Source organism: Manihot esculenta, chromosome 11 (genome assembly GCF_001659605.2).
Source record: "Manihot esculenta cultivar AM560-2 chromosome 11, M.esculenta_v8, whole genome shotgun sequence".
NCBI classification, from domain to species: Eukaryota; Viridiplantae; Streptophyta; class Magnoliopsida; order Malpighiales; family Euphorbiaceae; genus Manihot; species Manihot esculenta.
Window position 1 is genome coordinate 16806280 of NC_035171.2, and position 72089 is coordinate 16878368.

The 72089-nt window shown below is 35.5% G+C and overlaps 2 protein-coding genes across 5 annotated transcripts; one reads left to right on the forward strand and one right to left on the reverse strand.

The window, feature by feature from the left end:
• Nucleotides 1–21188: 21188 nt before the first annotated feature.
• LOC110625766 (triosephosphate isomerase, chloroplastic) lies at nt 21189–27911 on the reverse strand. The gene is made up of 9 exons (XM_021771389.2): nt 27564–27911; nt 27137–27163; nt 25105–25174; nt 24683–24806; nt 23207–23291; nt 22243–22375; nt 21961–22134; nt 21672–21754; nt 21189–21526 (listed from the first exon to the last, which is right to left on the reverse strand). The coding sequence occupies exons 1-9, from the start codon at nt 27765–27767 to the stop codon at nt 21470–21472; spliced, it is 957 nt and encodes a 318-aa protein (XP_021627081.1). The 5' UTR covers nt 27768–27911; the 3' UTR covers nt 21189–21469.
• Nucleotides 27912–48952: 21041 nt separating this feature from the next.
• Nucleotides 48953–54245, forward strand: LOC110626903 (protein XAP5 CIRCADIAN TIMEKEEPER). 4 transcript variants are annotated; one of them, XR_006352617.1, is made up of 12 exons: nt 48953–49254; nt 49534–49599; nt 49686–49750; nt 49840–49961; nt 51500–51578; nt 51752–51828; nt 51912–51973; nt 52101–52232; nt 52343–52396; nt 52627–53287; nt 53413–53487; nt 53812–54245. XR_006352617.1 is itself a non-coding variant. In XM_021773083.2 (12 exons), the coding sequence occupies exons 1-12, from the start codon at nt 49084–49086 to the stop codon at nt 53860–53862; spliced, it is 1020 nt and encodes a 339-aa protein (XP_021628775.1). In that variant the 5' UTR covers nt 48954–49083; the 3' UTR covers nt 53863–54245. The 4 variants fall into 4 exon arrangements, 2 of the variants coding, with proteins under 2 accessions (XP_021628775.1, XP_021628776.1); XM_021773083.2 differs by having other exon boundaries at nt 48954–49254; nt 53222–53287; XM_021773084.2 differs by having other exon boundaries at nt 48955–49254; nt 49840–49952; nt 53222–53287.
• The last annotated feature ends 17844 nt before the right edge of the window (nt 54246–72089 follow it).

Consider the following 72089-nt stretch of genomic DNA (forward strand, 5'->3'; position numbering starts at 1 on the left):
TAGTTTAATGTACTATACCCTTATATGCATAGAATTTTTTGCATGAAGAACTCAGGGCCATTATCACTTCTCATCACTTATATTTTAGTATGGAACTGAGTTTCTATCTTAAGAATGAAGGACTGTAAATATGATCTTGCTTCAGACTTAACCTTCATAACGTAAATCCAAGTGTGTCTAAAGAAGTCATTAACAATAGTTTAAAAATAATTATGGCCATGAATGGAAGAACATGCACCCATATATCAGCATGAATCAATTGAAAAGTAGCAGTAGTTGCAAATTCACTGCTTACAAACGGCAATATTTTCTGTTTAGCAAAATGATAAATATCACAAGCATGATTAGTAGAGTTACAAGTGCTAAGAGACAGAGATTATTTATGACTAGAAGTCTAGAATTGAATGGATGTCCAAGTCTACAGTGCCATATATCTGTCATGGAAAAAGATGGACTAGTGGAACTGCAAGTAGCAGTATGTGAAAAGCCAAAAGCAGTAGAATAAGAGGGAGTAATCAGTACATAAATCCTTCCTTTTCTCAGCCGGGTTAGTGTATTTGGCCTAGGTCATTATCTTGGAACTTTTTGTATGTTATTTTGTTTATTAATAAAAGAGGTTTTATTATCATTATTATTTGTTTTCATATTACATAATAATGATTAACACCCCTGGTTACTTATTATTATGGTGATAATAATAAAATATGACTAGTATAATTATTTATTGATAATCATGAGATGATTATATGTATGTTGATATAAATCAATAATTATAGATACTTGTTAGAGAATAAAGTATTGGATGGATCCATTGTAATACCCGGCTAGACTCCGGTATCGGAATTCCTACTGTCCGGAAGAATCTCAAATGTCGAAAACCTCTAAAAGGGTAAAATCATGTTTTTATAAAATGTTTCCATGTATTTTATGATTTTAAGTAAGAAAGAAATTGAGTTTTGAATGAAAATGACTATAGAGGAAAACCCAGGTTCGGCCGTCGAACTTCATGTTCGGCCGCCGAACATGCATGAGTTTTGGAGGCACCTTAGGCTTCCGAAGGTGGCCTGGCCAGCCCCTATAAGAAGCCCCATGGCCGAAAATGGGCGAGTTTCTTCCCCATTTCCGGCCAGAGGTGAGTCCATGCCCTCCCATAGTTGATTTTGATGATTTTCCTCAAATCTTTCAAGTTTTAACAAGTGTTTATTTGGTTTTGAAGAATTGTGAGCTTAGAACAAGTTTTTGGAGCTTGGAGACCCAAGGAGCTAGATTTCCCCCATCTTCGAGTTGGATTGCCTCTCCTCTCGATCTTCTAGAGGTAAGAGTAGATCCTCACCTCTTTTCATGTTTTGATTAAGTTTCATGAAGGTTCATGGGGTAGAAATGCATGATTAGGTTAGTTGTTTAGTGTTAAGGCTTATGCGCTTTTATGGTTAATGTATGTTGTATATATATGTTTGATGTGTTTTGGTTGGGGTTTAGGCTAGTTTTGAGACCCCTATAAGCTTATGTATGTGTGTATGCATGTTTTGGAAGTGTTGGATTTGAGTTGGAAGGTGTTGGGAGGCAAATGTGCATGAGGGCTGAGTTCTGCCACTGTTGGAAGAACTCAGGTTCGGCGGCCGAACCTGCCTGTGGAGGCAAACTTTTGGCTGCCGAACCCTGCCCCCGAAAGTGGACTTTCGGCTCTGGAAGGGAGTTTCGGCCGCCAAAGGTGCCGCCGAACATGCACGAGTTTCAGATCTGGAAGGAACCTTCGGCCGACGAAAGTACCGCCGAAGGTGCATGACTTTCGGCTCTGGAGGGACTTTCGGCCGCCGAACCTGCCGCCGAAAGTGCCCTGTTCAGCCTTCCTTTGCATGATTTTCTATGCATGTTTGTGATGTTTTAGGGGGTTTTTGGGGAGTAGTTTAGAGTCATGTTAGTATATGTTTGGTCCCTCATTTGAGTCCACCTGTGTAGGTTCGGACCCGAGGAACCGAGGACCCCAGCAGTGAGATAGCTACTTCAGAGTCTTTTCAGAGCTAGCCTAAGGTGAGTAGAATGACTCTTTATATTGCAAAGTAAATCAATAAATTTTGAGCATGTTCATGCATCACGAATGCCATGAGATGTATTAGGTTGTTTGCATTAGAATCCACGAATATGTTGCATTGCATAATATGATGTTGATATGGATGAATATTGGATTATCCATTAGCCTTCGTATGGTATGATATGATATGATGATGATATGGTTCGGAAGTCCAGGAAGACCCATTCTACGTCCCTGGCACTATATAAGAGAAAGTCCAGGAAGACCCATTCTACGTCCCTAGCACATTGGAATGTTATGATATGTTATGTAAGGGAAAAGACCAGGACCCATTCTATGTTCTGGCACTATTGGACATGTAGAGGGCTATTGGTGACAAGTTCATCCTTAATGTGATTTGTTTGTGATGTGATGCATTCCATGAAAGCATGAATCTTTAATATAATGTTTTACTATTCTGCTCACTGGGCTCTAGTAACTCACCCCATTCCCTTAATCCCCCAGGTTTGCAGGTACGGGCTAGACCAGGAAGTCATCAGGATTAGAAGTCATGCTTTATGTAATAGCTAGATGTGGACATGTATTGTAAAATGTTATTATATGATATAATATAAAGAATTGTATTGAGGATAGAATTGTGCTTGGCCCTAGTGTATGTTAATCCCCTTCTGGTACATGATCCTTGTAATGAAATGTTTTAATGATGTTTATGCAAACCAAGCTTAATGTATAATATGTCACCCCATTGGAGCATTTGATGAGGGCTCCAGTGTGGGGTTTATGATTATGAGTTGTGCATGCACAGGGTAAGCTTGGTGAATGAAAGAAAAAGTTTAAGATTTTTATGTATATGTGTGATCATGTATGGGATTTAACAGGTATACAGGAGGTATGTTAGGCTTGCTATGGGTCCCGGTGGCCTTAAACCGATCTGGATCCTAGCGCCGATAGCGGTCCAGTTTTCGGGTTGTTACATCCACGTTCAGATCACTACATGGATTATTGTCATAAGTGAATCTCAAGATAGTTATATTTTAATTCTTTGACTTGAAATTGTTATAGTTTTCAACATAAGAACTGTTATATTTTGACATAACCAAGTATTGTCTTTAATTGGATAATCATAAAGGTTATGATTGAGCATAATAGAAATTATATAGAGGATATTGAATAATCAAGATAGAATTTGTCCCTCTCTTTGAGAGATATATCTTCTGGACCTCTCAATAAGTGAGACTGAGAAATGCATGGCCGTGCTCAAATGAATTAATAGTGTGATCAGTATCATTTGGTTTTATCAGTCTACTTAGAGATCGAGAAATCATAAGTTTGAACATTATAAGTTTGACATTGACCATGACTTATGTTCAAACTAGATATCGTATGACAAATGGATTAATACATGTTCTGTTTATTATGCTTTATCGAACTATCGATTCTCATATTAATTGGGTAGTAATAATGTCTTGCTAGAGGCCGCTTATGATTTATGGGACTTGTGGGACTAGGCCTATTGCCAATTAATGTGAGCCTATTGGGTCACACTCAAAAGAACATCATTGATAGTATAATTAATAATAATAAAAATGTTATTATTATTAATATTAATTATTTATTATTATAAGATAATAATATTTAAAAATTAATAATAATAAAGATATTATTATTATTATTAATATTAATTATTTATTATTATAAGATAATAATATTTAAAAGATCTGCAGTCTATTTGTAACTATTACAAATAAAAGATTTTTGTTTCCTTTTGAAAAAAGACTTATCACATAGATATTTTGAGTATCTGCGAGATCGTGATAGTTGGTTATGAATACAACTCTTTTATGAAAAGAAGTGTGGAAAAACGAAAAGACTGAAAAACGAATAAAAGACCTTCTATGAATTGCGGGAGCAAGGTTTTTGAGTGATTATTTTTTTGGGTTGCAGATTGGGGAGCACATAGCTTATCCATCCATTGAGAGAGCTAGCACTCTAGATGGAAACATTCGTGTGGATACTATTGAGAGTGTTCATTTCAGAAGTAGCACCATCAGTCCGAAACTGTCTCTTCTTGTCAAATCTAAAAGATTAGTCTCTTATCCTTCCTTTCGAAATAAATGAAATACTTGGATCCTGAAAGGGAAAACAAAGATTTTTATTTTTCGCTGCATTTTTTGGATTGCAGTAATCTCTGGGTTTCCTAACAAGCTGAACCAATCATCCTCCAAGTATTGACTTCTTGGATATGGCAGTATTGAAGATGAAAATACAAAGGGCAATTCAAAGAAGTAATGAGCTGGGTCACATAGATTAAGTTGAAGGTGAATGACGGAATATAAAGAACTTCAGTAAAAAAAATCCTTGGTAAAAAAACTGTTCTAAAGATATGGGCCATCATAATACTGCTATTTTGTAACTTCACAGAAACTAGTTTGATTGATTTATATGTGGCGAAAAACCTCAAGGAAGAGCATATGTAATTAGTTGCTCCTGTGTCTAATATTCAATAATGATAACTGGATTGAGTATTTAGAATGAAGTGTTTACCTTTGACTGCATCTAAGGACTCTTTAAGAGCAATGTGACTAGGATCTACTGTGGTGAGTTCATTAGCTACGTGTGATGAACTTATTGTCATAGGTGAATCTTGGATCAAAGACGAGTTTATGAAATTACTCTTGTGTAAATCCCATATTGAGATTGAGATTGTGAGCTTGTGAAGCTTCTTTTGTTATTGGCATATTATCAAGCATTTCTACAGCAACAATATTCACATTAGGTGATATGAGCACGAGAATGACATAATTCTTCAACAAGTTATGCATTAAAGTATTTACACTCTTCAAAAATTTAATATGGGAAGTTTCAAATCATGATAAATTAAGTTACTATCACTTAATTTAAGGCTTACGAGATGAGAACTATATTTGGGAAGCATGGAAGAATAAGAAAATAAGCAAGACACTCTTCAACACATGTGGATACACAACACAATTTCAAATCGCGTAATGTATATATGGCCGAATTGGACTTAGACTAATTTTATTATTTTTGTATTTTAGTATTCTGTGGGATTTGTTTTAAATTAATTTGGCCTAAATTAGAAATAAAATTCGTGCAGCCTATTTAGGAAGGAGATTTCTCCAAGACAATTTAGGAAAAGTATCTTTAATGTAATCTAGGTTTGACTATTTGACTAGATATACTTTCTATGTTGTAATTACACCTTCCTACACTAGAATTAGAATTTGGAGGTTATAAAAACACCCTTAAGATGGCAGCCATGAATTTAATCAAGAGAAATGATGCTATGAATAATATTTTTGGTTCTTCTCTATTGTTTAGCAAATTATCAAGGTTCAACCTTGTGGCGTTCTAATATGGATTTTCTCCATACTTAGTTAACTTATCAAGAATTTCTTGTGTTATTCTCAAGCTGGAATCAATTGATTATCTATGTTTTTAATCACATTGGTTGGTTAGGGGTGTAATAGAGTAGCCTTTGGAAGATATATTAACCTCATTCTTTGTCAAGTTGTGTGACGGGATTCTTGATTACGAGTTGATCGTGGGTTCTGCATCATTAGGTCCATTAGAATTCTTGAATTTAAAACTTGGAGGATAGCCATACTTCTTGTAACAAGTCTCTATATCCATAGTAAGTAGAAACCTTGATTGAACCATTAAATTGTCCTTTACCATTAGGAATATTAACTCTGCCAATTAAATTATAAATATTAGAACCATTAGCTTCAAATCTTGCACTTTTATTAAAGAAAGCCTTTGATTCTATGTTAATTCCAGAGATCATCTGTCTTTCTTGTTGAACTACTAGTAAGAAAACTTTATTAATGAAAGAAAGATGTTCTATCATCATGATTTGTGATTTTACATGTGCATATTGCTCATTAAGGCCCTTCAAGAATCTTATCATATGGTCATTTTTTATGTAGGTTTGAATTGCATCGATAGCTCTGCATTCACAGGTGTATCACATATACAAGATGGAATTGGATGAAAATTAATCAACTCATCCCACAGAATCTTTAACTGAGTAAAATATTCAGTCATCGAACGTTCACCTTCCTTGAAGCTGAAAATTTCTTCTTGCATATCTAAAATATGAATAATGTCACATTCAGTGAATCTGTCCTTTAAGTCATTCCAGAAGTCGACTGCCTTATCAAGCTATAAGATGCTATGACCAATAGCTGGCGATAAAGATTTTGCGAGCCAAGATAAAACTATATTATTGCATCGTTCCTATGTGGAGAACATTGGATCTGTTTTAGCTGGTGTAGGAAGCATTCCATCGATGAATCTTAATTTGTTCTTAGAAGCAAGTGCTATTTTCATGGCTCTAGCCCAAGAATGATAGTTTGATTCAGTGAGTGCGGGAGAAACCAAAACCAATGTTGGATTCTCATTTGGATGTAAGAAATCTGAATTAGAAGGATATTGAAGATGATCTGAGGTGGTTTCCATTGTAAATAAAATATGAATCTTGAAAGAAATCAAGAAAAGTTCAAAAAAGGAGAAACTAAAAAGGAAGCTTCAAGAAGAAGAGAGAAGCATAAGAAATGTGAATAGTGATTAAGCAAAGCCCTAATGCCATGTGATAAATGTGAGAATTGGAAAACTTTGATTGAATTCTCATTAGCTACAGCTTAGTTTTTATACAAGTCCGGCTGCTACATGACTGATGGTATAGGTGGAAAATAACTAACTAACTGACTTACTAACATATTTACTAATTATTTTAAGTTAAAAAATAAATACAAGCATTACTTTTACACAAGGGAATTCTTTAAACTCTATATATATGTTTGTCTAAAATATTATCTCACCAACTAAGAAATAAAAATGCACTAAAGTAGAGTATAAATAATATGGTGCTTGGTTTTTCAAAACTCTCATCCAAACAAGTGTATGTAGCATTTTAATTATGCAAATAAGATATATATCTAGACTATAAAATTTTTCATAAAATTTATATTTGTGATTATATTAAAGACTAATGATACAAATAATAGTCGTATGTTGTTGTGCATATTACGTTCCATATATTTAAATTTATATATCGGATAGATTTCTTTTTTTTCAAAAACATAAATTAGGACTTATATATTTGAATCCACGAGTTGAGTATGTCTTTTTTTCTTTCATTTTACAAATTTCTATCTTTTTAATTCAATGAGGTTCTATTGAGGGATTATATGGTGAGAGGTAGCACTCTTCTTTTCTTACTATGGGGTGAAGTTAACTCCTTATTGATAAAATGTCTATCCTTTACCGTTATAAAAACGCTTATTGGACAATATAATCTAAATTTTCTCTCGAATTTATATTTATATTCCAACCTTTTAATTTTAGAGATTTTTATATTGTCGCAATTTTAACTATAAGCTCAAACCAATTTTGATTAATATCTAGATTTACCGCTTGTCGTTCTATTTGTCTTTTTTATTATTTTTAATTAACTATATTTTTTTGCCTATTATTCAAAATTAATATTTGTTGGGGATCACATTTGAATAGTAGATAATTAAATAAAAAACTTTGATATTGATAATAATTAAACCATAGTTAAGCCTTAATTAAAATCTCATAATTATCCAAATTGCAATCCTTAAATGAATTGAAATCCTTGATTTATAAAAGTATTTTTCCCTTCACTTCGTCAGCAACCAAATATCAAAACTTCACTTATAATTAAAATCTATAATCCCACTTGGCTTGCTTGAAAACCTATGGCTGGTTATGGATAAGCTCTATCATATCTTTTTTTTATCTTTTCTTTATTATTTTGACTAGCCTCCCTCAACCCTACCTTTTTTTTTCATTGTCATTTTGTTCATTTAAATTATATCATCTTTCTTGCAGTCAAACTTGGAAAAGAAGCACCGATCTATTTGGCTTTTTTTCCTTTACATGCCTCCACTAAAAATGTGGTTGTTGGTCTTCTAGTGTCTTAATAATTGTATTTGCATTATCCAAAATTAAAAAATTAAGATATAAACATGAATTGAAAAAAATATTTGAATTATTTTATTTAATAGACTAAAAATAAAGATACATACGTGAATTTGTAAAAAAATTTCGATTATTTTATTTAATAAACCAAAAATATACATTAAAAATAATAAAAGAAATTCAAGTGTAATGGCAGGTGCAAAATTAAGTTTTGATCAAAATTTTAAATCACGACTAAAATCACAATTAACATTAATATTTTAATTTAGTTATCCAATTTAAAAGTTTGAGATATAAATATAAATTTTTTTAATTTTCTGTTTAGAATTAAAAATTTTGTAAGAATTCAATTCAATAAGATTTTATAAGAATTCAATTCAATTGATTTTCTTTTTATAAAATTTTTATTTGAAATAAAAGAATTTAAAATCTTTTAACTTTAAAAATTTTCATTATCATGATTTCGCAAAAATTTATTTAAATTTTTTCTTACAAAATTATTAATGCAAAACGAGAGCTAAAAGATTTGAACTATTCTACCCCTATTGGCTTTATAAGAAAACCAACTATTAATTTTCTATCAAGCTCAAAAAAATTTCATAGACGAGGATTAATATATATCTATCCAAATTCATAAGCCATTACATCAATCTTGATTTGCCCAAAAGTAAGAATGCCTCAAAATTTTATTTATTTGATGTTACACAACAATCGACTAAAGTAGGCAATGAGCTATTATCATAAGGTAGAGTCACATGGCAAGAATCTGATAAATCAATACGCGGTCCCACCCGTAGAAAAGAAGGCTCGGACGATCATGGTGCCCGGAACCGAGAGAAAAAAAAAAAGACTCGGGCGCTTCAGGTCGGTCTTAGGACAGGTCTCCCTTAGGTCGGACGGACTCACCCTCTCAACTTCAGGGTGAGGCTCTATAAGAAAATTACAGCTAACAGTTACAATCTAGCAGATCCCCTTCATGCCCACAATCATTGGATTCCTAACCAATTAGTCGGAGAAGATCCCTTACTAACAAGTCGGCCATATCATTGTTGGATTTCTAGGGAATATTGTAATTAATCTCACTTTCATACAGTATAAAAGGTAAAGATCACAAACATAAAGGTACCCAATTCTTACACAACCACTCTCAAATTCTACATTCGCCCTACTCTCCAGTTTACTGACTTGAGCGTCAGAACGGCTGCCATGGGCACCCACCACCTCACATTCTCTTTCTTGCAGGTTTAGCAAATCACAACATAGCTCTGTTTTTCGGCCGCATCATTTGATTCTGCTGCCGAAAAATCTATTGAATTTTCTTTATTCATCTGGATTAAAACCATTCTCTTATCCCTTCTCTCTTAAAAAGAAATCTCTCTTTTATCTCTCGAAATGGTTGGCATGTCACGAGCTACTGCTAAGGTTGTTACCAATGAGGATGCCATCATTCCTTTCACTCTTGGCAGTAGACAAGACACACCTTCTATGATTAAACCAGCAAATTTCAATAATTTGAGCATCGAACAAATGCTACAGTACGTTAGAAGATTGCAGGTTACTTTCGAACAATGTAAAGCTCGAGAGGAGGCATCACTCATAGCTCCTAGGAGAAGGGAGGAAGTCTCCATTGATACATCAAGAACTCGGACAGGGGCAATCTAGACACAGTCTAAAGATAAGTTTGAGGAAGGGGAGTCATCAGATGATGCTCTGAAGGGCGTTGACTGAAAGCCGGTATGGGCAGCTCAAAGGTACTAGGAAGAATAGGAAGAGGACAAAAAGATGAGCCAAAAGCCAAAGAGGCAAGGATATGGGGAGAATATATAAATTACCCAGTCTCCTGAGGAAAGAATGACCGAAGTAAGTATAAAAATTATACTCTACTGAATGACTTAGGAATATATATTTTGGTGTGAATCAAGAAAAATGACAAGGAAGTTAGATGGCCTCCTAAACTCAACCCTAAGAAAGCTAGAAGGCAAGATAAGATCAAGTACTGTCGTTTTCATGAAGACCACAGACATACAACGGAGGAGTGTCGGTAGTTAAAAGACAAGATTAAGAGGTTAATAAGAAACTACACACTTCGAAAGTTCATCAAAAAGAGTAGAAAAGGTTGATGGATCATTTCAAAATGAATAAAGGAAAGAAAAGGCTAGCTAATTTGGTGCCAGCTAATAGGAAAAGAAGAAATGATAATATGCAATAGGTGTATTGTACATAGGAGAAGAAAGAAGGGAAAGAGGAGAAAAAAACAGTTCGGCCTCTCCGCACAGGTCTGCTTAGGTTGGCCTCTCTGCAGAGAGGTCGACCTCTTCGTACACGTCTGCTTAGATTGGCCTCTTTGCACAGGTTTGCTTCTAAGGTTGGAAGGTCGGCCTCTCAGCATAGGTCTACCTCTAGGTCAGCTGCGCTGCAAGTTGGCATCTCCACACAGTTTCATTATCAAGAATAAAACTTTGTAGCCTTGCTTCTATTTATAATCTTTTTAAGGCCCGAGCTCGAGGTAACAATTCCCAAAATCACCCCTGATAGCGAACCTGTGGGGGCTATTCATGCAATTGCAGGAGGACTGAGTGTTAATAGGAGTGGCAATAATTAGAATGTCATAGATGTTCAGCTCCTAGGTCAAACTCCAAGTTTTGAAATTGGTCAAATCAAACGATCGAGTCTTTTATTTTATCCTTAGAAAAATATTTGTGATTCATGGAAAGGTTATAAAACTATGATGCATTCTTCAAGCTTCTTTTTTTATATAAAAATAAAAACTGTTAAATGGATGAAAGCATAGAGACGAGAACAAAGTCTACAAGACGAGTTTCGCCAGGCCATCCGGGTGTTAGTTCCACTAAAAGGCCACAAGGCCATTTGGATATTAGTCCCGCATAACAAGATATCTCATTTCAGGCCACAAGGTAACTTCAGTCAGGCCACAATCCGGACAGTGGACCATAGAAACAGAAACAAATTTATAAAAGGCCACAAGGCCATCCGGGCGTTGGATCGTAGAAATAGAAACAAATTCATAAAAGGCCACAAGGTCATCTGGGTATTGGTCCCATATAACAAGGCATCCCATGCTAGGCCACATGACAACTTCAGCCAGGCCATAATTCGGGCGTTAAACCGTGGAAACAGAAACAAACTCATAAAAGGCAATAAGGTAATTACTGGGCCATCCGGGCATTAAACCCACTAAAACAAAGGCCATAAGGCAATCACCAAGCCATCCAAGTGTTGGACACACTAAATATGTAACGACCCAAAAATCGGACCGCTACCGGCGCTAGGATCCGGGTCGACTTAAGGCCGCCGGGACCCGTAGCAAGCCTGACATGTAACCTGTAAACCTGTTTAATCCCATACATGATCAACAATCATACATAAAAATTAAAACTTTCCTTTTTCATTCATTCCTCATACACCAAACTCAACCTGTGCATGCACTAAACATAGTCATAATCATAAACTTGACCCCTCTGTGGGATCTCATCAATGCCCCAATGGGCGATATACATGTGTTGAGTTGGCTAACATCTATATCATCAAATATCTAAGATCATGCATCAACAAGGGATTACAATGAACTATGGTCAAGCACAAATTCTAAACCTCAATATCATTACACATAACATAATTATTCAGTTTTACATCATCTTACAATTTATCATGTCCACTATCTATCTATTACAAACATAAGACTTTACTCTTCTTGACTTCTCTGTCTAGCCCGTACCTGCAATCCTGGGGGATTAGGGGAAAGGGGTGAGCTACAAGAGCCCAGTGAGCAGAATAATAGAAAACAATATTTAAAATTTCATGCCATCATGTAATGCAACACATCACAACAAATCACATCTCGGATGGTATTGTCACCAATAGTCCTCTACATAGTCCAACTGTGCCGGGACGTAGAATGGGTACAACCGGTCTTTCTCTTAACATAACATATCATACATACCAATGTGCCAGGGACGTAGAATGGGTACAACCTGGACTTTCTCTTACATCGTGCCAGGGACGTAGAATGGGTACAACCTGGACTTCCATACTATCTCATGCCGTAACATCATCATATCATATGAGGACTAAAGGGTCATCCAATAACCAATCCACATCAACATCATAAATGCAATGCAACATATTCGTGGATTCTAATGCAAACAACCTATTTCATCACATGGCATTCATGATGCATGAACATGCTCAATTGTATAATTCATTTGCTTTAAAACATAAGGTTTATTCTACTCACCTCTGGCCGAAGCTCTACTGACTCAGAAGCAGCTGAACTCACTACTGGGGTCCTCGGTTCCTCGGGTCCGAACCTACACAGGTGGACTTAAATGAGGGACCAAACATACCTGAACATAACTCTAAACTATTCCCCAAAACCCCCTAAAACATCATGGAATAATCATAGAAAAACATGCAAGAAATGGCTGGACAGGGCACTTTCGGCGGCAGGTTCGGCGGCCGAAAGTCCCTCCAGAGCCGAAAGTCAGGCAGGTTTGGCGGCACCTTCGGCGGCCGAAACTCCCAGACAGAGGCGAAACTCATGCATGTTCGGCGGCCGAAAGTCCCAGACAGAGACGAAAGTCTCCTTTCGGGGGCAACTTCGGCAGCCGAAAGGCCTGCCTCCCCAGCCATGTTCGGCGGCCGAAAGTTCCTTCGGCTGCCGAACCTGGTTTCTGCCAAAGGGCAGAAACTTGGCTCCCTTATGCATTTGTGCCTCCAAAACTAACCAATCATGCATAAACCTATTCTACAACATGCATACACATCATACATCACACCTAGGGGTCTCAAACTATCAAATACCCCAACTACAACACTTCAAACATGCCACATTGTTCAAAAACATAACATTTGCTTAAAACTCATACAACCCTATACATGCCATTCTACCCCATAAAACAACTTAAAACTTACTTAAAACATACAATGGGCTTAAGATCGGCTCTTACCTCTTGAAGATCGAGAGAGAGACGACCTAAACTCGGAGATCCAAGCAAATGAGCTCCTGAGTTCCCAAAGCTCCAAAACTTGTCTTAAATGCTCAAAACTTGCAAATGAGAGGTGAAAACTCAAGAAAGATGGAGGAGATTTGGAGAAAGAACACAAGATCTGAGGAGAGGGAGGTCGGAAGCTAGCTGTGGCTGAAAATGGGAGAAAGCTCGCCCATTTCGGCTAAGTGACCCTTTTATAGGTGGCTGGCCAGGCCACGTTCGGGGGCCGAAAGTGCCTCCGCATGCATGCCATGTTCGGCGGCCGAACTTGGGTTTCGGCGGCCGAACCTGGACTTCCCTCACTCATGCTTTCGGGGGCCTAACGTGCCTCCAAAACGCATGCATGTTCGGCGGCCGAACTTGACTTTCGGCGGCCGAACCTGAGTTTCCTCCAAAGGTGTTTTCATGCAAAAACTCATTTAATTTTCATACTTAAAACCATGAAATACCTTAAAACATTTTATGAAAACATGTTTCTACCCTACTAGAGGCTTCCGACATCCGAGATTCCACCGGACGGTAGGAATTCCGATATCGGAGTCTAGCCGGGTATTACAAAATAAAAGTTTCAAAGCGGAACCCACTAGAAGACTGAGTGTTAGTCCCACTAAATAATGCCATAAGTTGAAAATCCGTCAGCCCAGAAGACTGGGTGTTAGTTCCATTAAAGAAGGTCATAAGTAGGAAATTTGTCATGCCAGAAGACTAAGTGTTAGTCCCACTAAAATAAGGCCATAAGTCGGAAATTCATCAGGTCAAAAGACCAAGTGGTAGTCCCACTAAACAAGGCCATAATTTGAGAATTTGCCAAGAAAGAAGACTGAGTGTTAGTCCCATTAAAACAAAGCCATAAGTCAAGAATTCGTTAGGCCAGAAGACCGGGTATTAGTCCCATTAAACAAGGCCACAAGACTGGAACACACCAGGCCGACCGACCGGGTGTTAGCCCTATTTCACAAGAAAATTCTAAGGCATTTGATACAAGGCCATAAGTTAGGAATACACCAGGCCAACCAACTGGGTGTTAGCCCCGCTTCACAAGAAGATTGTAAGGTATTTGATGCAAGGCCACAAGGCGAGGATATGCCAGGCCGACCGACTGGGTGCTAGCACCGCTTCATAAGATATTTCTAAGGCATTTGACACCAGGCCAAAAGATAGGAATATGCCAGACTGACAAACTGAGTGTTAGCCTTACTTCACAAGAAGATTCTAAAGTATTTGAAGCTAGGCCATAAGATGAGAAAATGCTAGGCCGACCGACTAGGTGTTAACCCTGCTTCACAAGATGTTTTTAAGGCATTTGATGTCAGGCCACAAGGCGATAATATGCCAGGTCGATCAACTAGATGTTAGTCCTAAAAAGTCTCCAAGGCATTTGATGTTGCTCTTACAATTACTCCCAGAAATTGAAAACTTTTTGAGAAGGAAGAAGGTCCATTGAAGGTGGGCAAGACTTTTTAACGATAGGAAAAGGCCAAGGAGCTCGCAAGGACTAAAAAATGACCAGAAGCCCATTAGGGCTGGAGAATGCCCGAAAGCTCGATAGGGCTGAAAAAATACCCAGAAGCTCGAGTGAAGTCCGCAAAAAGAAAAATAACCAAAAGCTCATCAAGGCTGGTCGGGGCAAGAAAATGCTCAAAAGTATGCCAGGGCTAAAAGATGCTCGGAAGCTCGATAAGGCTGGAAAAGGTCAAGGAGCTTGCAAGGACTAGAAAAATGTCCAGAAGCTCATCAAGGTTAGAAAATGCATGGAATCCTGTCAGGGCTGAAAAAAGGCCAAGGAGCTCGCACGGGCCAAAGAATGCTTAAAAGCTCATCAGGGTTGGAAAAATGTATGGAAGCCCGTTAGGGCTGAAAAAGGCCAAGAAGCTCGCAAGGGCTAAAGAATGCCTAGAAGCCTTCTAGGGCTAGAGAATGCCTAGAAGCTCGCTAGGGCTGAAAAATGCACGGAAGCCCGTCAGGGCTAAAAAAAGCCAAGGATCTCACAAGGGTTAGAAAATGATCGGAAGCCCGTTAGGGCTAGAAAATGCTCGAAAGTTTGCCAAGGCTAGAAAATGCCTGAAAGCTCACCAGTAGTAGAAAATTTCAAGGAGCTTGCAAGGGCTAGAAAATACCTGAAAGCTTGCCAGGACTGAAAAATGCCTGGAGGATCCCCAAGGCTGGTTGGGGCTAAAGAAAGCTAGAAAACTCGTCAAGGCATTACTATATCACTCGGATCACTTTTTGCCAGATAAGATATTGGACCTGACCAATCGGCAGGGCAAGTAAGCAAGGACATCGTGTGCTCAATCCGGATAGAGGCTAACTTGGTTTGACGGACTAAACTAAGACCACACAGTCAGTATGTTTTACATTCTAGGACCGTGACACATTTTGCGACCAGACCACTAGGGAAGGCAAATCGATGCAAGTATGAAAGGCCAACCTAAACAAGTCATGTACTCCAGATCATGAAAACAACTATCACCTTCGAATCTAAAGAATCGAAGACTAGTGGGGGGACCTCTGATGTTACACAACAATCGCCCAAAGTAGGTAATGAGCTATCACCATAAGATAGGGCTACGTGGTTAGGATTTGATAAATCGATACACGGTCCTACTCGTAGAAAGAAAGGTCCGGATGACCCTGGTATCTATAACCAAGAGAAAAGAAGACTCGACGAGTCAAACGGACTCACCCTCTCAACTTCAGGACAAGAGTCCATAAGAAAGTTACCATTAATAGGTACAATTTAGTAGATTCCCTTTATACCTGTGATCACAAGATTTTCGACCACTTAATTGGAGAAGATCCCTTACCAACGAGTTGGTCATATCCATTGTTGAATTTTTAGGGAATATTATAATTAACTTTAGCTTTTTACAGTATAAAAGCTAAAGATCACAAAGACAAAGGTACATAATTCTTATACAACTTACTTTCAAGTTTTACATTCACCCTATTTTTCATTTTACTGATTTGAGCGTTGAAATAGCGGTCGTGAATACCTACCACTTTACGTTTTTCTATAATAAATTTAGCTAATCACAACATAATTTTATTTTTCAGCTGTATCGTTATGAAACATAAAAATAAACGAAAAAAAAGAAATTGGAATCAATTGAGCATCAACGAACAATACCTTTGCTTTTTGATCTAGCTTTGAAATTTTTTATTATTATTTTTAACTAAATTAAGCTTCAATTAAAATTTTTTTTTAAGTTAACTAAAAATGAGTTGAATTAAACATCTCTGATAAACGAAAATAAATGATATTAAACAAACAGCCATAAAAATTATGACTGAATACTATTTGTTTGAAAAAATTACTTATATAAAATATTTTTTTACAAAAAATATTTCCATTATGTAGTTGCAATATTAAAAAGAACTAATACTAATAAATACATATTTATTGGTGTTAATAATATATTCAAAATTTTAAAAAAATAGCCTTTTCTCTTTAAAAAAAAAAGCTATTTTTTTAAAATTATTTAATTTTTACTTTGATTGGAAAATATTTTTATTAACTAATTATTTTAAGTGTTTTAGATATTAGAAAATATTTTTTGTAAAGTAAAAAAAAATTCTAAATGTACAAATAATAATAAGTAACTCTTAAACAAAGATATCCTCAATTTTGCTGTCAATAGCAAATAACAAAGGTAGGAGAGGGAACACTTTCTTCCAAAGCATTGACCTATTATTATATTGCCTCTTATATAAAGACATAATATTTAATTGTGTAAAGGAACCAAAAATATTTAATTCACCAATCACCTATACTCATTAATATCGAAATAGTTTCGTTCTAAGTGTCGAGAGATTTTTTATTTCAGCTTCATCTAAAATTAAATTAAAAAAATACTAGTTCTGTCCTATAATAATTATGGTTTTAAATTATTTTTTATTTTAAATTATCTGTAATTTTGAGGATTTGAAAGTAATATTAATTTTATATTTATACTCATTTTTATGCTATTTAATATTAATATGTAAAAAAATTATAATTAATTTTAAATAAATTATTATAAACTTTACTAGAAAAAAGCTATTAATTAAAAGTATTGGTTTGGATGCATAAACTTTAAATCACAGAATATTTTGGGAAGAAGGCAGTAGATTATATTTAACTCGCAAAATTTAATTCCATAAACATTAAAATAATTAGGGTATTGTCTTGCATTTGATGTCTAATTTATGTTAAAGATAATTAATCTAACCTCCAAAGAGGTCCAAACCATCCGACATGAAGATTGGTAAGAAAGCAAAACCACCGCAAAGACCGCAATATCCCAAGCAAAAGATCCCCCAGCAGCCGGATCAACCAAATCATGCTGCCGTTGCTGGAGCCGAAAGTAAAGCAACCAGTTTGTCTTAGACAAAGGGAAAAAAAAAAAAAAAGATTAAACTGTTTTTAGAATATGAAGCCATCAAGAAAATAACCAAAATGGGTGTCAAATACCTAAAAGTTGATTGCTGCGTGGCGTTATTGAGCCTTGTGATCTGTGTACTGAGAGCTGTAGTAGGAGAATAAAATACTGCAAAAATGCCAAATTTACTTTCGAACTACACGGTTGAGTCAAATATATTTAATTTTTCAATACAAATATTTATAAATTATTATTAAAAAATTAAATATGTTCAAATAAAATAAAATATATTGAGTAGAGTGTAATTTAAATTTGTGATAATTTCATTTAATGTTTTAATTATAATTTTTATTTTTTGAAATAAAAGTCAGAGATCGAAACAGTAGAATCTAAAAACTTTTAGATTTATTCAAATTCATGCATTATTAAAATAATGTTTTAATTATTATTAAAAGTAAAATTAAATAAAAATAAAATTTAATATTTTTATTTTTTAAACACAAATTAACTTTTTAATTAATGAAACATAATTAAAATTGTTAAATTATAATTTTTTATTTATTTTTATTCTAAATGTATCTTGCTTTTTTGTATTATTTGGTTAGAAAAGCTTGACAATTCGATTTTGCAGATTATATATATATCATGTTCATTTTAAGGTTTGATCTGTCTATTTAGATTTTTTTTATTTATTTAGTGAGACTTATGATTGTATAATTAAAAATTTTATGTTTTAATATATTAAATTTCAAAAAAAAAAAATCAACCGAACGTAACCCGTTTAATTAGTTAACATCAAAATGTTGAAACTTAATACGAATTGCACTAAGTTACACGATATGAATAATATCTCATTAACGGATCAATGGACACAATACAGTGCATTCAAATATTATAAACATAATCATTAAAAAAATCTTAAAAATAATTGACGATTTAATAAATATATTTTAAATTATAAAAATTAATTAATATATTCTAAACTAATTATTTACATTTATTTAATTTTATGGAAATGTCAACTTTAATCAGTACTAAAATTAATATTTTAATAATTTAAAATAAATAATTATTAAAAGATTAAATTTTATTAATTTTAACAATTATATCTTAAATTTTTTGCTTTAATAAATATATTTTTAATTAATTTTTTTGATTTGATTTGATTTTAATGTGGAGGTGATTTATTTATAATTTTGGATGAAATATTTCTGGGGGCTAATAACTTATTTTAAAATTTTTTTTCTGCAACGAAAAATACAACTTCTTTTATAGTTATGGATTATAAATGTTCTGATAACATTATATTTAGTAAATTAAGAATCACTATTTTTGCTATATGAAAAATTAATTATACTTATAATATATAAGTTAGTAAAACTGAAAATAGTGAATTTCAATTAAATTTATAACTACAATTTATATATTCTGTAAGGAATCTAACCATTTAAAATTTAGTAAACTAATTATTAATTTTTAATTTAAGTAAAAATAAATATAATTAATATAATTAATTTTTTAAGTAGGAGAATCATGATTTTTTATTTATTAGAGAAAATATTATCATAATACTTATGATAATTATATAAAAAGTTACATTTATTATTGTAAAAAAAATATTAAAAAATAAATTATTAACTCTTAAAAAGTGTGATTCGAAATTATAAATAAATCAAATCAATATTAAATATTAAATCAAATCAAAAAATTAATTTAAAATATATTTATTAAAAAAATTATAAGGGGTAACTGTTAAAATTAGTCAAATTTAAAAATTTTTTTATAAATATTTATTTTGAGTTATATTAAAATATTTTTTTTAATACTGAAATAATGATATAATATTTTCATTAAATTTAATAGGACATAAATAAATATAAGTAATTATTTAAGATATATTAATTAAATTTTATAGTTTAACTATATTTATTAAAACGTAAATAGTTAGAAAATTTTTTTACCATTACTGTATGTATATATATATATATATATATATATATATATATATCATAGAGATTTGCTTTTTGTCCCTCCATGTATCTTTTCTTTCTTCTTTTACTGCTCTCATCATTTCCTTTGTTTTTTATTAATTCTGCATTTTCTTTTTTTTCCGTATTTTCTCCCAATAACTCAAATCAATGCCACTTTAGAGCTGATTCTTTGTCTCCAGGTGCTTTTATGTTTTATCTGGTCGTCAAAAAAATAGTTTATTTGATTTTTTTTTTTTTTTGTGGTCTCTTCTTTTTATGAGAATTTTATATCAATTCTTCAAAACAAATTATATTTAATTAGAGATTTTAGATCTTTTATTAGGAGAGCCTAGTGATATCAAAAACCAATTCAGGTACAGAAGATTTAGAGTTTATTCTATTATTGAAATAAACAAAACAAAGCAAAACAAAAGACCAGTGGCTACAGAAACTATTCATATCTTGTTAGGATAGAAAGATTTAATATCATCAATATTATTAGAAAAAGTTACTTTTTTAATTTCTAAAATAAGAATAATTAATGTATTTATTTTTAGATTTTTGAAAGTAAACACTTTTGTATTTAAAATTTAATATAATTCTATTAAAAATTTTTGTTAGATTAATAATTTTCACTTGTCAAAAAATAAATAATAAATATAATCTAAAAATATAAAAAAAATTATTATTTAGTACTTATAATATAAAAAAATTTACTATTTAATTTTTAAAATTTAAAAAATATATTAAAATATTCTTAACGTTTTAAAGAGTCTGTTAGTTAATTTTTTTTATTAATTTATCACTAAACATTTTACTATTTAGTTTTATAATTTAAAAAAAATTATTAATTGATCTCTCAAATTATCAAAAAGTTTACTAATTAATAATCTCTCAATATCAAGATATTTTAAATTCTTTTATAATACTTAACAAATAAAATTAATTAAAAAACTAATTAATGAACTTTTTAAAATTTCAGAAATATTTTAATGAGTTTTTCAAATGGCGTGATTAACATAGAGCGGCATTACAAAAATAATTTTTATTGAGTTTTAACTTTTTATTTTTAATAATTTAAATTTTATATATTTTGATTTTTATATTATCTTTACTGAATTTGAATCTTAAATTTATTAAAATTTTTATTTATTTATAAAGATTAAATTTGAGATTTTCTTTTTTATATTTTGACGAAATTAAGCTTCGGGACTAAAATATTAAATTCAAAAAATAAAGGGACGAATCTATTAATTATATAATATCTTAGGAATGAAAATGTATTTTTTTTCCTTCAATTCTTTGAGAGAGGAGCTTATAAATTTATAAAAATTAAATTTCAGAAACTAAAGTATTGGATTTTAGAAATGATAGTTCAGACATTTTTCCTGTCATTAATGACATTTTTTATGAAGAGAACTCTAATTTTAATGAAATTAAACCTAAAAACTAAAAGTATTAAGTTTTAAAAATAAAAGAATGAATCTATTAATTATATACTTCAAGGAGTAAAAAGCAATTTTTTCATATTATTATTATTCAAAATGATTGAGACTTTTTTTTGTCTATAAGAATATTCGTAATTTTATCGGCTATAATGGTAATTCCGTCAGTTTTATAGGACTAAGGTCCTGTGTACCTCCTATAATCATTTATAATTATTTTAGACATTTCATGCACATCCCAAATGGTCCAGTAAATCAAGTTGATATTGCAATGTGGTGATGACTACACATATTTTTCTTGGATCCATTTAAGCTAATTTTCCCTAGAAAGATCAAAGATCAAATACTGAATAAGAAGCAGCGAGCACTTGCACATGCTAAACAGTATGAAATCAATGCTAATATGCTAATCTGAAGTTGTCACAAAAAGACAGCGCTTCACTGAGACTATGGCATTATAGTAATAGTTCCATTTTACAAATACACATACATGTGAAAGGATTATTTCTTTCTTTCTTTCTGGAAAGGTTTTTTTCTTTTCTTTTTATTTTTTCTGAAAAAAAGGAATAACAATCAAAATTCCATCTAATGAGACTAGCTCATATGTTGATTACGGTACACTTCAAACTGAAGTATTCTCTATCTGCTCTTTTATTTGTTTTAGCTGCCAAACCAGTATGCATAATCAAGCAGCTACTTTCTTGGATGTTACAGAATTGATAATTGTTGCAAATTCAGGGCCCTGCATCACAAAATATCATATATTTTAATCATCCATGGAGCCCCAATCCATTAAAAGTAGAAACTATGCCCAGGCGACCAGAGTATAGATATTCCAACAGTATTGAAATCTTGTAAGGCAAATAATTGTTGGCAAAATAGTATACCTTTAAGGACGCACCACCAACAAGAAAACCATCGATATCCTCTTGCTTTGCAAGTTCAGCACAATTGCCTCCATTTACAGATCCTGAAAGCACAACTCAGACATATCAGATTACATAAAGCATCAGCTAAAAAGAAATAGAGCACTGCAGTATCCAAAAACCTAGGTGTGAACTGATACAAATCTGCAGGGCGCCATACTACCAGCTGGCTTTTGTAGTCTAGAAAGAAAGTGAAACATTTTTCTTTTGTCTCGTTAACATCACGTTCTCAATGTAGATGCCTACATACCTCCATAAATAATTCGAGTTTTGGAAGCAACTTCTTCTGAGACATTCTTTTTAAGCCAATCACGGACAGCTGTATGCACTTCCTGAGCTTGCAAAGGTGTGGCCACCTTTCCAGTCCCAATAGCCCATACAGGCTCATATGCAATAACTATGTTATCCCAACTTGGCACAGCATCTACAAATAAGGATATCAGTGGTGTAAGGACATTGTTCTCTTCGACAATGCCATGTACTTCTTACCTAGTATTTTTGTATTTCAGGAGAAATAAAAATCAGCAATTACCCGCAAATGCCTTCAATTGCTCAAAGCAAACATCAAAGGTTTTTCCTGCCTCTCTTTCTTCTAAAAGTTCACCAATACAAGCTATCACCCCAAGACCCTGGCGCAAGGCATAAGCAGCCTTTTTTCCTATAAACTGAAGAGAAAAAAAAGGTGGGGAAAAAAGCTTCAGTTCGAGTTCAAAATAAATCCAATCAATAAGCTACACAATGCATAAACTCTGATGTGGAAAATTAGTCAAGAAACTCAAAAACAAATTCAGAAAAGTTGCAGTTGTTAAAGAAACTTGATGATGACGTAATCATGTCATCCTCAACATACTAGCTGGCAATGATGTGAGGAAGAAATAACAGAAACTAAAAAAATTGTGGGATTAAATCCATAACGGACAAGCTGATCTGCTTAAGCTAGCAGTTCACTGTTCAGGTGAGGAAGATCAATAACAGTTTTTCTCTCTTTTGGATTTTCACTTCTCTATTGAGTGCTTGTGCATTTTTGAATTTCTCTTCTGTATCTACTTGCGTTAATCTAACTCAAGGTCTTGACGTATTGGCATCATTGAAAGCCAAGCATTAAAATGCATTTTGTAATATAAAAATCACTTTGATTTTGTTTCAACAAGGTCATTATTGTCAAATTCTTGGGAATATTTTAGCTATTGTTTTTCCTTTTTTTTATGTTTTACTAAGAAAATTCTAGCCTACCTTTTAATTATACAACTAAATCAGCAAAAGTTTAGCACGTTGTTGTCTCAGAATCTGATGGAAATTATACCAAAATCCAGCAACAGTGATAGCGTTGAACAAAGTCAAATTGAATGATGTTGCAGTAACAAATGGAATTAGGTGACTACCCTTATCTTCAAAGATAGCTTTACTGAGAACAGATGAAATTAAGCCACAAAAACAACAATTTTTTAGTCCTTGAAACTTCTCAAAAACACATTTTCTTTCTTCTAACTTTTTACCTCATTGATTTCACCAATTATATGCCTGCGCTCAGAATGCCCAAGAATAACCCACTTGCAGCCAATATCTTTCAGTTGTTCCACACTGCAAAACACAGTAAAAGATATGTACGAAAAATACCAGGACTCAGGAGACGAGCATCCAAGGAAAACCTCACACGTGAGTTAACTGACAAGAGATGAACCATAATTTATTAACTTGGATATCCTATACCATACATGAGTATGGACTAAAACGAAAGCACATGTGGATTATTGGTGTAAATGCATTTGAATTAACTATTACCACAACTTGTAATCTAAGTGCAATAAAATTATAGTTTCTTAGCCAAAAAGTGTCTCAACAAGGATTTTGTTTAGCTGCACTTTGAGTAGACTCTGGAATTAACAGCATAAGAGTGCATTTTGCAGCAAAGGAATGGCACTTCTAAGTTCTAATCCAACTCTAATAACTGATAGAAACCCGGCGTGTAAGTTTTAATTATAACTTATAAGAGAATAACTTGGAAAAAGTAAGATGTTTTTTAACAACCATTTGGTTCATGTAGTCTGAATATAATAAACTTTGAGTTTCTTTTCTTCAACCTAACATTACCAAAGCAAAACACTAGAATGATATATCTTTTCAAAAGATTGAATGTGAGAATGAAAAGAAAGATTTTCAGAAGCCAAGCAGGATCATCTTATTTCCTTTAAAAAAAAGGAAAATTATTATTTAGTCCCTATGTTACAAGAAAACTCATTAGTTAGTTTCTCAATTTTGAAAAATATATTAAATCGTCATTGATGTTTAAAAAGCTTACTAATTAGTCCGTCTATTAATTTTAACCGTTAAATATTTTACTATTTAATCCCTGTGATTTGAAAAAACTCATTAGTTAGTCTTTTAGTTTTGTAAAAAATCTACTAATTAGTTCCTCCGTATCGAGGATATTTTAGACTTTTTTTATAATATTTAACGACTAAAACTAATGAAAGGACTAATTAATAGATTTTTTAAAATTTCAAAAACGTTTTAATATATTTTTCAATGCTAAAAGACCAACTAATGAGTTTTCTCATAATATAGGGATTAAATAGTAAATTTTTTAAAAATAAATTTCAGCTCAAGAAAACAAAATTTAATTCCTTACAAGATGAATTCCCAACTTAGAGGAAAAAAGAAAATATAAATTGATAACAAAAGACCAACTACCATAATTTATCACCCATGTTTTGTGTCTACAATCAGCAAAATATTCCATACAGCAACAAATAATAAATTTAAGCAGGCTGATTCTTGCTTCAAACTACATAATTTTATCACATAAGGCCTATAAAATGAAGTACAATAAATTATGGCTATGACCCATGGTTACAACATTACGTGAAGGATTTAAAATCAATAACACCAACCGTGATTTTAAATCAATAACACCAACCGTGATTGTTATGATAAGAAAAAAAAAAAAGAAAAAAGAAAAAGTGAAATCCAACCTGATTTCGCCTGTGAATGCCCCACCTTTATCAACCCAGGAGTTTTGAGCAGATATCTCAATTCTATCTGTTAATGTACCCTTCACCTGATCAATGTAAAGAAAGGGAGGTGCTACTACAACATCTGCCAACTCACAGTTAAATGAAAATGTAAGAACCATATGCCGTTTAGCTTTTTTTTTCATAAAAACAATAGATAATATGAAAGGTTCCAGATAGAAAAATCTCTTTTCTGTATGGCTACAAGCAAGATAAACCACATCTAACATTAGCTTGGACTTTACAAAATCAACCATATCTAATTTGAAAATATAAGTCCTTTTAACAAGCATAGCCAGTACAACATAGACCATTCATAGAGTAGCAAACCTCGTAGCAATCAGCAAACGAAACACCACAAGTTAAGAAAATAATCATCTCACCAACATCAGCCTCCAATTTTGCATCATTTAAGTCAGAAACGAGCTTAGTGATAGATTCTTTTGTCCCATTCTGGAAAAAATAAAGATGAAAGTCATTAGAAGACACCAAAGCCAACGCATTGAAAGAATACAATAGCTATGCATCTCAGTAACAGCAATCCCACAAACTAATAGAAAAAAGAAAAGCCTAAAAGATCTTCACAGAAACCATGCCAAACTAAAGTTGAAAAGTGCAATAAATAAACTACATTACATTTTAAATTCCATAACATAAAATGGAACCAAAAATCTTGTGTAAAAGTTGATAACAAGTAATTTTCCGGGAAAAAAATTAAACGCCCAGTTGTTGCAATAACATAGATAAAGGGAACAGGAAATACATTTACAAATAAGAAATAGAGTTGCAGAAACAACAGTATGAAGAAGAAGAACAAATCTGAGTAACAGCACTTGATTGAAATTTCCAATAAATCGTGTAGTATGAAGATGACATCAACCCAATAAAAAACCATTAAATTCATCAAATCTGGAAAAGTTAAAGAAAAAAAGTCCATTGTCCCATAATTTTTATCTATCTTCCTTTTTTTGTTGTTCCAAAATGATTGTCCGCTTTCTTTTTTTACATTGTACTAACATATAAATTAACTATTAAAACTCTATTTAATTTATCTTATTCATAATAAACTTCTCAAAACATCTCTTAATATTTAATAAAATTTAATATATTTAATATGAGTATATTGGAAAGTTAATAAAAAAAATTGTATTTCATATATATGACAAAACAAAATAGATAAAAATTATAAGACGAAGAAAGTATAAAAAAGGTAGCAAAATGCCCGAGAAAACGAGGTAAATAACAAAGAAAGCAAAAGGGAAAAGAAATATCCTCAAAGAGGTAATTTTAAAAAAAAGGATAACATACACTGAGATTTAAAATCTTTTCTAAAAAGGTAACACTTTTATATTTTCTAGATTTAAATACAAACATATAAAGGGTGTTGTTTGGCTAATAGAAGTTCAATAAAAACTTTTGTTTGAGAACAAGTTCTGGTAAAAAGTACATAAGTTTAAAGGGAACCATACAACAGAAGGAAAGCAAACTAATAGCATAGCAAAGTAGAAAACCTAAGATAGGAATAAAGAATTAAGGGTCATTTGTTTGCAAAAAATAGTTTATATTTTAAAAACATCTTTCATGAAAAATATTTTCTGTTCCAACAAAATAAATTATTTTTTATTATTTAATTTTAATTTAAAAATAAAATAATCTTAATAAAATACTCAAAATATAGAAAATGTCAACAAAAGAAAGTAGAATAATTAACCACTAGCACTACTACTACTAATAATGTATACCCTCTAACAATATATTAATAAAATCAAAATAAATAACATGAAAGTTATATTTGTATATAGTCTTGTGTAAGAAAGTTTCCATCTCATTCGACCAATTCAAGAAAGTGAAAGTTTAAGGCAGATGACAGATTGTTTAGTAGCATGTATTATATTTATTTAATATTTATAAATAAAATAAAAATTAAAAAGTATAATTATTTATTAAAATAATTTTTAATCATTTATTTTTTAACCATTAATATTTTTTAATGATTTATTAATTTCAGTTATTTATTTAATTAACTGGTAAAATAAATGATAATTAAGATGAAAAGTTTTGTTAGGGCATTTTAGTACACAAAACATTATTATGTAAGTTTGTAGAATCAAATTCCATCAAAATTTGAAGAAATTGGTTTTAGTTATAAACCATTTCACTAGAATTAAATTCTAATTTTTATTCAAACCAAACATACAAAACAACATGACAACATGAAATTCAATTGAATTCCACAAAATTTTAGAAATTAGAATTGATCCAAACATACAATTAACTAATTTTTCTTTTAACAAAAAAAAAATTATTTGCTACTTTTTCTAAATCCCCATACTTCAGAAAATGTGGAAATTTTTTTTTTCGGTGAAACAATTGCAGCCTGAATGACTAAATAAGTAAGAAAGAAGGGCTACTTACACACTTCCAATTCCCACCAACAAAGAACTGCAAGCAAAACCAAAGAGAAATGTCAATTAATAAATGGCCAGACAGAAGATTCCGTAATGCTTTATCATGTTAGAAAAACGAAAAGAAAAATCAACACAATCAGAATAGTAATCAATCTTGAAAAGATCTTGTTTCTTCTAATCCACATTTTCAAGCAAATTACTTTTAATTTCCGAAGCAAACATGAAATAAATGAACAAAGCATGGTAAAGTTCCAAGTTCAGTTATTCTGTGATATTTAGTAACGATTACCTCAAAATTCCTCCATCAAGTAAGCAAAATAAGGAAGATGATTAGCTATACAGAAAGAGGGGAGAAAAAGAAAAAAAAAATTGAACAGTGTTTGAAAGCATTCGAACAAGATCCAGAGAGACACATTGCCGAAGAAGAAACTCACCGTTCCAGTGCCAGCCATGGCAACGACGTTCCTGGAAAGTTTGCGAGGAGAAGAAAAGCGGAGTTGAGAATTGAAATGCGGGAGAAAAGAGAGAGAGGTGCTGCTGTCAAGCTTAGAGCACAATCGGCGGAGACCGGAGAAATGAGGAGCTGAATATGAGGTGGCGGATTTGGGGCCAGAGAGGGATGTAGAGAGCATCGCCATGGTTTTATTGACTTGCTTTTCACTCTCTCTGCAACTGGAAATGAGAGAGATGCTTTGAAAGCCTTCAAGTTTGAAGCTGCGGCAGGGTGATGGGTTAATTGAAGAGTATTAGGTGAGCGGGATAGTTTCACGCGAGTATTCCGCACGTCATCACACGGTCCAAGATAATGATTTCCCTCTATCCGCTTGCTTTTTCTTCTTTATTCTATTTTCTAATGTCCTAAACTTTTACTGGTTTACATATCAATGGCAGATATCATATATTTTCTCTCTTGTTTTAAGCATATATCAAATATTTTCATTGCCGCTTTGATTTACTGATTTTTTATTTCATTAATGTAAAGTTAAAATACCAAAAATCTTACGGCTCTATTATGTAGAAAAATATTTTTCAAAAATATATTCATTTAATTCATAATTTTTATTTAATTTTTTATTATTTTAAAATTATTATTTATTTTTCATATGTAATTAATATATAAATAGATTATTACAACCTTACTTAATTTATTTAATTTTAAAATAATTTACTATTAGTTATTAAAATATTTATTAATATTTAATAAAATTTAATATTTTTGAAATGGTATAATTAAAAAATTGATAAAAAAATACTTTTTTACTATATAAAAAATAAAAAGACAAAAATTATAAAACAAAAATAAATAAATCATTATTATCATAAATTTCTCTCATTAGAAAAATTAAATAATTTAAAAAACTAACTTGATTATTTTTTTTGTATTATTGATAGATTTAGTAACGTTATATGATTTCTGTTTTTTTATTAAAAATAATAATTTTTTATTTTTATTTTTTTTTTGTAACTGTTTTTTAAATATTATTTGCATAAAAATAAATTAATACTTTATTATATAAAAGTAAGTAATAAAATATATTTTAAAATATAATATACATAATATTATAAATAATTACATATAAAAATAAATATTAAATTATTTTTATAAAATATATAATATTATAATGAAAAATTACTATTAAATTCTTTCTGGTATAGAAAAATTCATCGATTATTCTATTATTTTTTTTAAATACATTAAAGTATTCTTAAAATTTAAAAAATATATTAGTTATTCTTTTTTAAACTTTAATCGTTAAATATAATAAAATAAAAATTATTATATAATTCCGTAATATATGAAATTTATTAATTAATTATTTAATTTTAAAAATATATATTAAAATATCTTTAAAATTTAAAAAAATTATACTAATTAATTTTAACTATTAAGTAGTATAAAAATATAGTAATGAATTTTATTTTATCAAATGAATTAAATAATAAAATATTTAAAATTTAAATTAATAGAAAAATTAATTAATATATATTTTAATATTTTAAAAATATTTTAATATATTTTTAAAAATCAAGTGTAGTTTTAACATATTATATAAATTAAATAGTAAAATTTTATTATATCATATGAATTAAAAAATAAATTTAATTTTTTAATATAAAAATAATTAATATACATTTTTATAAGATTAATCAACTAATTAATAAATATTTTTATTAGTATAAAGACCGAATAATTAATAAATTTATTAAAAATTTAAATACTTTTTAATGTATTTTTTTAATTAAAAAAATTAATTAACAAATTTTTTAATAATATAACAGTAATTTTTTTATAATAATAAAATAAAAATATATTTTATAAATTAATTGATGAGTATATATTTAAAAAATAAATTTGATTAATAAATATAAAATTTTGAATTTATTTTTCTAGCCACATATAAAAACGCGAGACAAAAGGATGCACTTAATATAAAACCATAATAATTTTATAAAATTTTTTTTTTTTTTTCAAACGATCCAAATACACGTACACACATATTAATAACAAAGATTGACTGAAAGTTCACCTTTTAATCTCACCAAAAAGGTTTTCAAATCCTAATTCACTCAAATCTCCCACGTTCTCAAATTTTCAATTATGTTTTCTTTTTCATAAAAATTTCTCAATTCTCATTATTCCCATATTCTACAAGTACCTAATTTTTTATATTCTCAACCAACATTTCATCTATTAGTATTTTATTCAATTTTCAATTTCATGAAAAGCAATTTCTTTTAAGTTATTTTTTTCAGTTCTTACATTTATGCAATATGCCACGGAAGATTTTTCAAGGAGTTTAAGAGGTGAAAGGATAATGAAAAGATAAATTCAAAATTATTTTATTAAAATTTTCAATTTATGGAAATCAACAGTATTACTATTCATATGATATCGCTAACTTTGTAAGAATTATATTCATAATCAGTATTTATAAATTTTTTCTTTTTAGATTTGAATAGTTAATTTTATTATAATATTAATGATTTTATAAAAAGAGAAATTATTATTTAATCTTTATAATATAAAAAAAAATTATTAATTAATTTTTTAATTTTAAAAATATATTAAAATATTTATAAAATTTTTAAAAATTTATTAGTTAATCGTTCCGTTAATTTTGACTATTAAATATTGTAAAAAAATTTAAAATACTCTTGAAGATTAATTAGTAAAATTTTAAAAATTTAAAAGATCAATTAATTAATGCACTTCAAGACTTAACCTGATGAAAAGTGCATCCTGTAGCCTTGAAAGGTCTAAGGTTCGACTCCCCCAACCCCTATTTAAAAAAAAAAATCAATTAATAAAATTTTTTAAAATCATAAAGACTAAATAATAAAATATTTAATGATAATATTAATGACAGAACTAATTAGTATGCTTTTAAAATATTAAAAATATTTTAACATAATTTTTAAAATTAAAAATTAATTAAATAATTTTTCCATATCATAAAAACTAATAATAATTTTTCCATTATAAAACTCAGCTAATTTAATGAAACTACCTTTTTGAATACAATACTTAGATTTATCAACAATAATTTAAAAAGTATAATACACATTTTGTATGTATTATGTTGATGTAACTTTGAAGCAAAGCAAAAGGCATGAGATTAAGTTTGGATTGGTGTAACTATCATATTTACAATTTAAAAAGGAAATTAAAATATATGATATGCATCTCTTATTTTAAAATCAGCGTGTGCATGGATTTGAATTGAAAAAAAAAAGCGATTAATTTTCATTTTTAAACCAAAACATGATTTTAAATAAAACCACTATGAATCAAATGGGTAATGTGATAGGTAATTTACATAAACAGTACCTCAACTTATGTAATAAGACAATATATAATTAACTTTAACTTGTAATGTAAAACCATAATCCTTAATTTAATTGCGTGCAGTAGTAAATTTCATATAAAATTTTAAATTTTTTATTTTATCCTAAATCTCAATACCAAAAAAACCCTCAAAACTTAGGAGCAATTGAACTCTAAAAATAAAATCCATATAAACCAAAATACTAGATGGAAAATCATAACACTGTAACGACCCCAAAATGGACCGTCACCGGCGCTAGGATTCAGATCGGTTTAAGGCCGCCAGAACCCGTTGCAAGCCTGCTATACTCTCTGAGTACCTGTAAAATCTCATACATGGCCATACATTTTCTGTGAAAATAAAATTTTTCTCTCGACCAAGGCTTAACCTGTGCATGCACTATCTCTGTACTCTGTACCCCTGACTAGAACTTGCTCTAGATGGGTTCATTCATACCTGTTAAGCCTGGTTTTTCATATACTCTGTAAAACAGTTATATAAACAGACCATGTATACAAAAGATGTACAACACAAAATACTAAGTCAAGCACAATGCTAACTTGATACACAACTGTTCCTTTTTTTAATATTACATGTCCACAATAGTCTATTACAAAACTCTTCTCTCTTCATGTACTCTGCTGGACTTCCCCTGTACACTGTACACTGAACCTGCAAGACTGGGGTTAAGGGAGTGGAATGAGCTCTATAGCCCAGTGAGTAGAATAGTAAAACAAGTCATTAAAATATGATCTTATGGAATGCATCATATCACAGACAATCCACATCAAAGGTAAACCTGTCACCACATAGTCCCAGTAACTGTATCGTGCCAGGCCGTAGACTGGGGTCCTGGTCTTCCTGTACTGTATATGTATATGTATATATAACACCTGTACTTACCATTTGCCAGGGCGTAGACTGGGCACCTGGTCTTACTATACCTGCCAGGCCGTAGAATGGGGTCCTGGACTTTCTTATACTTGCCAGGCCGTAGAATGGGGTCCTGGACTTCTTGTCTAGAACTATTGGATCATTCAGCATTCACCCACATCAACAAATAACTATGCAATGCAACATATTCGTGGATTCTAGTGCAAACAATCTACTGTATACTCATGATGCATGAATGATGCTAAAAGCATTTCATTTCTCAATTAAAAGAATGAAGTTTAGTTCCACTCACCTCTGGCTATCTGGACTGACTCTGCAGGCTCTGTAAAACGCTGGAGCAGTACTCACTGCTGCTCGCTCTGGTTCCTCTGGTCTGTGCCTACACAGATGGACTCAAATGAGGGACCAAACTAGCTTATGACCAACTCTAGTAAACTCCCCAAGAATCCCCTGACACTCACTCAAACATCCATGCAAAGCATGCAAAGGAAGGCTGGACAGGACACTTTCGGCGGCAGGTTCGGCGGCCGAAAGTCCTCTCCAGAGTCGAAACTCAAGCACCTTCGGCAGCTGAATCTTAACTTTCGGCAGCCGAACCCTTTCGGGGGTAAGTTTCGGAGGCTGAAAGGCACTCCAGAGACGAAAGTCTCTAACCTTCGGCGGCACCTTCGACGGCCGAAACTCCCCTCCAAAGCCGAAAGTCCAAAGGCTCGGGGGCAAGCTTGGGCAACCGAAGCCACCTCCTCAACACATTCGGCGGCCGAACCATTCTTCGGCGGCCGAAGCTGGGTTCATCAGCAAGGCAGAACCTTGCTCTGCCTCACGCCAAAATGCACCAAGCTTTCTCCAACTCAAACACCTCAACTCCTCAACATGCATACACCCAAGTATATGCTCAAAAGGGTCAGAAACTATCTAAAAACCCCAACAACACAAAACATATAACATATTTACAAGCTTTTCTCACAAAATCATCAAAAACACTCTCTTTTACCCTAATCATGCAACTCTCTCCCAAAACCTCATAAAACCTGAAGAAAACATAAAAACAAGTTCAGGATCTTCACTTACCTCTTGTACCCAAGAAGAGGAACGATCCTAACGTGGAGTTTTGGAGCAACTCTCCTTCAAACTCTCCGAACTTCACAACTTTGTGTTTTTAAGCTAAAACCTTCAAAAAAGCATCAAAATCAATCAAATCTTTGCAAGATTTAATGAAAACATGAAGAAACCTTCAGGAGGACAGGGTCTCACCTCAGAAAGTGAAAGAAAACGGCAATACTTATCCTTTCAACCGACTGAGGGCCTTTTATAGGTGGCTGGCCAGACCACCTTCGGCGGCCTATCGTGAAACCGCAAGTCATGCATGTTCGGCGGCCGAACTTTCACCTTCGGCGGCCGAACCTGGCTTTTCTGCCTTGGTTCTTTTCTTGCAAAACCTCTTTTTATTTTTGCTTAAAAATAGTAAAACAGACTACATTACTTTAGAAAACCATAAATCTTACCCTTCAGAGAATTCCGACATTCAGGATTCCTCCGAACGACAGGAATTCCGATGCCGGACTCTAGCCGGGTCTTACAAACACATTCACACATCAGTGTAAATTTTGTTGAATTTTGCAATCTCTATCAATTTTTGTGAATGGATTTTGTTCACTATCCATTCACAAAAATGGCACACATTACAAATTCAAACTATTTCCTACAACCTTGTAAGGATGATAATTTGTGAGTGATGCTATTGCAACTTGCGAGTGTCGAGTGTTGTTTTTTTTTTTTTGGTAGAAGATAAATATATGGATATAAATAAGGTCTAAGTCCATGCACAAAACTTAGACCAAACAGAGAATTAAGCCCAAAACGGACAAACTAAAAACAGACCTAAAACCAAACCCACAAAGAGAGAGTCTAAAAAGCCCACAAAGAGAGAGCCCAGATAGCCCACACGAAACCCTAACTTACAAGTGTGAGGATCAAAGAAGCTATTGTTGCCACTTGGGATAATGCAGTATAGGGAAGCAAGATTGGTCACCGGAGAAAATAAAGGGAACATACTGAACTTTAAGACCATTAGCACCTTCAATCCACACAAAGAAGGACCTTGAGAACCACAGAAAGAAGCTTATGGCCACATCTTCACCGAAGCTAAAGGAGGAGTCGTGGAGGAGAGCTCAAACGGCATAATCACGCCTAAGATTGACTGCTCCACCATGGAAAGTGGCTAAGAATTCCGAGATTCTCCAAAACATAACTTGAATGGAAATTGATGATACATAACAATCGCCCAAAGTGAGTCATGAGTTGTCATCATGAGATAGGTCCAAGTGGCAAGGATCAAGTGAGTAGGAAATGCAGTTCATTCTAAAGAATCGAACATTGTAACACCGGATGCATCATCAAGACTCGCCTTTTTCTCGGACGGGCGAGTTTGACACAAAGTTACAATTAACAGGCACAGTCTAGCGTATACCCTTACACCTGTAATCACAGGATTGCCAACTTATTAGCTGGCAATGTCCTTTATCGAGCAACAGGCCTCATCATCGCCAGATTATCGAAATTCTATATTCATTGCCACCTTCTTAAAGTATAAAAGGAGAAGGATCACAAAAGCAAAATACACTATTCTCTAACACTAAAACTCTAAGCAATTCATTGTATTTTTTCTACTCGTCGATATATTGACTTGAGTATCAGAATGGCTGCCGTGGGTATCCACCATTACCTCACTTTTTTTTTTCTTGCAGGTTCTAGCCAACCACAACACCTGTAATATTCGGCTAGACTCCGGTATCGGAATTCCTACCGTCTGGTGGAATGTCGGATGTCGGAGACCTCTAGAAGGGTAGAATCATGTTTTATAAAACTGTTTTAATGTGTTTTATGATTTTAAGTATTAAATAAAATGAATTTTTGCATGAAAAGTCTTTGGAGGAAAACCCAGGTTCGGCTGCCGAAAGTCAAGTTCGGCCGCCGAACATGCATGCGTTTTGGAGGCACGTTAGGCCCCGAAAGCATGAGTTAGGGAAGTCCAGGTTCTGCCGCCGAAAGTCAAGTTCGGCCGCCGAACATTGCATGGATGCGGAGGCACATTCGGCCCCCGAACGTGGTCTGGCCAGCCACTATAAAAGGGTCCCTTAGCCGAAAACGGGCGAGCTTTTCCCCATTTTCAGCCAAGGTGAGCTTTCCGCCGTCCCTCACCCATTTTTGATGTTCTTCCTCTAAATCTTTCAAGATTTTCACTTGTTTTCACTTGGTTTGGAAGATTTAAGCTTTTGAAACAAGTTTTGGAGCTTTGGGAACTCAGGAGCTCATTTTCGTGGATCTCCAAGTTTAGGTCGTCTCCCTCTCGATCTTCAAGAGGTAAGGGCCGATCTTAAGCTCCTTATGTGTTTTAAATAAGTTTTATGCAAGATCTATGGGTAGAAATGCATGTTAGGTTATATGTTGAGTTATGGGTTAATATTGATGTTTTGAACAATGTGGCTTGGTTGAGTACGTTTGAAGTGTTGTAGTTGGGGTATTTGATGTTTTGAGGCCCCTAGGAACTTGTATGCATGATTTGGTTGAGATATATGCTTGATTTGAGGTGTTGGGAGGCAAGGGGTTCATGTGAACCAAGTTTCTGCCCTTCTGGCAGAAACCAGGTTCGGCCGCCGAAGGGAGTTTCGGCCGCCGAACCCCCTTTGTGGAGGCAGCATTCGGCTGCCGAAGTTGCCCCCGAAAAGAGACTTTCGTCTCTGTCTGGGACTTTCGGCCGCCGAAGGTGCCGCCGAAAGTGCCTGACTTTCGGATCTGTCCAGGACTTTCGGCCGCCGAAGGTGCCGCCGAAAGTGCCCTGTTCAGCTATTTCATGCATATCTCTATGTGATATTTCCAGGATGTTTTAGGGGGTTTTTGGGGAGTATATTAGAGTTGTAATTACGTATATTTGGTCCCTCATTTGAGTCCACCTGTGTAGGTTCGGACCCGAGGAACCGAGGACCCCAGCAGTGAGTTCAGCTGCTTTGGTGTTGTCAGAGTCAGCCAGATGTGAGTGGAACTAAAACTTAATCTTTTAAATTAAATGCTTTATCATGTTTCATGCATCATGATTATGCAATAGGATGATTGCATTAGTTTTCACGAATATGCCGCATTGCATAAATTGTTGTTGTTGTGGGTGAATGTCGGATGACCCAGTTAGTCCATGACAGGAAGACCAGGCCCCATGCTACAGGCCTGGCACAGAGTAAGAAAGACCAGGCCCCAGTCTACAGGCCTGGCACAGAGTAAGGAAAGACCAGGATCCCATCCTATGGTCTAGCACGGTTATGGGACTTGAAGACCAGGAGCCAGAGGAGGCCCTGGGAAAATGGTAAGTAATGTATGTTCTGACAGGAAAGACCAGGACCCCATTCTACAGGCCTGGCACAGAGTTAACTTGGACTAATTGGTGACGAGTTCATCCAACCCTTATGTGAATTGTTTGTGTTATGTTGCATTTCATAGAGCATAGTGTTAATGTGTTTTAATAGCTCTACTCACTGGGCTTTTAGCTCACCCCTCTCCCTTTACCCCCAGGCTTGCAGGTACAGTATAGTGCGGGAGTCCGGATAGAGTAAAGAAGTCATGCTTATGTAATAGATAGCAATGGACATGATCAAATTGTAATGTAAAAGTACAGTATAGTTATGTAACGAGATTTATGGATGTTAGTGTGTGCTTGACCATAGATTGTTGTATCCCTTTTATACATGATCTTAGAGATCTTTATGATGTTTATGTAAACCAACTCAACAGATGTTATGTTACCCATTGGGGGTACAGATGAGATCCCACAGAGGGATCAAAGCTATGTTAATGTTTATGCTCAGGTTGAGTTTGGTTGATGAGTATGTAAAGAAAAGTTTTAATTTTTATGCTTGTTGTTGATCATGTATGGGATTATACAGGTTTACAGGTCTTATGTCAGGCTTGCTACGGGTCCCGGCGGCCTTAAGTCGACCCGGATCCTAGCGCCGGTAGCGGTCCGATTTTCGGGTCGTTACAGAATGGTATCAGAGCCCTAGGTTCATATGGTCGGACCTAGAGTGTCGGGCTCATAGATGTTATAGAAGGTCAAGCACAATAGGAAAAGATCATGTCCACTAGGATAGGATGTGGAGTCCTGTATTGCATGATGAGGTGAAATGCCATGATATTATGCATGTGCATTAATGAGATGTTATGATATATGATGTATGTGATGCGGGTTCATGTGTACCCACATGAACCATATGATGTTGATGTTTATGTGCTGTGTACTGTTTTTCAGAAAACAGGATGAGAGGAACTCGTCGATCAGCAAGATTGACTGGAGTACCACCTGAGGATGAGGGCATGAGCGCCCGTCCTCCAGCATTGCCTAGGGCAATGTCTAGCAGGTCCAACAGGGACAGAGTAGCAAGAGACCCTAGAAGGTCTTTGGATCTGGGTAGAAGCAGATCAGTCAGAGGAACAGTTCAGGGAGGAGCGTCAGAGGATATGGGGGATGATATGGACGTAGAACAGAGGAGGGATGGCAGTTTGGGAGTCAGTATGTCAGAAGAAGGAATGGGAGAGTCCCAAGGAGGCACTCAGGCCTCGGGATTTGTACAGCCACCTCACTACTCACATTTCTCACAACATCCCGGGTATTCGATGGGAGGTACATCGGATTACCCTAGTTTCACCCCTTATCCCACACAGATGCCATACCCACCATACTACCCACCGTTCTCTCAGTACCCAATGTATCCACCTCCACCCTACTATCCAAATCCAGCAAACCCTACCTCAGAAAATGTTGCACCACCTCCACCACCTGCAGAACCAGCAGCCCCAGTTGTTCAGCCACCTAGACCTAGCTCAGCCAGTGGGAGCAAGGTCAAGATGACCGACTATATGAAGCTGGGTGCTCCCCAGTTTGAAACCGGTAATGATCCGTTCGTGTACTTGGAGCGGGTCAAAGCAATTACAGATGAGATAGGGGCGAATGACAGTAGAGCCATTCAGATGGCCGGGTTCACGCTTAAGTGCAAAAAGGCACGGGAGTGTTTCAAAAATTATGTGAACCCGAGAGTGGACAGCATGACTTGGGAAGAGTTTGCAAACGAGTTTGCAGGATGGGCTTTCCCTGATAGTTCAAGGGAATTGAAGATGATAGAATTCGAGCAGTTGAGGCAAACTGATGACATGAGTGTAGACGAATATACTGACAGGTTTATGGAGTTACTGCCATTTGCTGGGCAGGACCTTAATACAGACCAGAAGAAGTCGAGGAGGTGTATCATGAAGCTCCATTCCAGGTATTCCTCCTTGGTACAGTCAGCAGATAGAGAGAGTTTTCATGCCATAGTAGACATGGCTAGGAGAATGGAGGCTAGTGCCATCATTCAGGGGACAGTTAAGCAGACAGTGGCACAAGCTTCTGGTTCTAAAACTCCGGGAGGGGGAAGGTTAGATCCCTCTACCTTGAGTGCAGCAGCTTCAGGCAGTAAGAGATGGAGTAAACCCAAGGGTAAGAAGAATAAGTTCTGGAACAAGGTCAAGTCTAGTCTGGGATTTGGAAGTGGCTCAAGCTCTGGTGCGGATAATGCAGTTTGTGCAAGGTGTGGCAGACCACACAAGGGAGTTTATCGGTTTGGGACTACAGCCTGTTTTAGACGTGGTCAGGAGGGGCATATGGCTCGAGATTGTCCAAGAGCGGCCCCGATGGCTCAGTCCCAGCAGACAGCTTCAGGCAGTGTAGCGCAGCCAGCAGCTCCAGCCATGACTCAGGCCAGTGGCAGAGGCAGAGGGAGAGGAGCAGCCTCTTCTTCAGCGGGTTTCAGAGGTGAAGGTCCATCAGCCCCAGCACGGATCTTCACAATGACACAGCAGGAGGCAGATGCATCTAACACCGTGGTGGCAGGTAACTTAATTATTGGTTGTTCAGATGTATATGCCTTGATGGACCCTGGTGCATCTCATTCTTTTATTGCTCCGAGGGCCGTAGAGAGGTTGGGATTGATGACTTCCGGGTTAGAGTGTCCTCTCTGGGTCAGTGGACCCAAGTGTGATCCATCAGTGGCAGAGTCAGTCTGTCAGTGTAGTCCAGTTTTTGTTGAGGGGAGATGCATGTCCGCTGACCTTGTGGTTCTAGATTTGACAGACTTTGACGTCATTCTAGGGATGGACTGGTTATCTACCCATGGTGCTACCTTGGACTGCAGGGACAAGGTAGTCAGGTTCAGAGGTCAGGATGGATCAGAGGTCGTCTTCAGAGGAGACAGGAGGGGTACACCTAGAGGTATGATCTCAGCTCTTCAGGCTCGTAGGTTGATTAGGAAGGGATGTCAGGGGTATTTGGCTCATGTGAGAGAGCTAAATGGTCAGGTTAGAGAGCCCGCCTCGGTGCCAGTGGTTAGAGAGTTCTTAGATGTGTTCCCAGACGAGCTGCCAGGTTTACCACCTGCTAGGGAGATAGAGTTCGAGATAGAACTGATGCCTAGAACCCGACCGATCTCTATCCCTCCCTACAGGATGGCGCCAGCAGAATTGAAGGAGTTGAAGGAGCAGTTACAGGAGCTGGTAGACAAGGGCTTCATCCGACCGAGTACCTCACCCTGGGGTGCTCCAGTTTTGTTTGTGAGAAAGAAGGATGGATCCCTTAGACTTTGTATCGACTACAGGCAGTTGAACAAAGTCACTACCAAGAACAAGTACCCATTGCCAAGGATCGACGATCTATTCGACCAGCTAGCAGGAGCGGGTTGTTTCTCCAAAATAGATCTGAGATCTGGGTACCATCAGCTGAGGATCAGAGATGAGGATGTGCCAAAGACAGCTTTCAGGACCAGATATGGGCATTTTGAGTTCCTTGTGATGCCGTTCGGGTTAACCAACGCCCCTGCAGCATTCATGGACCTCATGAACAGAGTGTTTAGCCAGTACTTGGATCACTTCGTTATTGTCTTCATAGATGATATCTTGGTGTATTCCAGGAATGCAGAGGAGCATGCCCATCATCTGAGGTTGGTTCTACAGACCTTGAGGGAACATGGCTTGTATGCCAAGTTCTCCAAGTGCGAGTTCTGGCTAAGGAGCATTTCATTCTTGGGGCATGTAGTGTCAGAGAATGGGATAGAGGTGGACCCCAAGAAGACAGAAACTGTGGCTAACTGGCCTAGACCCACTTCAGTGACAGAGATTAGGAGTTTCTTGGGTTTGGCAGGTTACTACAGGAGGTTCGTTCAGGACTTCTCAAAAATAGCAGCTCCTCTGACCAGACTAACCAGGAAGAATCAGAAGTTTCTGTGGACCGACCAGTGCGAGGAGAGTTTTGAAGAGCTTAAGAAGAGGTTGACTTCAGCACCAGTTTTAGCTCTGCCATCTAGTGATGAGGACTTTACAGTCTTTTGTGATGCGTCCCGTGTGGGACTAGGTTGTGTGCTTATGCAGAACGAAAGGGTGATTGCTTATGCTTCTAGACAGTTAAAGAAGCATGAGTTGAATTACCCCACACATGACCTTGAGATGGCAGCAGTAATCTTTGCACTCAACATGTGGAGGCACTACCTCTATGGGTAAAATGTGAGATCTTCACAGATCATAAAAGCCTGCAGTACATCCTGAGTCAAAGAGATTTGAACTTGAGACAGAGGAGATGGGTAGAGCTGCTGAGTGACTATGATTGCAAGATTCAGTATCATCCGGGTAAGGCGAATGTTGTGGCAGACGCCCTAAGCCGGAAGTCACTAGGCAGTCTATCCCACATCACGGCAGAGAGGAGACCAGTGGTGAAGGAGTTTTACAAGCTCATTGATGAAGGTCTACAGTTGGAGTTGTCTGGTACAGGTGCCTTGGTTGCTCAGATGAAAGTGACACCCGTGTTTCTGGAGCAGGTGGCTCAGAAACAGCATGAGGACCCAGAGTTAGTGAAGATTGCCAGGACTGTTCAGTCAGGCAAGGACAGCGAGTTCAGATTCGACAATAAGGGGATCCTCCGTTATGGGAGTCGATTGTGTGTACCAGATGACATAGGGCTAAAAGGAGACATTATGAGAGAGGCTCATAATGCAAGATACAACATTCACCCCGGAGCCACCAAGATGTATCAAGATCTGAAGAAAGTTTATTGGTGGCCAGCTATGAAGAGAGCAGTTGCACAGTTTGTGTCAGCCTGCGAAGTATGTCAGAGGGTGAAGCTGGAACATCAGAAGCCGGCTGGAATGCTTAACCCGCTACCTATTCCAGAGTGAAAATGGGAGAATATAGCTATGGACTTCGTAGTGGGGTTACCGGCGACGTCCAACAAATTGGACTCCATATGGGTGATTGTGGACAGACTCACCAAATCTGCTCACTTCATCCCGGTCAGGAGTGGCTATTCTGTGGACAAGTTGGCGCAGGTGTACGTTGATGAGATAGTCAGACTGCATGGGGTTCCTGTTTCAATAGTGTCAGATAGAGGGCCCCAGTTCACCTCCAGGTTTTGGCGGAGTCTGCAGGATGCCATGGGTACTAAATTGGATTTCAGCACTGCCTTCCATCCACAGACAGACGGACAGTCAGAGAGGACCATCCAGACCATAGAAGATATGCTAAGAATGTGTGTGCTGGACTTTGGCGGTTCTTGGCGGCAGCATCTACCTTTGGTGGAGTTTGCCTACAATAACAGCCATCATGCTAGCATCGGGATGGCTCCATATGAAGCTTTATATGGAAGGAAGTGCAGGTCACCTGTTTGCTGGGAGGAAGTTGGAGAAAAGGCCTTGGCAGGGCCTGAGCTAGTAGAGATCACCAGCAGGGTGGTACCCTTAATCAGAGAGAGAATCAAGACGGCTGCAAGCAGACAGAAGAGTTATGCAGACATCTGCAGAAGGCTAGTAGAGTTTCAGGAGGGGGATCTGGTATTGCTCAAGGTGTCTCCAATGAAAGGAGTGGTTCGGTTCGGGAAGAAAGGTAAGCTGGCTCCGCGGTACATCGGACCCTTTGAAGTCTTGCAAAAGATTGGGAATGTATCGTACAAGCTGGATTTACCTGCTTCAATGAAGAGAATCCATCCGGTTTTCCATGTTTCTATGTTGAGAAAGTTCGTGTCAGATCCGGGCAAGGTTCTTAGTGAGCCTGATGTGGAGATCCAAGAGGATCTCACCTATGTTGAGCAGCCAGTGCGGATCTTAGACACCCAGATCAGGAAGCTAAGGAACAAGGAAATCCCGATGGTGAAAGTCCTTTGGAACCACCACAATATTGAGGAGTGTACTTGGGAGACACGGGAGTCCATGCTCCGGCAATATCCTCATCTCTTTTAAGGTTAGTCTCTATGTGTTTTATGTGTAGGTTGTGTTGTTTACTATGCATGTACTAGTTGAGGAACATTCGGGGACGAATGTTCTTAAGGGGGGGAGAATGTAATACCCGGCTAGACTCCGGTATCGGAATTCCTACCGTCCGGTGGAATGTCGGATGTCGGAGACCTCTAGAAGGGTAGAATCATGTTTTATAAAACTGTTTTAATGTGTTTTATGATTTTAAGTATTAAATAAAATGAATTTTTGCATGAAAAGTCTTTGGAGGAAAACCCAGGTTCGGCTGCCGAAAGTCAAGTTCGGCCGCCGAACATGCATGCGTTTTGGAGGCACGTTAGGCCCCCGAAAGCATGAGTTAGGGAAGTCCAGGTTCGGCCGCCGAAAGTCAAGTTCGGCCGCCGAACATTGCATGGATGCGGAGGCACATTCGGCCCCCGAACGTGGTCTGGCCAGCCACTATAAAAGGGTCCCTTAGCCGAAAACGGGCGAGCTTTTCCCCATTTTCGGCCAAGGTGAGCTTTCCGCCGTCCCTCACCCATTTTTGATGTTCTTCCTCTAAATCTTTCAAGATTTTCACTTGTTTTCACTTGGTTTGGAAGATTTAAGCTTTTGAAACAAGTTTTGGAGCTTTGGGAACTCAGGAGCTCATTTTCGTGGATCTCCAAGTTTAGGTCGTCTCCCTCTCGATCTTCAAGAGGTAAGGGCCGATCTTAAGCTCCTTATGTGTTTTAAATAAGTTTTATGCAAGATCTATGGGTAGAAATGCATGTTAGGTTATATGTTGAGTTATGGGTTAATATTGATGTTTTGAACAATGTGGCTTGGTTGAGTACGTTTGAAGTGTTGTAGTTGGGGTATTTGATGTTTTGAGGCCCCTAGGAACTTGTATGCATGATTTGGTTGAGATATATGCTTGATTTGAGGTGTTGGGAGGCAAGGGGTTCATGTGAACCAAGTTTCTGCCCTTCTGGCAGAAACCAGGTTCGGCCGCCGAAGGGAGTTTCGGCCGCCGAACCCCCTTTGTGGAGGCAGCATTCGGCTGCCGAAGTTGCCCCCGAAAAGAGACTTTCGTCTCTGTCTGGGACTTTCGGCCGCCGAAGGTGCCGCCGAAAGTGCCTGACTTTCGGATCTGTCCAGGACTTTCGGCCGCCGAAGGTGCCGCCGAAAGTGCCCTGTTCAGCTATTTCATGCATATCTCTATGTGATATTTTCAGGATGTTTTAGGGGGTTTTTGGGGAGTATATTAGAGTTGTAATTACGTATATTTGGTCCCTCATTTGAGTCCACCTGTGTAGGTTCGGACCCGAGGAACCGAGGACCCCAGCAGTGAGTTCAGCTGCTTTGGTGTTGTCAGAGTCAGCCAGATGTGAGTGGAACTAAAACTTAATCTTTTAAATTAAATGCTTTATCATGTTTCATGCATCATGATTATGCAATAGGATGATTGCATTAGTTTTCACGAATATGCCGCATTGCATAAATTGTTGTTGTTGTGGGTGAATGTCGGATGACCCAGTTAGTCCATGACAGGAAGACCAGGCCCCATGCTACAGGCCTGGCACAGAGTAAGAAAGACCAGGCCCCAGTCTACAGGCCTGGCACAGAGTAAGGAAAGACCAGGATCCCATCCTATGGTCTAGCACGGTTATGGGACTTGAAGACCAGGAGCCAGAGGAGGCCCTGGGAAAATGGTAAGTAATGTATGTTCTGACAGGAAAGACCAGGACCCCATTCTACAGGCCTGGCACAGAGTTAACTTGGACTAATTGGTGACGAGTTCATCCAACCCTTATGTGAATTGTTTGTGTTATGTTGCATTTCATAGAGCATAGTGTTAATGTGTTTTAATAGCTCTACTCACTGGGCTTTTAGCTCACCCCTCTCCCTTTACCCCCAGGCTTGCAGGTACAGTATAGTGCGGGAGTCCGGATAGAGTAAAGAAGTCATGCTTATGTAATAGATAGCAATGGACATGATCAAATTGTAATGTAAAAGTACAGTATAGTTATGTAACGAGATTTATGGATGTTAGTGTGTGCTTGACCATAGATTGTTGTATCCCTTTTATACATGATCTTAGAGATCTTTATGATGTTTATGTAAACCAACTCAACAGATGTTATGTTACCCATTGGGGGTACAGATGAGATCCCACAGAGGGATCAAAGCTATGTTAATGTTTATGCTCAGGTTGAGTTTGGTTGATGAGTATGTAAAGAAAAGTTTTAATTTTTATGCTTGTTGTTGATCATGTATGGGATTATACAGGTTTACAGGTCTTATGTCAGGCTTGCTACGGGTCCCGGCGGCCTTAAGTCGACCCGGATCCTAGCGCCAGTAGCGGTCCGATTTTCGGGTCGTTACAACACCGTTCCATTCAGGCCACATCATCAATCTAATCTCAGCAACATCATTTGGTTCTGTTGCTGAAAAACTATTAAACTTTATCTGTGCATTTGGATTAAAACCGGTCTCTTATTTTTTTTTCCTAAAAAATGAATCTTTCCTCTCTAATCTCTCAAAATAGCCGAAATTGTACATGTCATTATGGGAGGGCCTGATAAGGGCAAAGGAAAAAATAAGCGTATGGCAAAGGATGTCCTGTCTATCCATCAAGAACCATGGACCAAATAAGAGATAAGATTCAGTCCTGTTGACTAGGTGATCGGATTCTTTCAGAACGACCCGTTGATCGTTAAGATCCTCCTGAACCGGTACAAGATAAGGCAGGTACTTATAGATACAAGTAACTATATTAATCTCCTCATCCTAAATGTTTTTAACAAGTTAGGCTTAGATAAAAAGCAGCCTTATCAAAGTATACTATCCTTTAGTGGGATTAGGAGATAATACCGTGATAGTACTGGGTACCATCAACCTTCCCTTGGTGTTGGGTGATGAGAAATATAGGCGAAAGTTGTATGCAGAGTTTGCGATGGTAGATATTCTATTTGCATACAAGGTGATACTCGACCACCCAGTCCTAATCTGCCACAGTATTTTTATTAACATGGGTACTATGTATTTTAAACTTCTAGTTCCAGGAAGAATAGCAGTGGTCCGAGATAATCCGAGGTTAGTAAAAAAAGGTTACGGACACCCAGCAAAAAGCCTCAGAAAAATAACCGTACCCATAGACTTGCTGAAAAAACTAAAATCTCACATAAAACTAGAACCAACAGATTCGATAGAGGAGATCCAGATGGAAAGGAGCAAAAGGTACGTTCGAGATTGAGCTAACCGGCAAAATAAGGGCTCATTTGATAGGGTTGCTAAAGAGCTGAGTGTCAACTTTCGCTTGGTCTTCAAAAGATGTAACGGGTATAGACTCGACTCTTATCACCTACAAGCTATCTATTTACTAGAATGTCACTGCATTAACAAGTTCAACGGGTTCAGATTAGTACAAATAAACACCAGTCTCATATTTAAAAACTCAAAGATCAATTCAAAAAAATTAACCCAAATCTCCTCTAGGCATGACAACACAACAATAGCGGGAGAATAACGTGGCATGCATACATGCACCTATACCAATACGACAACTGACCCATGTCTTATCATAGTCAGCCACTAACAATTTCATACACACCAGCAAGACATAGACACTGAGAAGAGCATCGCGAGTAAATGCATATCCAAAATGATAAAATCCATCGTCGAAAGGATAAATAATCGAGAAAATAAAAAGAAAGGCTACTATCCAAAATGAAATATGTACTACAAACCTAGAAAAACGATCGAGAAAACTATTTTCAGTAGACATGTGCAACAATATATATTGACAAAGAAAAAGATTAGCTCATAGCACTTTCAGTCTAATATAATTTTGAAACTACCTTAAAGAGTCTATTAAAGTTTTTCGGCGCCAATTATTATCAATTTTCTTTTAATTTGACGAAAAGCCAAATTTAAATACACAATTTAATAAAACAAATCAAACCAAACAACCGCTCCAAAATCTATAAAACAAAAAAAAAATAAAACAAAAGAGAAATAAATAAAAACAAGCCCAACACTCTACTCAAGCAGAAAAACTCAACGACAAAACAACGTTTCCTCTAAATGCTTTTCTCTTTACTGGAATTTTTCTATTTTTTATTTCAATAATTATTGTTTTTTTTATTATACTATTTTGCTGTTTTTTCTAATGTATTATATTTTTTAAATTAATTTTTAATTGTTTATTGTTTACGATAAACTTAACAAGGCAAGGTGTGAACTAAAATATGAATTATAATATTTAATATTGCATTAGAAATTTTTTTTTAGTAAAAATATAATGTTTGGCTGAGTTTCTATTATTTCTTGATTTAGAATAAAATAAATTTAGTTTATTATAAAAATAAATTAAACTTTACAATATTATATGTTTTATATTATAAATTTACGTAAAGTTAATATTTGCTAAAAGTAATTATTTTACAAGAAATATATTAAATGGATAAAAAATAATTTTTCAAATACATAAATATATACTTTACAAATGAAAATAAATATTATATTATATTAATAACATTATTATTAATTAAAAAAATTTTATTCTCTAAAAATATGTTATTATTTTAAAATTTTTAATTTTTTATACTTTTTTAAATATCAGTTTTTTGTTAATTGAATATTTTTTTCATAAAAATAGTTACTTTACATTTAATATCTGAAAATTTTACAAAATATTTTCGTTTATTTTTTAAAATCATTATCATTGTTTCGTTAATATCATATATACACTTTTCCATAATACGATTCATTAGAAAATTTAGATTTACTTAAAAAATTAAATGAAATAAAACATAAAATTGCATAAAGTTTAATTTTTATAATAAATAATTACTATTTTATTTTAAACAAAATATCTTTAAAAGTCACCTTTTTAGTAATATAATATTATAAAATAATACTCAAACTAAAATATCAATTAATTATAATATCATTATATTCAAAAATGTGTAGGAGATGCTAATTAAATATTTATAATTTAATTATAAAAATAAATATTTATAGATTAATAGGTCAACGATAAAACTATAGATATATTTGTTAACAAGGAAAAGATTTTAGAAGAGAGAAGTGAGAGAAGTAGCGTAATTTGGATAGCAGTATTCAGCAAGAGAGGTTATTTGTCTCGACACTCTACTTCAATTATAATATTTTTTTAAATGTCTTTTACATATCATTTTTTTTTCCTGTGAGGATATTTTTTTGAATATATTTATATTTTAATTTATTTTCGATCCATTTACTTATTTGTTTTAGTTTTTAAAATCCGTTTAAGCAATAATTTTGATAATACTTTGCCTCTATTACTTTTGTGCGCAGGGATTGGTAATAATTGTTAGAGAATTTATTTACTTTTTTAAGATAGCTCCATAGTTATATTAGACTGAAAATGATTATTTTTTTTTATGATAGGGGCTCTACATATAGCTGATTTTGATTGCATATCGTCGGTTGTTGATTGCATGGATAAATTTCTTTATTTTACCATTGTTCCTTATTTTGTCAGCAATGAGTTTATTAGTTGGTTATGAGGTTAGGGTTGTGGAGACATGCGGGATTGTGGTCTCTTATCGTGGTTATGCATGGTGCTTGGTGCTTGCTCGCCTATTATTTTTGCTGTGATTGTGCGGCATTGGATCGGTAAGGTGGATGCTCCTCAAGTCGAATTCTGTCAGTTTCTGAATTAGGGTGCTAGGTTGGTAGAGCTGGACTTCTTTTCTTTGTATGTTTTGATATTTCTTGCAGTTTTATTTACATAGATAAAAAAAATTATAAATATGAAAAATTACAATATATATATTCGAGTTTCTAATGTATAATAATTTTATGAGTAATTAAAAAAACTATTTTATAGTTTAACTTTTTTAAATAGAGTTTTATAATTTAATTTATAATAAAAAGAGTTACGTGATTTCATTTAGTAAAGTAAAATTTTTCTATCTAATATTATTAATAAATGTCAATATAGCACTTAAAAATAATTTTTAATTATGATAAATTATATTTTAATTTTTAAAATTTTATAAAACATATAATTTAATTCAGATATTTATAAATTTAATAATAAAATTTTATTTTATAATAAAATAATCCTTTAATTGTAATTCGTTTCTACATTCTTACAAATTAATCCATAAATATTATAATATTTATAAATAAATACTTAATATATTTTATAAATTAATTTTACATGTTTATTAAATTTAATATTTTAAAATAAATTAATAAAATAAAAATAAAATCATAAATCTTAGTACAATACACATTTAAATTCAAATTTAAAGGGTTGTTTTAGTCTAACTTTTTAATAATTTTTTAATTAATACGATAAAAAAAGATATTTAATTTTTATTTTATTATTTTTTATATACAAAATATTAAAATTTAAAAAATGAAGAGATTAATTTATAAATATAAGAATTTATTAATAATTATATTATTTAAGAATTAATTTAAAAAATATATGAATTAATTTTAATTTAAAATTTAAAATTTAAAATTCAGTAATTATTTTATTAATTAAATAAAATTTGATGGATTAAATTTAAAAATATAAAAATTAAAATATAATTTTTATTAAATATCATGAATAAATTATAATTTGTGAAAAAATTCACTTTATTAACTATGTATAAATATAGGAGCTTTTTATTATAAATTAAAATATAGAATTTTATTTGAAAATGAGTTTTTTTTTAATTATCCCATAATTTTATTTAAATTATAAATTATGAATAATTCCATTTCAAAAAAAAAAAAAAAAAAGAATAATTCGTTATAACCGGTTCCTTCACCCTCCAGCCGGTGGTCAAATTCATCTTGGCGGTTTAAAAGCCTCTGCCTTCGTCGTCTCATCGATCAAATTTATCGAGCAACATAACCAAAAACCCGTTTTCAAGGAAGGCGAAACCCGGAAAAGAAAAATAAGAAAGCGAAGAATGTCGGGCATGGGGGACGGATACGTGGGCACGGCTCAAGATGCCGTGAGAATCCGGCGGTTAGAGAAGCAGCGAGAAGCCGAGCGTCGCAAAATCCAAGAGCTCAAGACCAAGTCCGCCTCCGCCAAGGGTCAGCCTGGTCTCCTCCAGTTCGGGTCAAGTACCTCCGAGGTCCGCATTCAAAACCACCTTCATGGATTTTTTGTGAACTTTTTCATGTCTTTTGTAGCTAGGGTTTCGTTTACAATAACTTTCCCCTCATGTTAGGTTTTAGATTATAGAATCTGGTTTGTAATTCATTTTCTTAACAAACAAACAGTTCTCGTGTAGAGACTAAAAATATTGATTTTTTTTTTGGTGAGCAAAAGCATAGAGTTTGAGTTTCATTAGCTCTTTATTTTTTTTTTTCCGATTTACTTTATATTTATTCCGTAGTTTGTGGTTTATCAGATTCTTGAGACTGCTTTTAAGAAGGAGACTGTGGGTTTGGTTACAAGAGAGCAATATGTTGAGAAGGTTTGTTCAATTTTGTTTTTGTTCATCTCTTTACTTACTGATAATGAAAGCATAAGGTACTTATTCAATGTTGTTTTGTATGTTAGAGGGTTAATATTCAGAACAAGATTGAAGAGGAAGAAAAGGAGAAGCTCCAAAAGCTTCGGCAAGAGTGAGTTTACTTCTGCCCTTCCGATCACCTTTCCTTTTTTGAATAATGTGCTATTTGGTTATGTGTTGGGAGTGTGCATTACATTGTAGGGAGGAGGAGCTCCAGCTGCAAAAGAGAAAGAAGAGAAAGATTAAGGGGAATCCTCGATTGTCCTTTGCTGATGATGTTGAGAATGGAAGTGAAGAAGAGGATGCTGAAGACAGTAAGACAGTTATGAAAGGCTTTAGCATGTTAAACTATTTTTAGAAAGCTGGAATATGCTGGACTATTTTATTTATTTTAGAATTTGGAATTTGCTGAGCAGTATGATTGAATATGATCACTTGACTCCCTTTACAGGGTATTCCCCATACTAAGTATTCTCTAATCACTTGCTATATAACCAATCACTGCCATTTTTGCTGCATCTATTTTGTTTGGTTAGTTCTATGCCTTTGTATTTTGATGCACTGGGATTTGGAAGACAACTGAATATCTAATGGGTTTCCTCAAGCTGTTCACAATATGTCAACAGTGACAAGTATATTGAACTTGTATGTTAGTTTTGCTTATATGTATACCCCTAGCTTTTATTAGATGTTTACCCTGCCCTGAAAGGTGATTGGCTTGAGCCACAATGTTATCCTCATAGTTACCAGATTCTCTCAACCCTCGTGTGAACCGCGTTCCGGGTACTTCGTACTGAAATGCGATACTTTTGCATCTCAAATCATTGGGGGATGTGATTTGAGTCACCAAAATATAGGTTCCAACAAGAAATAAAAGATGGAAGTACAAAAGAAAAATAAACAAATATGCATGTGTGCAATAGCATGCAAGCATAAGAAGAAAAAGAAGAGAAGGGGGAAGAAGAAGAAAGGCTATAAAAAAAGGAAAAATAAAAAGAAAAAATACATGTTAAAATATTTTAAGTGGATGGTAGATTTAAATGTTAGTGGAATACGAGGCAATGTTAAGTTGGGGTTATAAATTACTATTTTATTAGTTAAAATTTAAAATATTTTCAAAAAATATAGATATTATCAACTATTAGTCATATATTTAATTGTGTAAATATTATATTATATTGCATAAACACAATTTACATGCCCCAAATTAAATTGGCATACCAACTAAACATTTCACTAGTCGAATTAGCTTAACTATTAAGCGTATCTCCTATTGTCGTACCCAGTACCCGTACCCCGACTCGAGAGTACCACAACTTGAGAGTACCACGATTTAAGTAACTATGGTTATGCTGTTCACAGTTACTTTTGAATTATTTCTGCTCCTAGAAGATTTATATTGGATCGTAGCTTCTGCATATAATGACTTTGGCTGTTCTGTATTCTGTTTAGAACTGTATTTATATGCTCATTTCATTAGTTGTCTTTCAAATTGTGGTCCTATCGTTTACTATTGTATATTCACCTTAGAGTTTTTTAGTTGCTGGTATTTATGTCATAAATCCATACAAGTGGGTCCATTTTCATGCTTAGATGCTTGCCCATGATTACTTTTGATTTTATTGCAAGTATTTGCCCTTGAATTTCACATTGTTGTATGGAATGATGTCCTGTGGAAGAATGGAACTGGAAATATAGACCAGTTACATTTCTGTGTATATGCCTGAGTTTTGGTTTCTTTTGCTTTTGCAAAATATTCTGTTAGTTTTGAATAGCTGTTTTTTTTTTCCCTATTTGTATCTGGCTCTTTGCTAGCATGAGAAACTGAATTGGGAAGTTGTATTTTTTCCCCTTGCTGCAGAAAGCTTAGAGTCAAAGAGGTTAGTGCATGGAAAATTTGGTAAAGATCCCACAGTGGAAACAAGCTTCTTGCCTGACAGGTGTGACATCTCTCTCTCTCTCTCTCTCTCTCTCTCTCTCTCTCTCTCTCCCCCACCACCTTCCCACCCCCCAACCAAACTCCCTGGTTCCACATACACTAGTTGGTGCATGTGGATGTGCATGGATTTGGAGCTAACATATGAGCTTAGGGGTGATGAGGATGCTGTTTCAGTGAGCGGGAGGCAGAGGAGCAAGCTGAGCGTGAAAGGTTGCGGAAGCAGTGGCTTCGTGAACAGGAACAGATTCGAAGTAATTATATATTTTGGCTCTTTCTGATATATTACTAGTATATGGAAAAATATTTTTCCTGAATCAAACTCCTGGTATTTCAGATGAGCCCCTTGAAATTACTTACAGCTACTGGGATGGAGCAGGCCATAGGAGAGTGATCCAGGCTAGTTGGATTAACCTGACCTATATTTTATCCATCTGTTTTTCATTGTTCGCGTTGTATGTACTATTAAGATTGGTATCCTTTTTATTTTATTTATTCTGTAGTGGTTTCTGGTTTCATAATTTAGGCGCGCAAAGGTGATACCATAGGGGAATTTCTTCGGGCAGTTCAGCAGCAACTTGCACCTGAGTTTAGAGAAATCAGAACAACATCTGTGGAGAATTTACTTTATGTGAAGGAAGATCTCATCATTCCCCATGTGAGATGATTTAAGCTTTTTTACTTGCAGTTTTGATCATCTATCTTGATTACATTCTAACTAATTTCACTTTATTATTATTATTGTTTTTAATGGTTGTGGAATTTCAGCAACACAGCTTTTATGAGCTTATTGTTAACAAGGCTAGGGGCAAAAGTGGTCCGGTAATCCCTAATTCCTTCAAACTCTTTCTTGTTCTATTGGTGAATTTTATTATGATGGTGATATTGCAGCAACATTCATCAAATACTAGTGACAGGGCAGAAGTATTTATATCCTGTTGAGTGTAGTTGTAATGTTGAGTTAAAAAAAAGGAGAACTTTTAAATATGTGGACTATGACTACAGACAATCTGATTAAATTGCTTTCCCTGCTTAATTTTGGGCCTTTTCAGTGTTTTCTTTTGGTGGGGTGGGGCTAACGTTGCACCTTGTTTCATTGTGGAAATCAAGATTTCATTGTAGAAGGGAAAAGATTCCAGGAAAAGAAAGAGGAAAGAGTCTGAAATTTGCCAGTCAGGCCTAGCCTATTTCTTCATACCCATTGAACGGTTTTGGGGATGGAGGGAGGTTTGAGTGCCCCCCATCCACCACTATGGTGGGTGTATGGTGTATGTTGCAGTTCTGATCCTGTTTGTTTTATTATTGTTGTTGGAGGTAATTATGTAAATCATTTATGAATCCTGTCTGTATTAGATTAGGTATTATAAATAGGGCTCTAATATTTCTCCTAGACTCGGTAGTGAAAGAGCAGGTTGCTGTTTTTGGATATAGACACACTTTGCAAATCATTAAAATTCTTATGTTTGTTTTTGTCTCTCTGTATGCTAATCTGTGTTAGTTCATGGTTTTGTTTTTTCACTTAAAACATGTGAATGGGACATTAGAGTTCTGTACTTATATCCACTGGTTCCCCCTGCGCCCCCCGGCGCCAAAAAAAAAAATCCTTCCCCAATTTTTTTCTTGAAATACAAAGCTTCTCTTTCTCAGCTTTTTCACTTCGATGTGCATGAGGATGTGCGGACCATAGCTGATGCTACAATAGAGAAGGATGAGGTATTATTCTTATGGTATTCAATGTACTAGTTCTGAACATTAATTAAGGATGCATCATGCCCAATTTCTGGGACATCTATGCATAAGCAAATATTTTAAAATTTTTTCCTTTTTATTTTCAACAGTCCCATGCTGGTAAAGTTGTCGAGAGGCACTGGTATGAGAAGAACAAACACATTTTTCCTGCTTCAAGATGGGAGGTTCTCTCTCTCTCTCTCTCTCTCTCTCTCTCATATTAGACGTGCATTATTTGTTATCTTTCTGTCCTGACTGGTTACCTTACTTTGTTAACATTCTAGAATCTAGTGTGGCATTCCAATCTGCAAGGGTGCTTTTTATTTCTCAAAAATAGAAATCTGGCATTAATTATGGCAAACTGAATGATCCAATCTGGGTAACTGGGTTGTTTCGTCTGGCTAGTTTGTGGTGCAGGCATATTTTTGTCAATGCGGCCATATTATCTAAATAGGTTAAGGCACGAGGATAAATCATCAAATTAATTTTTTCCCTTTCCATTGTGGTAGATATATGACCCATCAAAGAAGTGGGAGCGTTACACCATCCATGGGGATTGAGCTAGCAGCTGGATTTGTTTTGTCATTTTATCCACAACTACCTGGGAAGTTCATTCCAACAACACTATAGGCAGTGTTGTAGTGGTATTTGATAATGCGACTGCAATTTTTCACTGAACAGATATTGAAGTATTTAAGTGCAATTTGGTGGTGGATGGAGTTGTAATGATTAGTCACTAGTCTTGAATCTTGAGCTTCGATTTTGAATTTTGGGTCAGAAAATAATACGCCTTTACTGCTGCCTGTATCAGCGTAATTAATTAGCAGGGATATAATCGACGTTCTCTCTAATCTTGTATGTCATGAATTGGATCACATAGTTGATGGTTGGAGAATACTTGTGCTTGAGAGTGAAATAAATGTTTGAAGAAAGTTAATTTGTATTCTTTTCCTTGGGTGCGTATGTTGAATGATAACGTGTTCTGCAACAGTCCTCCACTTTGTTAACTATTGGACATGATCATCTCAGGGCCGAGCCGGGTTTCGATGGGTCCTAGTATGGGGTTTTGCTATTTGTGTGGGCCTGATCCAGACCAATTACATTGATTCTACGAGCCAACTTCTCATAGAATGTGGTCCATACGTGTTGCATGGTATGGGATTATTCAAATCTCATGCAAACTACTTCATAATCCGGTTTATTCAAATCTCATGAAAGTTGAAGTAGATAAGCATGCGTTTAAGATGAGATCATCCAACATTCATATGTTTTGCAAATATGGAGTTTAAGAGCTGTAATATGCGCTTCATTGATAATAGAGCTCATAAAAGTTCGCAATCTATTCCCATTTCAAAAAAAGAAAAAAGTAGGCAATCTATTTAGGAAAGAATTTTGCATGCTTATTGTATATATAATAGTTGAAATTTGAAAGCATTTAAAATTTTAAATTATAAGTTAAAAAAAATTAGGATAAAGTAGAGTTATACCATGTGGCAGCATTCTCATTTGCTAAGGTTATATATATAATATATACACAGCATTAAAGTGAAAGACTAAAATTGTTTTATATGAATGCTTTATCTAAGATAATGAGCAATGCTCATAAACTAAAGGCAAACATAGATTTGGCTTGTATAGCAAACTAAACTGCAAATTTACTTTGATTCAATTTGATTTATCTATATTTTAAATTCAATTTGAATTTTACTCTTTTTTTTTTCCCTTCAAAATAGAATTGATTTTGCACAAGTATAATCTTAGGTATTAAAAACAAATTACTGAAACCAAAATAATTTCAAAATTCGATTTGAATTTATTTATTATTCATTTTGGTTTTTATACTTTATGTTATTTAAGTTTTTTATTTTCTACAAAACTAATTTAATTAATTGTACAATTTCATAGAAATTAACTAAATGTTTGTTTATAAAAAAAGACGTGTTCATTTATAATATTTTTTTTGTATTTATAAATTAAAAAAGCCAATAATTTCTTTTTTTCATTTTGATACTTATAGAGTAGTTGAATAAAGTATTTTACTAATCGCCTTTTCTTTTAATTTCAAATTTATACCAGATACTTATTTTAATATAATTTTTTAAAAAGAATTTTAGTAAATATATTTATAAGTATTTTTTACCACTAACTATTTATTAAACATTTATAAGCACTCTAATTTAAAATATAATTGATAAAATTAATGATAAATTATATTTTAATTATTTAATTTTAGTATAATTAATACATCTATCTCTATATTTTTAAAACTGAACATTTAAATTTTTTTATAATTAATCTGTAACGACTTGGAAATCGGACCGCTACCGGCGCTAGGATTCAGATAGACTTAAGGTCGCCGAAATTCATAATAAGCCTACTATACATCCTATGTACTTGATAAAATCTCATGCATGATCATATATCAACATAAAATCTTAAACATTTCATGAAACCAAGCTTAACCTGTGCATGTATTATAAACTGAAAACATAAAACCCATACTAGAGCCCTCATCAAATGTTTCAGTATGGTCAACATACATATCTCAACTTAGTTCAACATAGCATAAATATAAAACTTTTACATAAAGATCATGAAAACTGGGATTACAACATCATCATTAGGGCGAAACACAATTCTAATCCATAAGATATTACATGTCCACTACTATTCTATTACATAAAAACTGTACCAAAAGCTATGCCAACTCTCCCAAACTATCTGCGCTCCTGCAAACCTGGGGTTAGGGGAAAGGGATAAGTTACAAGAGCCTAGTGAGCAGAATATAAAAATAGTTTAATAAATACATGCTCATATGAAATGCGTCACATCACAAACAATTTACATCAAGATGGATTTGTCACCAGTAACCCTCTACATATCTAATGTGCCCGGCCCTCGACGGAGCTCCTCAGGACTTTCGCTTAAACATAACATATCCATAAATGCCAGGGGCGTAGAATGGGTATCGACCTGGACTTTTTATTATCATATTGCCAAGGACTTAGAATGGGCCTCGACCTGGACTTCCGTATCATATCGTATCATATCATATCGAGGGCTAGTGGGTCATCCAATATCCATCCACAACAACAGTAAATTATGCAATGCATTATATTCGTGAATTCTAATGCAAAACAACATAATACATAAATATGGTATTCGTGATGCATGATCATGCTTAAAAAGTTTGATTACTTTACAACAATAGATTAGTTTAGTTCTACTCACATCTGGCTGACGCTTGCCTAACAATGACGCAGCTAGTTCACTGAAGGCCTCTACAGTCTCCCTGGTCCGATCCTACATAGGTGGACTCAAATGAGGGACCAACACAACTATTACATGACTCTAAACAACTCCCAAAAAACCTCTAAAACATAACAAAACATGCATAGAAATCAAGCAAAGGAAGGCTGGATAGAGGGCTTTCGGCAGCAGGTTCGGCGGCCGAAGGTCCCCATAAATCCGAAAGTCAGACACTTTCGGGGGCAGGTTCGGCGGCCGAAAGCCTTCCCAGATCTGAAAGTCCATCCTTTCGGGGGCAGGTTAGACGGCTAAAGGCTGCCTCCACAGGCAGGTTCGGCGGCTGAACCTGAGTTCTCTAGAATGGCAGAACCCGATTCTGCCTTATGCACTCAGCCACCAAAACTCTCCAAAACCTCACATCCAACCCCTCAAAACATGCCTACACACTCATCAAGCATAAGGGGCTTAAAAACTAGCCTAAACCCCAACAAACAACAACTAAAACATCAAAAGAGCAAACATTCATAAACAACCCAACTCAAACCCTATAACATTAGATCTAACCAATTCATACATTTTTAATCCTTAACCCTTATTAAAACTTACTTAAAACATAGGAAAAAGACAAGGATCTACACTTACCTCTTGAAGATCTAAGGTAGATGCGACCCAAGCTTTGAGTTGAGGAGAAACGGTCTCCAAATTTTAAAATATTGGATTCAAGCTTAAAACTTTAAAAACAAGAGAAAACTCATCAATATTTTGAAGGATTTGAAGGAAAAATAACAAAATCAACGATGGGAGGACAAGAACTCACGTTTACCCAAAAATGGAGAGAGAAACTCTCCCATTTTCGGATTGGAGGCCTTTTATAGATGGCTGACCAGACCACCTTCGGGGGTTGAAAGAAGAGCTCCTGCGGTAGCACCATGTTCGGCAGTCGAACATAAGGTTCGGCACCACCTTCGGGGGTTGAAAGGAGAGCTCCTGCGGTAGCACCATGTTCGGCAGTCGAACATAAGGTTCGGCGGCCGAACCTGGACTTTCCTTCCAAAACATTTTTTTTTCTTCAAAAAATTCTTTTTCTTTTTTCTTAAAACCTTAAAATTTTCGATAACATTTTATAAGAACCTTGTTTTACCCTTCTAAGAGGTTCCGGCATCCGAAATTCCGGATTCCAACAGGAATTTTGTCGGAGGGTTGGAATTTCGACGCTGGAATTTAGTAGGGTATTACATAATCCGTCTAAATAAGAGATGCTTTCAATCATTTTTGTAGTTAAAAGTATAGAAATATTTTTATTACCTTTTTAAATACACAAACTATATGGTAGTCCTGAAATTTTATCATAATTCTTAAATTTTTTATAATTAATTTATTTAGATTTTAATATTTTCATTCATTTTAAAAATATTAAAAAGTTAGAATTTTATTCATTATTGTCGTTTATTAAAATTTAAACATTTTAATTATTTCTTTTTCAATTAACTTTTATCCATATTACTGTTTTCAATTAAATTTTAATATTTTTTATTCTTTAATTTTCATTTATTAAAATATTACAGTATTTAATAATTTCAAAATTTTTAAAAAATACTTATAATTTCAGTAATTTTTAAGTGTTATTAAGTAACTTTTTAAATAGATGAAAAATTTTTACAAAAAAATATTTCGAGAACAAAATATTCTTTCAAAAATTTGAACAACCACTGCTTTTAAACTAATAACTAAAATGGATTAAAAAACTATAATTTTGGATGGACTAAATATAAAGAGATTTAAACATTTAATTTTAAAAATATAAAAATTATTACGTTAATGACGCTAAAATTTAAGAATTAGAGTATAATTTAAGTAATATTAAAATTTAAGTGTTTATGAGAGTATTATGGATATTTGAAATGTTTATTTTTTTATAACTTGATGACTAATAAAATTATTAATAGAAAAATATGTGAGTTTAGACAGATAGATTATAAAAAAATTTAAATATTTAATTTTAAAAATATAAAAATTAATTTATTAATTACACTAAAAACTAAATATTAAAATATAATTTATCTTAAAATTAATTATTTTTTATTTAAACCATCCAATTTCTGAATTTCACTCATTCTAATTTGTTCAAAGTAGATCGTTAAAGGATTATGAAAAAGGACTCAGGTCATCCTACCTTATTCCCAAAGCCACACTTTTTTCGCTATTTCATTATTATAATATTAAATAAAAATTTAGTTAATAATAATAAATATAATTTTTTTAAAAAAAACATGGTATAAAAACAAAATTAATTTTGTAAAATGTATAAAATGAAAAGAGTTGCACAGAAGACAGCGACCATTTTGATGTCATTTCATATTTATTTAACCAATAATAATCCTTCATTTCCCTTATTATTATCTCACATATTTGACTCTGAGTTTCAAATTTGGATTTCTGTATTTATGGTCGTGTTGATCTCTACAACTACTAACAAGCTGCCTTCAACGCGGCGACTATGAATAATGTTAGGGTTTTCTTCTCCTCTATCCTCCTTGTAATATATTCACTCTGCCACAATTTTTCACAATAATTTATTTTAAATATATTCTAACATTAATAAAAAAAATTTCTTTTTAAATATTATTTTTTATTAATAAATCAGTTTCTATATTTTTAAAAATTTATTAAAATATTTTTTTTAACGAAATAATTTTTTTATTTTCTTTTAAAAACAATAGATAAAAAATAAAGAATTTTTTTTAAATCTAATTTTATTCTCAATAAATCTCTTATTTAATTTATAGATATTATTATTATTAATATGTCAATTTTTATATTTTTAAAAATTTATTAAAATATATTTATTTTTTCTTTTCATTAACGAAATAATTTTTTCTTTTTTTTTAAAAGAAAAAAAAATAACGTGATAAATAAATAAAATTATATAAAATAATTATTTCGTTGACGGAGATAAAATATAAAAATATTTTAATAAATTTTTTAAAATAAAAAAATGACTCGTTAATAATGATAATATTTAAAAATTAAATGATAAATATTTTTAATAAAAATTTAGCAAACAATAATAAATTTAAATTTATTTTAATAAAATTATGGTATAAACTCTCACAAAATTTGTTTTTTAAAAGTATAAAAGAAAGAATTACACTAAGACCCACTGTTTTGACGTCATTTTAGTTTTATTTAACCAATAATAGTCCTTCATCGTCCTTAATACTAGTTTTATTAATATTTAATTTTTTTTATTTAAATTTTATCTATATTAATCGTGATATATTCCAACATATGTATAGGAAGGTTAAAGGTTTTTTTTAATATATACTAAACAGTATTCAATTTATTAATAATAAATTCTTATATTATTTTTGAACCAATCAAAATACAATATAATTTGTTAATATTATTAACTATATAAGATTTTAGATACAATAATATTTTATCTATGTAAAAATTTGATTATAGGTAAGTTCATGTTAAATCGAATTAATAGTTATTTAGACTATCAACTAAATTGAATTTTTATGAAAATATAAATTATGATCAATCACATTAATAATTAATAATTTTTTTTTTTATAAATTTGAGTTATTTTATTTTAATTTTTAGAATTAGTTATTGGTGTTATTTTAATAATCTAATAAATAGAGTAGATTTTACATTTCAAATGATATGTTATTTTAAATTTGTTATTTGATAATGTGCAAAAAGTGTGATACGTATATACGTGATTTGAGAGAGACGAACGAACCTCTTCATCTTATTCAATTGGGCTATAGAACGCTCGACTTATGAAGTACAAGGATCGAATCTTTAGCTCCTCTGACTTCCTCAATATCCAGAATGAGCAGACCGATCTCTCTAGTACTCGTGCCACTCACAAGAACTTAATACAAAGATTACCGACCTCTATAAAGACCATGCAAACTAAGTACGAGCTGATGAAATCAGGATGAGATACCGACCTTCTACACAATAAATGACCTCTCTAGTCTCTTCCAAAGTATTAAATGAGCATGTGGAAAGGCCGACTAATATGATGTACATGGTAAATAGAGTATGAGCTAAACTTGCACCACATTTATTAGTCACCGGACATACCAGTCAAGACAACCCATGCCTTATCTAATGGGACTTGATATTGAATGCCCTTAAAGTTATTAAACCAGTAGATATATCACTGATCCCGCCCAAAACAAGGGGATGTGAGAAGCGCTCTCTCTCAAAAAGACTAACTCACCGAAAGTTAACCTCTCTAAATCACACACTGGCAGAAGAATCTCATTCTCTTTGATACACTCATAGAAGAGCCCTTAAAATACATGACCTCTGGAGAATTCCTTTAAATACTTGGTTATTACTTATTTTATTTTCTCTTCATAATTAATGAATCTCATATAATTTTCGAACTAGCTTGAGCGTCAGAGAATCTCCCCCGGATAATCCCCAATGGACCTCTTACCGTCTTTTCATATCTTGCAAGATCCCTTCCTCAAGCTCAAGTATGGAGGGACCTCACAAATCCAATCACAAATTGATGGTTAACCCATTGAATTGAGTCTTCATTCAGGTGTCATCATCTGGACACCCCGCTGGATCTCAGCCATATCAATTGGTGTCGCCTATGGAAAACGAAGGAGACTATTCTGTTGCCGAAGTTTTCAAATAAAATCCAAACCCATTGAGATCTACATGGAAAATCTAGAAAAGCCAACAACCCAACAATAAGAAAGACAAAAGGGAAGAGAAATGGTGAAAGACTTGAGAATCATCAGCTGCATCTAAAAGCCACACCATGAAAGTCAGATAGAGGAAGATGTTGATATAAGAAGAAAGAGCAATATAAAGGCGATCCGTCAACATGGAAGAGAGATGATGTGCACGAGTTACCTAAGCTATACAACTTTAGCTCAAAGTATCTTTGCTATTATGACTCGTCACAAGATTTAAAATCTTAGATGAAAGACTTATGTATATGAACTCGAACATGATAGTATACTGAAGTAGACTAAAAGCTCTCATCGGTGATTAATATTAGTATGAATCCACTAAGAGAAATATTATTTAATTAAAACATGCTGCTATATGATTTCAAAGCTGTAAAATGATTTGTGCATAAGAAACATTGCTTATTGGACTCATTGAATCGTATGAAAGGATGTAGTTGGTCAAAACCCAAATCTACTTTCATTTGAAATGTGAAGCTAAGAATATGGCACGCCACAATGTTCATTGACAAATAATACTCAATTAACAATGAGCATTCTCGTCACATACACATGTTGTGCAAACTTTTATTTTGTAGACAAATTTCAAAAGAAAGAGAAAGGCTAATAAGTCCAAAATCGCCAGTAAGGCCGCGAGTCTGAATCTTGAAATTGCTAGTAAGGCTATAAATCTGAATATTGAAATCACCAATAAAGTCACAAGCCTGAATCTTAAAATCACCAGTAAGGTCATAAGCTTGAATCTTGGAATCGCCAGTAAGGCCACGAGCCTAAATCCCAAAATCGCTAGTAAGTCCACGAACCTGAATCTCAAAAAATCGCCAGTAAGACCATGAGCCTGGATCCTTGAAGTTGCCAGTAAAGCCACGAGCTTGCACCCTTAGAAAAAGAATCAGGCTAAGAGCCCAGAAACTGACTAGAAAACCAAGAAGCTCAGACAGAAAAATAAGGACGGAGAGTCCAAAAAATGCCAAGGAGCAAAAAAGCTCAAACTAAAACTCAAGGCTCAAAGCCTAAAAGAGGCACAAGAGCAAAAGAACCTAGAAGCAAACTCAAGGTTAAGTACCCAGAGAACAGAATCAGTGCAAAAATCCCAGAATGAAGCGAAAAGCCAAAAGAGCTCAGGCTAAAAAACAAGGGCTAAGTGCCAAGAAAATGATAAAAGCAAAAAGGGCTCGGATAACAAGTCAGAGCTAAAAAGCCCGAAAGGCTAAGTGCCTAGAAAGTGCTCTAGAGCAAAAATGCTTGGAGGTATACTAAAGGCAAAAGAATCTGGAAGCAAACTCAAGGTTAAGCGCCTAGAATAGAATCAGGGCAAAAAGCTCGGAATGAAGTGGAGAGCCAAAAGAGCTAGGCTAAAAAATAAGGGCTAAGAGCCAGGAAAATGACAAAAAAAAAAGGTTCAGATAACGAGTCAGGGCTAAAAAGCCCGGAAAGGCTAAGTGCCCAGAAAGTGCTCCAAGCAAAAATGCTTGGAGGTAGACTAAAGGTTAATACTATGGAAAATGACAGAAGCGAAAAGGGCTCGGATAATGAGTCAAGCCTAAAAAGCCCGAAAGGGCTAAGTGTCCAGAAAGTGCTCCAAAGCAGAAATGCTCGAAGGTAGACTAAGGGTAGAAGAACCCAGAAGTGAACTCAGGACTAAGCGCTCTAAAGATACAAAAAAGTAAAAATGCTAAAAAATAAACACATGGCTCAATTCCCGAAAGACGAGTAAGGCTGAAAATGCCCAGAAGTGCAACCAGGGCTAAGGGCCTAGAAAAAAGTGTAAGGGCAATAAAAGCCCATAAGCAAAATCGAGACTAAGTACCTAAAAAGAGTCAGGGCTAAGAGCTTGGAATACTATGAAGAGCCTAAAGAGTTCGGACAAAGGATCAGGCTAAAAAGCCCATAATCATGCACAGAACCAAAAGCCTGAGAGAATACAAAAAGCTAAAAGTGCTTCGACAAAAACTTAGAGTTAAGAGCTCGAAAGATGATTAAAGAGTGAAATGCTCGAAAGGAAAATCAGGGCTAAAAACTTGGGAGACACTTAAGGGCAAAAAACTCTAAAGAAGTGCGAGAATAAAAATGCTCAAAAGTAGAAACAAGGCAAAAAAAATCCGAAATAATATACAGAGCTAAAGAGCTAGGAAAAAAAATCAGGGTTAAAAAATCCTGAAGATGATATAAGTGCTAAGATTTCAGAAAAGCAACTCAACCATTAAAAGGCTAGAAGGTCTTTTCTAAAAGAAGTAAGAGTTTATAACACAAAAAAAAAAAGTGAAATATATGACGACTTTTCGAAATTCTTAAAATATAGACCAAAGGTCCCATGCAATAACTTACAATAGTTTTTGTTATGATCCTTATCAATAGTTTTCCTATTAACTTTTTCGTTTACATGAATATTAAGTATTGTTATCTCGACATACCATCAGGGCTGAGTCAAATTGTCAATGTTTTGCTGACCTAACAAGACATCAAGATGTCATATAAATGAAGTATGCCCCTTAAAGAAAAAGTCCAAACAAAAGATAAAAAATATCAAGCATGGAATTGCAAACCAAGAAACAAATTTTCATTAATAGAAAGATGTGTTACAAAAGCTAAAAGCTATAAGCTAATAAGGGCAAGGCAAGAACACACCTGCTAGATATTTACAAATAAAAAATACTTTTAAGTTTCTCCAGAGGAAGCAAGTTCACCAGCCGAGTCAGACTCAACTCGGGAGATGGCAGGAGTAGCACGAACAACCTCAATAATTGGGTCTGCAAAAATAACATCTCTCGGGGGAGAAACTTGGGCATCCATAGCCTTTGGGCAATGGGATTGATAATCATTTGACCAACTGGATCACTATCCTTTCCTAAGACACCGTAGGAAAAGGTTGCAGGAGCTTTGGAAACCGAGGTGTAATACCCGGCTAGTTCAGGCATCGGAATTCCTACCGTCCGGTGGAATCTCGGATGTCGGACCCTAAGTCAAGGGTTAAGCAAAGGTTTTCAAAAGGCTTTTTACATGTTTTATGGTTTTGAAAGGAAAGGGAATGAGTTTTGAAGAGAAAAGGCCAAGGAAGAAAAAGCAAGGTTCGGCCGCCGAAGGTGATGTTCGGCCGCCGAAAGTAGTTGCGTTTTGTTGCCCCCGAACCCCATGTTCGGCCGCCGAATGTGGTGTAGATGCGAGTGCAAGTTTGGCAGCCGAAAATGGTTGACCAAATTACCTATAAAAGGCTCTTAGGTCGGTTAAGGAGTAGAGTTTTCTTCCTCTTCCCACCTAAGGTGAGTTTATGTCCTCCTTGGGATGATTTCATGGTTTTTCCAAGTTCTTTCAAAGTTGTAGTAAGCTTTTAACTTGGTTTTGAAGGTTTTGAGTAAAAAGAGCAAGTTGTGGAGCTTGAAGCTTTAGGAGCTTAGATTCTCCATAGCTTGAAGCTTGGGGTCACACCAGCCTTTGTTCTTCAAGAGGTAAGTGTTGATCTTCAGCGTTAGTGTTTTAAGTAAGTTTTATGGAAGGGAAAAAGGTTAAGTTGCATGAGTTTGCATGAGTTGCTTAGTTTTAGCTTATGTTGCTCATGAGCTATTTGTATGCTAGATGTGTTGTTTTTGGGGTTTTGAGCTTGTTCTAAGCCCCTATGTGCAAGTAGGAGTGTTTATGCATGTTTTAAGAGGTTGGATGCATGCTTTGGAGGTTTGGAGGGTTTGGGATGCTTATTTATGCATGAGGCTGAGTTCTGGATGAACTCAGGTTCGGCCGCCGAAAGGGCTTTCGGCCGCCGAACCTGCCTGTGGTAGTTTGTTTCGGCTGCCGAAGCCTGCCTCCGAAAATGGACTTTCGTCTCTGGAGGGGACTTTCGACCGCCGAAGGTGCTGCCGAACATGCATGAGTTTCGTCTCTGGAGCAGCCTGTAACGACCCGAAAATCGGACCGCTACCGGCGCTAGGATCTAGATCGGCTTAAGGCCGCCGGGACCCGTAGCAAGCCTGACATAAAACCTGTAAACCTGTATAATCCCATACATGATCAACAGCATGCATAAAAATTAAAACTTTTCTCTACATACTCATCAACCAAACTCAACCTGAGCATAAACATTAACATAGCTTTGATCCCTCTGTGGGATCTCATCTGTACCCCCAATGGGTAACATAACATCTGTTGAGTTGGTTTACATAAACATCATAAAGATCTCTAAGATCATGTATAAAAGGGATACAACAATCTATGGTCAAGCACACACTAACATCCATATACATCATCTTAATACATGACTATACTGTACTTTTACATTACAATTTGATCATGTCCATTGCTAGCTATTACATAAGCATGACTTCTTTACTCTATCCGGACTCCCGCACTATACTGTACCTGCAAGCCTGGGGGTAAAGGGAAAGGGGTGAGCTAAAAGCCCAGTGAGTAGAGCTATTAAAACACATGAACACTATGCTCTATGAAATGCATCATAACACAGACAATTCACATAAGGGTTGGGTGAACTTGTCACCAATTAGTCCAAGTTAACTCTGTGCCAGGCCTGTAGAATGGGGTCCTGGTCTTTCCTGTCAGAACATACATTACTTACCATTTTCCCAGGGCCTCCTCTGGACTCCTGGTCTTCAAGTCCCATAGCCGTGCTAGACCATAGGATGGGATCCTGGTCTTTCTTCACTCTGTGCCAGGCCTGTAGACTGGGGCCTGGTCTTTCTTACTCTGTGCCAGGCCTGTAGCATGGGGCCTGGTCTTCCTGTCATGGACTAACTGGGTCATCCGACATTCACCCACAACAACAACAATTTATGCGATGCGACATATTCGTGAAAACTAATGCAATCATCCTATTGCATAATCATGATGCATGAAACATGATAAAGCATTTAATTTAAAAGATTAAGTTTTAGTTCCACTGACTTCTGGCTGACTCTGACAACACCAAAGCAGCTGAACTCACTGCTGGGGTCCTCGGTTCCTCGGGTCCGAACCTACACAGGTGGACTCAAATGAGGGACCAAAAATATACCTGAACATAACTATAAACTACTACCCAAAAACCCCCTAAAACATCCTGAAAATATCACATAAAAACATGCAAGAAATGGCTGAACAGGGCACTTTCGGCGGCACCTTCGGCGGCCGAAAGTCCTGGACAGATCCGAAAGTCAGGCACCTTCGGCGGCACCTTCGGCGGCCGAAAGTCCCAGACAGAGACGAAAGTCTCTTTTCGGGGGCAACTTCGACAGCCGAATGCTGCCTCCACAAAGGGGGTTCGGCGGCCGAAACTCCCTTCGGCGGCCGAACCTGGTTTCTGCCAGAAGGGCAGAAACTTGGTTCACATGAACCCTTGCCTCCCAAAACTTCAAATCAAGCATATATCTCAACCAAATCATGCATACAAGTTCCTAGGGGTCTCAAAACATCAAATACCCCAACTACAACACTTCAAACATACACAAGCAAGCCACATTGTTCAAAACATCAATATTAACCCATAACTCAACATATACCCTAACATGCATTTCTACCCATAGATCTTGCATAAAACTTAGTTAAAACACATAAGGAGCTTAAGATCGGCTCTTACCTCTTGAAGATCGAGAGGGAGACGACCTAAACTTGGAGATCCACAAAAATGAGCTCCTGAGTTCCCAAAGCTCCAAAACTTGCTTTAAACGCTCAAAACTTGCAATGTGAGTTTAAAACTCAAGAAAAATGGAAGAGATTTGGAGGAAGAACACTAGAGTTGCAAAGGGAAGGTCGGAAGCTTGCTGTGGCCGAAAATGGGAGAAAACTCGCCCATTTCGGCTAAGTGCCCCTTTTATAGGTGGCTGGCCAGGCCACGTTCGGGGGCCGAATGTGCCTCCGCATCCATGCAATGTTCGGCGGCCGAACTTGACTTTCGGCGGCCGAACCTGGACTTCCCTAACTCATGCTTTCGGGGGCCTAACGTGCCTCCAAAACGCATGCATGTTCGGCGGCCGAACTTGACTTTCGGCGGCCGAACCTGGGTTTTCCTCCAAAGACTTTTCATGCAAAAGCTCATTTTATTTAATACTTAAAATCATAAAACACATTAAAACATTTTTATAAAACATGATTCTACCCTTCTAGAGGTCTCCGACATCCGAGATTCCACCGGACGGTAGGAATTCCGATACCGGAGTCTAGCCGGGTATTACATTCTCCCCCCCTTAAGAACATTCGTCCCCGAATGTTCCTCAACTAGTACATGCATATCATAAAACGTAACATACATACTAAACACATAGAACACAAAGATACTAACCTCTAAAAGAGATGGGGATACTGTTGGAGCATGGACTCCCGTGTCTGCCAAGTGCATTCTTCCATATTGTGGTGGTTCCACAGGACTTTCACCATCAGGATTTCCTTGTTTCTCAGCTTCCTGATCTGGGTGTCTAGGATCCGTACTGGCTGCTCAACATAGGTGAGATCCTCTTGGATCTCCACATCAGGCTCACTAAGAACCTTGCTCGGATCTGACACGAACTTTCTCAACATAGAAACATGAAAAACCGGATGGATTCTCTTCATTGAAGCAGGTAAATCTAGCTTGTACGATACATTCCCAATCTTTTGCAAGACTTCAAAGGGTCCGATGTACCGCGGAGCCAGCTTACCTTTCTTCCCGAACCGAACCACTCCTTTCATTGGAGACACCTTAAGCAATACCAGATCCCCCTCCTGAAACTCTACTAGTCTTCTGCGGACGTCTGCATAGCTCTTCTGTCTGCTGGCAGCAGTCTTGATTCTCTCTCTGATTATGGGTACCACCCTGCTGGTGATCTCTACTAGCTCAGGCCCTGCCAAGGCCTTTTCTCCAACTTCCTCCCAGCAAACAGGTGACCTGCACTTCCTTCCATATAAAGCTTCATATGGAGCCATCCCGATGCTAGCATGATGGCTGTTATTGTAGGCAAACTCCACCAAAGGTAGATGTTGCCTCCAAGAACCGCCAAAGTCCAGCACACACATTCTCAGCATATCTTCTATGGTCTGGATTGTCCTCTCTGACTGTCCGTCAGTCTGGGGGTGGAAGGCAGTACTGAAATCCAACCGGGTACCCATGGCATTCTGCAGACTCCGCCAAAACCTGGAGGTGAACTGGGGCCCTCTATCTGACACTATAGAAACAGGAACCCCATGCAGTCTGACTATCTCATCTACATACACCTGCGCCAACTTGTCCACAGAATAGCCACTCCTGACAGGGATGAAGTGAGCAGATTTGGTGAGTCTGTCCACAATCACCCATATGGAGTCCAATCTGTTGGACGTCGCCGGTAACCCCACTACGAAGTCCATAGCTATATTCTCCCATTTCCACTCTGGAATAGGTAGCGGGTTAAGCATTCCAGCCGGCTTCTGATGTTCCAGCTTCACCCTCTGACACACTTCGCAGGCTGACACAAACTGTGCCAGATCCAAGTGAGGTTCTTAAGAAACTAAAGGTGGAGATCTTAGGGAATCTCACCTATGTTGAGTAGTCAGTGAGGATCATGGACACACAGGTCAGGAAGCTAAGGAATAAGGAATCCCGATGGTGATAGTCCTGTGGAATCACCACCGTGTGGAAGTGTGCCTAGAAGACCCGGGAGTTCTTGCTCCAGCGGTAGTTGTGTCTCTCTTTGGAGAGAAGTTTTAGGCTCCGCTTGCTTGATTGCTTGTTTGTTTGTTGTTTAACATTCGGGGATGAATGTTTTGTAAGGGGGGTAGATTGTAATACCCAGCTAGTTCAGGCATCGGAATTCCTACCGTCCGGTGGAATCTCGGATGTCGGACCCTAAGTCAAGGGTTAAGCAAAGGTTTTCAAAAGGCTTTTTACATGTTTTATGGTTTTGAAAGGAAAGGGAATGAGTTTTGAAGAGAAAAGGCCAAGGAGGAAAAAGCAAGGTTCAGCCGCCGAAGGTGATGTTCGGCCGCCGAAAGTAGTTGCGTTTTGTTGCCCCCGAACCCCATGTTCGGCCGCCGAATGTGGTGTAGATGCGGGTGCAAGTTTGGCAGCCGAAAATGGTTGACCAAATCACCTATAAAAGGCTCTTAGGTCAGTTGAGGAGTAGAGTTTTCTTCCTCTTCCCACCTAAGGTGAGTTTATGTCCTCCTTGGGATGATTTCATGGTTTTTCCAAGTTCTTTCAAAGTTGTAGTAAGCTTTTAACTTGGTTTTGAAGGTTTTGAGTAAAAAGAGCAAGTTGTGGAGCTTGAAGCTTTAGGAGCTTAGATTCTCCATAGCTTGAAGCTTAGGGTCACACCAGCCTTTGTTCTTCAAGAGGTAAATGTTGATCTTCAGCGTTAGTGTTTTAAGTAAGTTTTATGGAAGGGAAAAAAGTTAAGTTGCATGAGTTTGCATGAGTTGCTTAGTTTTAGCTTATGTTGCTCATGAGCTATTTGTATGCTAGATGTGTTGTTTTTGGGGTTTTGAGCTTGTTCTAAGCCCCTATGTGCAAGTAGGAGTGTTTATGCATGTTTTAAGAGGTTGGATGCATGCTTTGGAGGTTTGGAGGGTTTGGGATGCTTATTTATGCATGAGACTGAGTTCTGGATGAACTCAGGTTCGGCCGCCGAAAAGGCTTTCGGCCGCCGAACCTGCCTGTGGTAGCTTATTTCGGCTGCCGAAGCCTGCCTCCGAAAATGGACTTTTGTAACGATCCGAAAACCGGACCGCTACCGGCGCTAGGATTCGGATCGGCTTAAGGCCGCCGGGACCCGTAGCAAGCCTGACATATAACCTGAGAACCTGTCAAATCCCATACATGATCAAAAACCTGTAAACTTTTTCTTTCAAAAAAAAATCAAGATCAACCTGAATATACTCATAACATAACCTAACCCACACGTTGGAGCTCTCATCAAATGCTCCAATGGGGTAACTCAATATGCATACATTAAGCTTGGTTGAACATAAACATCATAAAAACATTCTATAGATCATGTATCAAAGGGATAACCATACACATAGGGTCAAGCACAACCTCTAATCCTCAATATCATTATTACATATCATGACTACATGAGACATTACAATACAATTTCATCATGTCCACAACTTCTAACTATTACATGAAAACAGACTTTACTCCTGCCGACCTCCTGGTCTACCCTGTACCTGCAAACCTGGGGGATAAGGGGAAAGGGGTGAGCTACTAGAGCCCAGTGAGCAGAATAATAAAACATAGTATTTAAAATATATGCTAAAATGGGATGCATCACAGCACAAACAAATCACATCAAGGATGGACTTGTCACCAATGGCCCTCATCATAATCCAATCATGCCAGGGGCGTAGTGCAGGCCACACCTAGTCTTTCCCTTAAACATAACATGTCATACATATCCAATAATGCCGGGGGCGTAGTGCAGGCCACTCCCGGACTTTCCCTTACATAGTGCCAGGGGCGTAGTGTAGGCCACACCTGGACTCCCATATCATATCATATCTCATCATATTGGGGACCAATGGGTCATCGACCATCCATCCACATCTACAACATAATATGCAATGCAACACAGTCGTGGATTCTAATGCAAGCACCCTAGTATATCTCATGGCATTTATGATGCGTGAATTATGCTAAAACTTTCATTTATTGTAACGCCCCGGAAATCCGGACCGCTACCGGCGCTAGGATCCAGATCGGCATAAGGCCGCCGGGACCCGTAGCAAGCCTAACATATACCTGTAAACCTGCTTAATCCCATACATGATCAACCATCATACATAAAAATTAAAACTTTTCTTTTTCTTGATTCACCAAACTCAACCTGTGCATGCACTATGTTCATCATATACATAAACATTAATCCCTCTGTGGGATTTCATCAAAGCCTCAATGGGCAATATATATCCTGTGTTGAGTTGGTTCACATATACATCATAAACTAAGATCATGTACATACCAAGGGATTAACATATACTATGGTCAAGCACAACTCTATCCTCAATAACATAATTACATAAACATAACTGTTCAAAACTTTACATTACATTCTTATCATTTGTCATGTCCACATACTCTAGCTATTACATACATATGACTTTTCTCTTCTTTTCTTCTCTATCAATCCCGTACCTGCAAACCTGGGGGTTAGGGGAGAGGGGTGAGCTAGATGCCCAGTGAGTAGAACTATATATAAAAAAAAAATTTAAAACATGCTATAATGAAATGCATCATTGCACAAACATTTCACATCATGGACGGACTGACTCAAAAATTCCTCAGCTCCATGCCCGGCCCTATTATGGGCACCACAGGACTTCGTATTGCCCGGCCCTATTATGGGCACCACAGGACTTCGTACACAGGGCTAGTGAGTCGTGCAATGTCCATCCTCATCAACCACAATATAATAATGCAATGTAGCATATTCGTGATTCTAATGCAAGCATCCTATATTATAGTCATGATGCATGAAACATGATAAAACATTCACTTTCTTAATTTAAAAGATTAAGTATAGTTCCACTCACCTCTGGCTGACTCTGTCAAACTCTCAGCAGCTGGCTCACTGCTGGGGTCCTTGGTTCCTCGGGTCCGAACCTACACAGGTGGACTCCAATGAGGGACCAACATATATAAACATAACTCTAATATGTATCCCCCAAAAACCCCCTAAAACATCCTGAAAACATCACAGAAAATATGCATGAAAAGGCTGAACAGGGCACCTTCGGCGGCCGAAAGTCCTGGACAGAGACGAAACTCAGCTAGGTTCGGCGGCACCTTCGGCGGCCGAAAGTGCCAGACAGAGACGAAAGTCTCTTTTCGGGGGCACCTTCGGCAGCCGAAAGCTGCCTTCACAAGAGGGGTTCGGCGG

Bases quoted from the DNA above. Each gene is read 5' to 3' on its own strand.
- LOC110625766 (XM_021771389.2), bottom strand. From the start codon at position 27,767: ATGGCGATGCTCTCTACATCCCTCTCTGGCCCCAAATCCGCCACCTCA. The intron at 24,807-25,104 runs GTGAGATGATTA...GTGAGTTGGCAG, and splicing joins AAAATTGGAGGCTGATGTTG to ATGTTGTAGTAGCACCTCCC. The intron at 21,527-21,671 runs GTATACTATTTT...TTTGTGATGCAG, and splicing joins TTGGTGGTGCGTCCTTAAAG to GGCCCTGAATTTGCAACAAT.
- LOC110626903 (XM_021773083.2), top strand. From the start codon at position 49,084: ATGTCGGGCATGGGGGACGGATACGTGGGCACGGCTCAAGATGCCGTG. The intron at 51,579-51,751 runs GTGTGACATCTC...ATGCTGTTTCAG, and splicing joins ACAAGCTTCTTGCCTGACAG to TGAGCGGGAGGCAGAGGAGC. The intron at 52,397-53,221 runs GTAATCCCTAAT...TCTCTTTCTCAG, and splicing joins CTAGGGGCAAAAGTGGTCCG to CTTTTTCACTTCGATGTGCA.